Source organism: Mus caroli, unplaced genomic scaffold (assembly GCF_978045245.1).
Source record: "Mus caroli unplaced genomic scaffold, Mus_caroli_1 scaffold_11, whole genome shotgun sequence".
In the NCBI taxonomy this organism is placed as follows: domain Eukaryota; kingdom Metazoa; phylum Chordata; class Mammalia; order Rodentia; family Muridae; genus Mus; species Mus caroli.
In genome coordinates this window covers 17,937,601-17,999,370 of record NW_028227266.1, presented here as the reverse complement: position 1 = coordinate 17,999,370, position 61,770 = coordinate 17,937,601, and the positions used below count along the sequence as shown (strand labels likewise).

Below are 61,770 nucleotides of genomic sequence, written 5' to 3'. Positions count from 1 at the left end.
TGCATGGTGGTTCACAACCATCTGTAATGAGATCAGATGCCATCTTCTGGTGTGTCTGAAGACAGCTGCAGTGTACTCATATAATAAATAAATAAATCTTTTAAAAAATAAAAAGAAAGAAAGAAAATTGGTGAGAAAGACATCTGGAGAAGAAGTATGTGGCTAGATCTCTTCAGATGGGCAAAGGGTGTAAAAATATTGCATGAGAACATTTGTGTCCACATAAATGCTCATCAGAAGGTGACGTCAGCTGAGGAAGAGTTCAGTGGTCTCGGTTGGATTATTCTGTCCATTGCATGGGCAGTCAACTTCTTTCCCCCCTCCTGCCATTGCTCAATGGGCCCATGAACAAAGTGCCCATGGTGGCAGAGATGAAGGTAATGCATGGGCTCCCCCTCACCACAGCTGACCTGGCTACAGCTGCTGCTGAGTCAACAACGGAGACCAACACCCAGCCACAGATATGGTACCATTTATCAGGGTGACCAACCAGTGACCTGGCGGCAGGTTGACTCTATTGGACCACTTCCTCTGTGGAAGGGACAATGCTTTGTCCTTACTGGAGTAGATACTTGTTCTGGTTATGAATTTGTCTTCCCTGCTTCTGACAAAACCGCCTGGATTGATAGAACGCTGTTTCCACTACTTACAGTATTGCGCCTGACTGAAGAATTCACTTCATAGCAGAGAAGTGTGGCAGTTAAATCCACTGGTCTTTCCATGTTCCTGGAAGCAGCTAGCTTGATAGAAACACGGAATGGCCTTCTGAAAACACAGTTCTGTGAATGGTGGCCCATGCCTTTAATCTGAACCCCTGGGAGGTGGGGTAGTACTACCACGCCCCGTGATTAAAGTCAGTGGGAAACTACAACAGCCTAATCCAGAGAGCACAGACTGTCAGGAACGAAGGTTTGGGTCACTCTTCCAGAAAAAGAGCCAAGACCTGCTGAGGTGTTTGCCAAGGGTTGGGAAAATACAGAATGAGTAGAGAGGAAGGTAGCTATAAACGCCAGCTAAGACCACCTGGCCAGTTAGGAAACCAAGATTGTAATTGACCCAAGTGTTTCTGTTTGTTGTATTTTGCTAAGAATGCATTTGTACAGATACTTGTGTTTTCTTTCCAAGATTTCTTTATTATGTAATGTAGCATCAATTAAGAGACTACCAATGGGCCGGGTGATGGTGGCGCACGCCTTTAATCCCAGCACTTGGAAGGCAGAGGCAGGCGGATTTCTGAGTTCGAGGACAGCCTGGTCTACAGAGTGAGTTCCAGGACAGCCAGTCAGGGCTACACAGAGAAACCCTGTCTCGAAAAACAAAACACAAAAACAAAGAGAGAGAGAGAGAGAATACCAATGCCTATCATATTTAAGTTTGAGATACTAAAAAAAAAAAATGTCTGTCAGGGCTGGCGAGATGGCTCAGTGATTAAGAGCACTAGCTGATCTTCCAGGGGACGAAGGTTCAATTCTCAGCAACCACATCGCACTAACAACCTTCTGTAACTCCAGTTCCAGGGGATCTGACGCCCTCACACAGACATGCATGCAAGTAAAACACTCGTGCACATGAAATAAAAATAAATTAATTAATTTTTAAAATGTTCTTCAAAGGACATTGCCACATATTCTAAATGTATAGTGTTTTTACAATTGTATGAGGAATAGTTGTATTATGTTAGATGTAATTATGACATGGTTATTGTTTTTATTTGGAAATTAAGTATGACACAAGGAGCTATGATTATTTGTCAGACTGACAAGGGGTGGACATGCGATGGCGATTCTTGTTTGTCAACTTGACTACATCTGGAATTAACTAAAATTCTAAATGACTGGACACACCTGGGAGGGATTTTTTTTCCTTAATTAAATCTTTTGAAGTAGGAAGACCCACTCTTTTGAACATAATACTTTTTTTTAAAGATTTTATTTATTATTACATGTAAGTACACTGAAGCTGTCTTTAGGCACACCAGAAGAGGGAGTCATATCTTACTACGAATGGTTGTGAGCGACCATGTGGTTGCTCGGATTTGAACTCAGGGCCTTTGGAAGAGCAGTCAGTGCTTTTACCCACTGAGCCATCTCTCCAGCTCTGAACGTAATACTTTTATTGATTATTTGGCAATTCTATATAATGCACCCAGATCACCCTTACTTCTCAGTCCTCCCAGGTCCATTCTTCACCCCCATGCTTTTTTAAAATTTTTAAAAATCTTTTAGATTTATTTATTTATTATATGTGAGTACACTGTAGCAGTCTTCAGACACCCTAGAAGAGTGAGTCAGATCTCGTTACGGATGGTTGTGAGCCACCATGTGGTTGCTGGGATTTGAACTCAGGACCTTCGGAAGAGCAGTCGGTGCTCTTAACCAGTGAGCCATCTCTCCAGCCCCCCCCCCCCACACACACTCTCATGTCCCCTCAAAAAAGATTTAAAAAACTCAAACAACAACAACAACAAAAAGTCTAATCTGTGTGGTTCATGTAGTCACTGAGATGGTCAGACTCCCAGTGGCCATGCAGGCCTTAAGAAAAAGTGGGGAATCATGATCACCCTGACAGTAGCCACCTACTGTGGAGAGCTTCAGCCCCCTTATCACAGCTTCCAACAGTTCTCTTTGCTTGCTTCTTACCTAGGTTGTTACTTTTTGGGTTGGGAGGGGAGGTTGTTACAGAGGCCTTCTAGGTTCCTCTTTCTCAAGTGACTCTGCAGCCATTGATAGCACTGCAGAAGAATGGACCACGGACTCCTACTTTGTATCTGTCGACCTGGCCTCTGGCGTCAGCATGTGCCACAAGACTCAGCGTGGTCTATGATGGCAGTATAAGCCACAGACCCCAACACGGTCCTTGGCAGCAGCTCAGACCATGGGTATCAACGTGGCTTCAGGCAGCAGCACAGACTACAGACATCTGCATGGCCTTCAGTGGTGATACGGGCCACAGACACCAACAGGACCCTCAGCAGCAACTGGACCACGAACCAAGACATGGTCCACAGGGGCATGGACTGCAGAGATCAGCATGGTCTCAGCAGGTACAGGCCAGTGTGTGTGTGTGTGTGTGTGTGTGTGATTTATATTTATATTTAAAATTTGCCCACACCTTTACATGCAAATATTCATTGCCACAAGTCACTGGTCTGGCTCAAGGCCTCTGGTCTCTGAAGCACCACAAACACTGGGCCATCGCTCGGCTTCTTCAGTCATAGCCATGCTTCAGGTTTGGCAGTAGTGACATGCTCTCAGATCTGGTTCTGCAGCACCAGCTCCTCTTCAAGGTCCAGCAGCTTAAAGATGGAGTAGGTGTTGGGGTTGGCTGACTCAAAGGGCAGATCTGGGCCCAGATGGCTGCTGAGCTGGTCGGGCTCTTCCAAGCCCCCTCTATGGCAGGCAGAAGACCCACCTTTTTTTTTTTTTTTTTTTTAAAGATTTATTATATGTAAGTACACTGTAGCTGTTTTCAGACACACCAGAAGAGGGCACCAGATCTCATTGCGGATGGTTGTGAACCACCATGTGGTTGCTGGGATTTGAACTCAGGGTCTTCAGAAGAGCAGTCAGTGCTCTTAACCTCTGAGCCATCTCTCCAGCCCCAGAAGACCCACCTTTAACCTGGGCCACACCTCCTCCAACAGGCTCTATAAAGGACATGAAAGCTCTCTTTTTGCTTGTTTGTCCTTATTCTTGCTAGCAAGTCCATTTCTTCACTGGCAATAGAGCCTACTTCTTTAGGATTCTGACATATACTGAAGATCAGAGGAGACATCCAGCCTTGTAGACTGAATAAGTACTAGATTCTTGGATCTTCTATTGTTAGACAGGCATTATTGGACCATCTAGACCATCATCACCTGTGAGCCACTGTTATAATCTCTTTATGTGTGTGTGTGTGTGTGTATTATATGTTATATTTAAGTACATATACTCTATATATATATAATATATTATATATAAGTATATACATATACATACACACATATAAGTTTTTTGTTCTAGAGGACAAGACAAGGCAACATCCCGAGCCACCATCCCATAACAAATGGTGGGTTACAGAGATGACACTGGGAAAGCTCTCTGAAAGTCTGTTGTTGCCTGTCCTCAGCAAGTGTCAGGTGATACCAGAGGTTCACAACTAAGAAGATACTAAAGTCAGACATGAGCAAGCTCAGGTGCAGTGTGGACGCTCCATCCATTTGTATCAGGTGCTTGCTCTACAGCTCAAGGTTGGCTGCAAAGCACACATGGGAGGCGCTCACTGAATTAGCTCCTGTAACTCCCAGGTCATCCTCTCTGAGACAGTATGTTTCTGTACCCTGGAGCTCTTCCCTGGAGCCTCCCTACATTTCTCCACCCCTGATAAACTCAGTGAGCCTGATCTGCTCAGACCTACTCAGGGACAAAAGTGGATGTGGCTCTGTTTTCACCCTGGTGTGCCTGGCCCGCTGGCTCCTTGCATCAGACAGGCCCTGGGTTGGTATATGGCTGTAGCCTCTCTACTCATCACACAAGCATCCAGATGCTTGGGGAGTTTGTGGCTGGACAAACCACCTCTACCTCTGTCATAACCCTTAGTGTGGAGAAATGAACCCTCCTTAGTCTGGGGGAGAATTACCGGCCCTGCGACAGGCTTGATCGTCTTCACCTGTATTGTGCTACCACAGGCCTGGGAACGGCTCACCAGGCTCTTACAGCCTTCTAGAAGCTTCTGAGCACACAGTCTGGCTTCTACGTATTTTTTTCCCTAGGAGCTCCAGCTCAATGGGCATGGTGGCACAGGCCTTTATTCCTAGCACTTGGAAGGCAGAGGCAATTAGATCTCTGAGTTCAGGGTCAGCCTGATCTACAGAGCAAGTTCCAGGACAGCCAGGACTACATAGAGAAACCCTGTCTCAAACTAACCCAACCCAACCCAAACAAACAAACAAGCTAACAGAAACCGCCTTGGACAGTAGGACTTTGTGAGCCTCAAGGAAGCCTGAGGTGGCAGATAGGAAGAAAGCAATGATTCAGAGGTGGAGGAGGGCCCAGCAGAGGCTCACAAGCCTGTGCTGTCTTGCTTCTGTCCCTGGCACAGCTTTGCTGTCTCCTTCTCTGCTTCCTGTTCTCATCTTTGCTCATTAAATGTTTGCATCTGAGCAACCAATGGAAGTGGGAGCCGCCTAGACCCAGTTCCCTCGCCAGCCAGAGCTGTATGTTCCTGCTTTTCAGGGAGCAAAAAATGAGGAGGAGGCTGCAGGGAGCAGGCCCAGCTGTTCTCTCCTTCTGCCTCAGAGGGGGAGGGGGATGCTGCTGCACTGTGGGGGTTGCAGCTGATCCCCTTGTTTATCTACAGTGAACTGTGAGAGGCAGAGTGGAAAGGCAAGCGGGAGGGGGGATAAAGTGAGACACGGGTGGACACAGGAAGGAGAAAGTGTTTACAGTGGGGCACTGGTTCCCCCTTCAAGAGGAGGAACACCCCAAAAGCTAGAACCCGTTGCTGTGTGTGTGTGTGTGTGTGTGTGTGAGTGTGAAAGCCTCACTAACCTCAGGTGTACTTCCTTGGCTTCCTCAGGTGTCATCCACATTGTGGCCATTTTTTAAATAGTTAAATTCCCTTGAGGGTGTGTGTGCAATAACAGCATTTAATGGAGGCTGCCTTTAAAGGTTCTGTCCATTATCATCAAGGCGGGAGCAAGGCAGTGTTCAGGCAGGCATGGTGCAGGAGGAGCTGAGAGTTCTACATCTACATCCAAAGGCAGACAAGAGGAAACTGGCTTCCAGGCAGCTAGGACGAGGGTCATAAAGAGGTTAGGGGACAATTTTCAGAGTCGGTTCTCTTCCCACCATGGAGGTCCTGGGACTGAACGTACATCATTGGGCTTGTTCTCAAGCACTCCCCCTGCTCGTCCCCACCAGGATCTCTAACTATCTGGACCGTGCCAGCAAGGTTAGACTGGCTGGACAGTAGAGCCACAGAGGGGCGTGTGTGTGCTGCAAAGGACACGAGTGCCACATTGGGGGTGGGGGAGCGCCAAAGCACACCTCTGTTCTCTCCACCCTCCTCTGGTTTCTGGGGACCAACCTGAGGTTGGCAGACCTGTATAGGAAGTGCCTTCACCCTCAGATCTGTTTGTCTGGCCCAGAGTCACCTCTATTTCTATGTCAGTTTTGGGGGCTGAAGTCAGATCCTGTGGCAATCACTTTACCAACTGAGCCCCTATAACATTCTGTTGGTTTGCTTTTGGGGTAGAGAGCTCTTATCTAAGACTGGCCTCCAACTGAACACTCACGCAGGGGTTAGTTTCAACTTCTGATCCACCCTTCTCCCATCTAGCGTGCCAGAAAAACAGGGTTTCTTCATCCCAGAAATCTACAGACAACTAGGAAAGGGGCAAGATGTCTGTGCTCATGCTGGCTAAGGGAACTTGCTCTGTCTAGAACCAGGCCTGGGAGAAACACCTTTATTTCCACCTTGGAGGATTGAAAGCAGAGGGCAGCCACTGGGTGGAAGAGATAAGCAGTAGGGAGGTGTAGTGGTTTGAGTATGCTTGGCTCACAGAGTGGCACTATTAGGAGGTATGGCCTTGTCGGAGTAGGTGAGTCACTGTGGGCATGGGCTTTAAGACCCTCGTCCTAGCTGCCTGGAAGCCAGTATTCTGTTTGCTTTTGGATGAAGATGTAGAACTCTCTGCCTCTCCTGTACCATGCCTGCCTGGATGCTGCCATGCTCCTGCCTTCATGATGATGGACTGAACCTCTGAGGCTGTAAGCCAGCCCCAATTAAATGTTGTTCTTATAAGAGTTGTCTTGGTCATGGTGTCTGTTCACAGCAGTAAAACCCTAACTATGACAGAAAGGAAAAGAAGCTAGTCTCCACCCTGCCCAAGTGTCCTCTGATGGCAGGAAGCTGGATGTCACCCAGGAGGTCACCCAGGAGGTCACCCTCCAGCCCCAGGTCTCATGGCACACAGGTGGCTCAGAGCAAACTGGAAACATGGGAAATAGAAGAAAAGAAGTGCTTTGAATGAAGAAGCATGCTTTTCAAGACATGGTTTCTCTGTGTAGTCCTGACTGTCTTGGAGCTAACGCAATAGTCTAGGCTGGCCTTGAACTCAGAGATCTGCCTGCCTCTGCTCCCAAGCTACATAGAGAAACCCTGTCTTGAAAAGAAGAAAGAGGAGGAGGAGGAGGAGGAAGAAGGGGAGGAGGAAGAAGAGGAGGAAGAAGAAGAAGAGGAGGAGGAGGAGAAAAAAATAGAAATACAGGCAACTTTATTCCACTAAAAATGATGACCCTTGCTCTCAGCAGATCTGCTGTCGAGCTATGTATAAATTTCCAGGAGAAACACACACACACACACACACACACACACACACACACACACACACGTGAACATATATACCTTGAGTTTGGGATTCAACCCCCAGTGCTTCGCATTACAAAGACCTAGACTCCTTTATAAAAACTTTATTGAAGGGAATGGGTAGAAAATGGGGGCGATGCCCCTGGAGTTGAATAAATAGAGAGCGAACAATACATACGTCCACCTCTGTGCTTGTGAGGCCCCTGTGGGAGCTGGGCATAGGCTCAGGAAGATGTCAGCTGGATAGCGAAAACCTCGCCATCTGCAGGTGACTCGGCAGTGCCTGGGGTCTCTGCTCCGCCTTCTGCACCCGGTGTCCCGCCCGCGCCATTGAGACACACGGCCTCGCCTGAGCTCTCAGCCTCCTGGACGTTGTACTCGCCCTTCTTGCAAGCGGTGGATTGCACGTAGAAGGCCAGGCCGGCCCCAGCGGCCAGCAGCGCCGCGCCCCCTGCCGCACCGCCCACAGCGACCCACAGCCATGGACCTGTGGGCGCAGACCCTCGACAGCTTGGGCAAGCCTCCTGTCTCCCTTGAGCCCTCCATGCACCTGTCATTGCAGCCCAACGGAAGAGGCCCCAGAAAGGCCTCTCTCTCCTCAGGGGAACCCCCAAATACCAATATCACCTCTCTTATAAGCCCTTGTTGACCACCCCCATATCCTCTCATCTTCCTAAGGAGACAGCTTGGAAGGACAGCTCATCCCCCCTCTAGCTCTGACAGCCCCCAGCCCCAGGACAGCCATGAATTGGGGCTACCATCAATATTTCTGACCCCAGTTTCCCACAGTAGCACGGTGAAGAGTGAACCGGATCACCCACTCTATACACACACACACACACACACACACACACACACACACACACACACACTAGTCTGTCCTAAGAGATCCTTTTCCCTTTTGGGTTTGAAACAGGTCTAATGTGGCATAGGCAGGCCTTGTACTCCCTGAATAGCTGAGGAGAACCTTAAATTCAGGACAACCACTTCCACCTCCCAGGTGCTGGGACAAAAGGTGAGCAGCCTTGCCCTGGCTTCTGCCCATTCTCCAAGCCTCCACTTCCTTACCCTAATCAACCCCAAACAACCCCACCCATCAGGCGCTCTTGGCCTCTACATTGGCCCCCTTTGGTCTTGCATACAGAGAAGAGTGTGGGGGTCAGACACCCCAAGGTCAGTCACTCCTTGGTGCATGTCCCTCGCCCCACCTCAACCCCAGGAGCCCGCCACTCACCGGCCACGCGCACCGTGATGCGCCGTGCGTGGCGCCCATGCGCATTGGTCGCTGCACACTCATACTCGCCGCCATGGCTGCCCATGGCTCCCGCCACGCTCAGAGTGCTATTGTTGCTGGAGAGGCCGAGGTTGAGAGCCCCCGGGGGCGCGCGCCAGCTGATCTGGGCTGGAGGCCAAGCCTCTGCACGGCAGGTCAGAGTGAAGTTACCGCCCGGCCGCACGCTTGGGGGCGAGGCTGCCAGCTCAGCCACCACAGGCCGGTCTGCAGGGAGATGAAGACGCTGCTTAGCACTGGGCGTTAATCAAACACCCTAGGAGGCCTGAGACCACCCTTCTTGGGATGGATGGGCAAAACTGCTGCCTCCCAAGACACCACCCACCCGCCACGGAAACAAAAGTGCTTTTATCTTACTGAGGGGGTTGGGGGTGGGGATTCAGAGAAGTCTCCCATGGCTGGGGTGGGGCAGAGAGACAGGGAGCCAGAGAGGGCTTATGTAATCTTGGGGGGCCTGTAGCCCCTTTGTAGACCAAGTTGTCCTGGACAGAGAGCAGGTCTGCCTGTCTTTGCCTCCCAAGTGTTAAAATTATGAGTATTGGGAATAGCATATTCAGCTTTGTGGGTGCTAATTGAGCACGCTACCCACTGGACTACATCCCAGCCCTCACTGCACTTTTAAGCTCAGTCCTCTTCATTCAGCGCTGTCCTCACTCACATTCCACACCCACAGTGACCGTCCGTGAATCCGTGCCATGCGCATTGGTGGCCACACAGCGGTAGGTCCCCGCATCCTCTCGGGACACCTGTAGCCTCTCCAGCCTGGCGGCACCCTCCCTGGAGCAACGCACCCGTGGAGAGGGGCGGCCCCTGGCACTGCAGGCCAGCGCGGTAGCCTCAGCTCCTTCCAGCCAGGTCTGGTGACTCGGGCAACTGGATTCATCCATCTGTGGCGGCGCTGCAGATCAGCCACCATAAGGAGGGACGTCAGGGAAGGCAAGGATCCTGGGACACCCGGTACTTTCCGCCCACCTGGGCCCCTGCTCACACTCCGCGCTCACGACGACAGTTTTGACCGTGGAGCCGTGCCGGTTGGTGGCGTTGCAGAGGTAAATGCCCGGTGACAGGTTACCAGGGGTCATAGAGTTTCTAGGACCAGAGTTTGAGGACACCAAGGGCAACACTATCCCTTCGCTTACACCCTCCGAGCCTACGCACTCCACACGTGGTTCTGGCTTCCCATCAACTTCACAGGAAAACAGCTTTCCAGATCCCTCTACCCACGTCCAGTTGCTGGGGCAGCCCAACTCCTCAAAACTGGGACCATCTAGGAAGCAGGGAAATAAGAGTTGACATAGAGGACAGAGGATGCGGTGCGGACTTCTCTGAAGTCACCCCTACTCACATTCCACCGTGACGGCCACATTTTTGGCCGCTGATCCTCTGGCGTTGATGGCTTCGCATCGGTAAGTGCCGGCGTGCTCCCGGGCCACGCGCAGAGGCCCTTCCATGACTTCCTCCTTTCCAGAGCGCACACAACTCACGCTAGGTGGTGGGACCCCGTGTGCCACACAGCTAAGCGATGCCTCCGTTCCCTCCAGCCAAGTAATATGTTCTGGGCAGCCTACACTGTCCAGCGCTGGGGCATCTGGAATGGATTTTGGTTTTGGATTTTTGTTTATTTTGAGACAGGAATTCCCTATGTAGACCAGGCTGGCCTGGAACTTGCTCTGTAGATCAGGCTGGCCTCAAACTCAGAGATCTGCTTGCCTTTGCCTACAGGGTGCTGGGATTAAAGGCGTGCATTACCACTGTTCTATGCCTTCGGGAGACAGCTTCTCACTCTGGCATGAACCATTTTATTTATTTATTTACTCTGTACGATATGTGTGTGGGAAAGCATGAACAGGTGGGTGTTCTCTCCTCCCACCTTCACATGGGTTCTGGCGATCACTTCAGGTGATCAGGCCCCTTTCCTGAGGTCTCAGGATGCTGCTGACTGATCCCTACAAAGCACTCCCCGGTACACTCTCTTGACTGCCTGTTTTTGCCAGACTGTGCCCAGTCCCACAGTCCCACCTATCACTTCCCTTCAGTGTTTTCCCAATCCCTGCAGAACCCAGCTTCTTTCCTGTCTGCATAGGCCCGTCTCCCCTAACTCGGTGAACTTGAGCATGCATGCCTCTCCCGACTCACATTCCACGGTCAGGGTCACATCTTTGACCGCCTGGCCTTGCCCATTGACTGCTGTGCAACGGTAAGTGCCTGCAAGGGCACGGGTCACTGGACCCAATAGGCCCAGCGCTAGCACCGCCCCGCCCTCAGGCCTTGCACAGTGAACCGAGGGCTCAGGGTTTCCGCGGGCCTCGCAGTGGAGGGTCTGCTCTGGACCCTCTGGCCATGTCCAGCTTCTGGGACAATCCAAGTCATCCAGGCGAGGTGCATCTGCGGGCACGAGGCAGAGGAGATACGATAAGGTTAAAGATGGAGCGGGTAATAGGGGCTTTGGAGGTCACAGAGATAGGGTGAGCATCCACTCACACAGGACACGAAGCTCAGAGCTCTGGTTTTTTCTTAGTGTTTCCCCGTCCACATCGAGGGCGGCGTCGCAGAAGAAGCCCCGCTTGTCATCGTTCTTTGTAACATTTAACTGGAGCTCAGCGGGCTGCCCGGGGACCGCAGCTGGAATTCCCTCCAGGGTGACAAGGGCTCGAGCCCCTGCCCAGCAGCTTATGGTCACCATCTTTCCCTCGGGGGCTTCTGGCTCACTCAAAGTCAGAAGAGGAGCTGGGAAGCCTGAGAGCGGAGAATTGGGTGGGGTTCACTTCCCACTCAGGTAACTCAACCCCATCTATTTATTCATTTCCAGCTTCTACCTGCTCCTGCCCTGGAACTCTCCTGCCCTGCTTTTTCTGGTGTAGACGTCCCGCCCACTTTATTGGCTCCGCCTCTGTGAGACTCTGGCCCCAGCCTCAGCCAATGAAGGCCCCCTGGATTCCCCTTACTGTAGACAGTCAGGTTTTCCTGGGTCTCCCTGCTTTCGCCCCCGAGGGTCACGACGCACATCAGCTGTTTGGTGCCTTCCTGTTCTGCGTTTGCTGTAGCTGTGGCAGTGGCCACAAGGCTGTCCCCATCGAGGGTCACATTAGGATGGAGCCTCTGATCTCCCAGAGAGAGATAAACCCCGGCTTCTGGGGCAGGAAACAGTCCGTCCAACGTGCAAGTCACCGGCCTTTCTGAGTCCACTTCTAAGACTCGGGGAGCAATAAGACTCGGGGAAAGTGGAGGCATGGCTGGGGCGGACAAAGAACAGGATTTGAGTTTATGAACTAAGCATTCAGTGTTGACAAGCCAATTTGCAGGCATTGTTTGGTTTCATCCTAAAAATACAGAAGGGCGGGCGAGATGGCACCGCAAGTATAGGTGCTTGTTGCTAAGCCTGACTTGACTCGATCCCCAGGACCTACATGATGGAAAGAGAGACCTAAACTCCTACTTATCCTTTAACTTCCACACATGCACTGTGGCATGTGCATAAACGCATGTACACACACTCTCTCTTTCTCTCAATAAATAAATGCATAAAGAAAAAACCACAGAAGAAAGCACTTAAGTTAGTATTTGTGTTGAAGCTGCTAAGCCTTTGGGGATCTAACTATGCAGCCTTGGCTATGTAGATCAGGTTGGACTTTAAATGAACAAGAGTTCCGCCTTAGTTCTGCTTGGGCTGAGATTTAGGGCCTACACCACTACACTATGCCGGCTGCCCTAAACTTCTTAAAACCTGTCAGTTAGGGTCCATACTCACCAAAGGTTCGGAGCTGTCTGGGGGCCGAGCTATTTGCAAACAGTCCCAAGCCGTGTGGCCGCAGGTCAAGCTCGGCGAGGCATGAGAAATTGACCCTGTGGTCCTCCCTGCGTGCCAGGACCGTGGCGGTGAGCATCGCACCCCGCGCTCGGGGTGGCTCGCCTACGAAACTGCGGCGAATCAGCTCCTGGCCGCCCCGCAGCAGGGTCAATGTGAGGCTCGCTCGGGGTCCTGCTCCCGGGACCCTGCAGCTCAAGGTGAAGTTCTCGCCCACTGGCTGCCAAGAAGGGAGCGGCACCAGCTCTACCCGATCCGGTCGCTCTGCAAGGAACCAAAACCTGGGCTTTAGCGAGCTGTAGTGCTCTCAGGACAAGCCTAGGAAGGAGGACCAGAGAACCGGTGGGCGGAGCTTTAGGGGAAGGTCCAGGGACCCAAGGGGCGTGTCCACCCTGTACTCACGGAAAGTTCGAATGAGTCCACGCGCTTGGAGTGTGCGGCGCGCGCAGCGGAAGAAGCAGACCGGCTGGGTCTCAGGCTCTCGGATGTCCACCAGCTGCCGAGCCAGCCAGCGCAGACCCCTCTGGGTCCCGTTTCGGCGTAGCGATGTCTCCAGGCCACCGCGCTCCGGCCGCGGACAGTTAGTGCTGCAGTTGAGCCACAGCGAGCCCCCGCGCTCCACGAGCGCCACGCGGGGCTGAAGGTCCGCCCAGAAAGGTTCTAGCGCGACCGCTGCCCGGGAAAACGCGGGCTCAGCCTAGGGACCCCATCTCTGAAATCTTAGTGGTCCCCATATCCCAAACCAGGGGTGTCTGTAAGGACGAGGAAAGACCACCGCCAAGAAATAGCACGGGAGTCCCGCATCCCACTCAAGATTCGGGACTGACGCACTCTTAGAGGGGCGTCTCTGGAAGCCTTGCTGCCTACGGCAAAGATGGGGAAGCTCGGTGCAGGGATGGGGTCTCAGATGAACACGTCAATAGTGAGGAGGAGGAGATTCCAATTTGGGGGTGGGGTGGGGAACCAAGTCACTCTTAAGACCCTGACAGGTCGTCAGGAAATGGGGGGAGAAACACCGAGGCTGGGGGCGAAAGCAAAGTAGAAATGAGAGACTGAGTCAAAGGCTTAAAGGAGATTGTCCCCAAACTTGAGTAACTTGGACAGAAAGCCACAAGGTTGGATTCCGGGAAGGAACCGTGGGGAAAGCCCTAGAAAGCCGGTTGCCAGGGCTCCAGGTGGAGGGGGAACAGGGCCTCTGAGTTATGACAGTTGAGGAGATAGGGTCTTTGAGGATCATAAATAGGGGTGATGCTAGTCTGTGAACCATAGGACACGACAGAGCAGGAGAGAACAGGAGAGCCACAGTGTCTCCTGAGCCAGGTTGGGTGCAAAACCCCGAATTCAGAAAAGGTGCTGGGTTCAGATCTGAAAGATCGAGGTGTATTGGGGTGGAGGAAGGACAGGGAGAAACCCGGAGCTCCAGGTGGTGGCAGAAGCGTGGGAAGCTAGAAGAGGGCGGAGCCTGGAGGGGACACCCGGGCCGCCCTCTCTGGTCCTTCAATTCCGCCCCCGCCTTATCCACCTGTCTCCGCCGGCGGGCTCTTCTTACCTGAGATGCCTAGGATCCCCAGGCCCAGGGCAGCCCAGAGGCCGAGGAGCGCTCGGCGCAGCCCTGGCGAAGGCCCCGGCATTGCCGCCGCTGCCGGGGAGGGGAGAGCACAGAAGGCGAGGGGAGCGCGAGTGATGGAGAGCGGGGCTGGGAGGACCGCGCAGCGCAGCGGGTGGAGTGTGGGGGTGGCAGAATTGCGCCCAGGGATTGGTTTAAACGTTGGTAACTTGGTTTCTAAGGAGGGGGCGGTGACAGAGGCGGTGATGGGGGGCGAGCTGACAGGAGGCGAGCGCGCACTGGGCTTCTCCGGGCCTTAGTGCAAGCGAGCTAGCCAGGCAAGAGCGGTCCCCCGTGGGGGAAGGATTTACATGGAGGTCGGCCTAATGATCTAAAGCCTTCTGGGGGCGACCACGCTCTCCCGCGTCATCCCTGGCGAAGGAGGGAAGGGATGCTGAGAGGCCCTGCCCAAACACCCACCACCATAGGTATAGAGTCAGAGACAACGCGCTGGGTCTCCAAGCCACGCCCATCCTCGGTCCCTCCCACCAGCGCCCGTTGGAGCAAGGGTGGATGGAGAGGTTGCTTGTATTAGCTTGGGGAGTCAATAGTATGCAGGAAATGTGGTTCTAAGAGGAGAATGTGAGGATGCCTTCCTTAACTGATGTTTCGTTTTGACCTCCAGCAGGCTAAGTATGGGAGCCACGCCCCTAAGACCTCCTCCGCGCACGCGGCGAAGGAAGAGGGGATCAAGTGCCAGCGAGACTCGGACACGTGTGCATGTGCGCAGCGTTCCCAGGCTTCTAAATTAGAGTCGACTCCAACACCCGATCTTTATTTACCCAGAGTGCAGCGGGAATGTGTCTACAACGCTGTTGTGTGTCTATTCTCTGAGCAGAGCTTCTGCGCCCTCCTCGCCAGGAGTGCGGCCGCCTCTACTGGGTAACTAGTGCGAGATTCTGCAATTCACGCTGGACCAAAAGATCAACTGGGGACACTTTTGACCCCAGCTTTGACATCCCTCTCCACATACATACCTGACTCGGAGACAACAAACACAACGCCAGGAAGCAAGTCTGTGACAGCTCACGTGGCCTGAACAATCATCTCTAACTTGTTGCTATGCTAGATTTCCTATCTGGGTAGCCGCTTCCTCTACTACTTGAAGAAGGCCCCGCCCACTCGAGTGTTTCTTCCCTCCCCCCCCCCCCCCCCAATTAATGATAACCTTGGGGAATCAGGTCTAGCTCCACCCGCTGGCCTCCGCTAGTAACGCACAGGCTCCGTAGTGGAAAAGGAGGGAGGAGAAGGGAAACTTAGCCTCCAATCAGAGCTCCGGCCTGTATCAGCGGAGCCAATCAGAAAAAGCCATACCAAGAGTCAGCCCTGGAGGGGAGGTCAGTTTAGTCTTTCTGCCCCGCACAAATAAAGCTAACAAAACTCTACGCAGAGGAACTCGGGTTCTAGGACCCCATGCTGGCCTTGAAGGAGAAATTTCAAGGTGTTGTTTCCTCCAGTACCGGGATTTTAAAACCAAGGCCAAGCAAACGTACTACCCCTAATCTACCAATCTTCATCCGCTAAGTAAGGAATTTGGAAAAAGTAGGGTACCTTAAAAAAGAAACCACTTTCTCCAAGAACCGTAAGGCAGAGACTGAGGAGGAAGACTTTATTGTTCCAATAAGAGTCTCTGAATTAATTACTCTGAAGTTCTTTTCCCCTCCCTCTTGTCAGGCATCGAAAACCGATCTATAACTAAGTCTGCACAGCCAGGTACTTGCGCACGTAGACAGCCCCCACAACCAGGAGGATCCCCACCAGGGTTGCGATGGAGGTAGAGGCCAAGGCTATAGAGGCTGGGCTTAAAGCTGTGGGCAGGAGTGAAAATCAGGAACTAGGAGGTCTGAGGACCGCCAAGCGTGGAGCCCACGCCTGTTCTGCAGGCCCCCTTGGAGTGGCAACATCCCCTCTCCCGCACCCATTCCCTGGGATTACAGGATGCCTCACCGAGGACTGTCAACATAACAGGTGCCGAGCTGCTGCGCACCACTAGCCCGTCGAGATTGAGGCGCGCGTGGCAGGTGAGTGGCTGCCAGAGGTCGTTGAGTCCGGCCCGCATCACGTAGGTCAAAGTGACATTAGCCAAATCTGAACCGGTGAAGCGCTCCAGGCTTTCATGATAAATCACTCGGCCACCTCTCCTCAGGCTCACCACCAAGAACCCCACTGGGAACACGTGTGTCACATAGCATCGCAGAGTGTACTTGTGGCCCACTAGGACTGGAGGCTCCAAGATCACGCTTCTGGGCCGTTCTAAGGCAAGAGAGATAAGGCCCACAGGCACCCCTTAAAACAATTACCATCTATCCGCATCCTCCACCCCTCTCCCCTCACCTCAGCCCGGCCTGAGCCCCGGTCTCCCTCACTGTAAGCAGTGATCCTGGCGGTGGCCTCTCGGGTTTCTCCTGCGCAAGTGACGACGCAGCGCACCTTGGAATTCCAGGCCCTCACATCCTGTAGCTGGTAAGATACCCAGCCGGATCCATTAACTATCTTTCCCTGCCGCAGTTGGGTGCGCAGGCTGGAATGCACCGGCAGGGGGCAGTTGTGGCTGCAGTTAAGCCACGCTGAGCCCCCGGGAGGTACAGCCTCTAGCTCTGGATTAAGACGCACCCAGAAAGGTGCTGAGGTCACGGAAGGCGCGGGAGGACTTTGCATCCACTCTTGCTGGGGGCTCCCACCCCTCGGATAGGCAGCCACCAGCAAAAGCGACGGGAGCAGAAGGGCAGACTCCATGGCACAAAGCCCGCGCTGAAGTGCGGGCGGAACGCCAGGGAGTTTAGGCTGGCCGCAGGAGATAAGAAGGCACCCTGGCCACGCCCCAGAATGGGCCCCGGCTGGCCGCCCTGATGAAGATACCTGTCTCCCCTCCCATCAGCCCCTACAATCAACCAAAAGCCATTGCACAGTTCTGGACCTGCTCTTTAGTTTTTACTTAAGCCCCAAGAAGTCTTTAAAAATTAAAAAAATAAAATAACGCACATGCTTTTGATCCCAGCACTCCCAGGTAGGCAGATCTCTGTAAGTTCGAGGCCATCCTGATCTACACAGGGAAAACCTGTCTCTAAAAACATACAATTCTAATCTAGATTTTACTAGACATGGCAGTGGCTTTGTCGTTTAGTCCTAGCATTCAGGAGACAGGTTGGCCCATCTTTGTGAAGTCAAGGCCAGCCCATTCCACATAGCAGATTCCAGGATAGCCAGGGCCACAAAGAGAGCCTGTCTCAAAAAAGAAAGGGGGGAGGGGGTTGGGGACCAACCTGATCCACAGACTCAGAGTTAGGTTAGGTTACCAGGCAATCCTGAGGCAGTATGGGAGTCGGCAGTCCTTAGGGCTTTGCCTAACTGATGTGATGATGACTGTACACAAACTCACAAGACACTCAGGCCGACATAAAACTTTATTGATTCAAAGGAAAGGCTTCTGTGCTGGGAGGGGTGCTTACCCTCCCACAGCAGCTTGCACGACCCTTCTAAGGAGTTGGAACATTTTCTTCCAGGCTTTCTCTTTGAGGTGGAGCCGCCTGGGACCATGATTTCATGAGCATGAGGCTCCATTGTTCAGCTGCTAAGGCATGGTGGCTGACATTGGGAACAAAAGTAGGTGGGGAGGTGCTGGGACGCTCCAGGGTGTGGAGGAGCAGAGAACAACTGCCAGTCCACATAGTGTTTATGTGACTGGTGAAAAAAAAAAAATCGGCCCTTTTGAGAAAAGCATCCTGACCAGTAGAGAAACCCTTGACCCATGTGATCTTCCCCCAGACTCTCACAGCATTTGCAGCAGGGTCCAGGCCATAACTTATACATTCACCTCCTCACTGATCTACTATATACAGGGTACTCAATAAATAGCTGGTAAAACTCTAAATTAATAAATACATCAAGAAGAGTTGGGGACAATGTCTCAGCTTTCCTGTGTCGGAGGAAGTGTGGTCTTCTTGCTTGTGTCTACTGGATATCTCGTCTTCCTTAGGCAGGCCCCTCAGCAGGGGCAATAGAGAACGAAGTCAGCGTTTCTTGGCTGAAGGTCCACCGGGCTGTAGGTAGATCCGGGTCACACGTGTTCACAGTCTTGCTCCATCCACCGAGTCCTCTTAACTCTGAGGCTACAAGTGTGCATCCCCCAGGCCACCATCCTGTCCTGTGACAGCCAGAGGAAGTGGCTGAGGGTAAATGCTGTCTACCATTCTGTTCAAAAGCAGCAGCAGCTGTTGCCCTGCAGGGGGTCCAAATAGGAGTCTCATCCAGCAAGCTCAGGGAGGTGGGGCTTGTCCCTTGAGTTTTATGGCCTCCTCCTGAGCCTTCTGTAACTTGTATATCCTGATTTTTCTCTGGCGGTTATAAACATAAGAGGCTGCCATCACGAGGCCCACAGTGACCAGTACGGGCACCAGAATGATTATAGTCCAGTTATTTTGATTGTGGTCTGTGTGGTAGAGACAGAAGGGAATGGTGAGACTTGAGGCCCTGGCACCTAGCCCACCCCTCACCCAGCCTTATATCCTGGGATACTCACACTGTACTGTCAGGTACACGTTCCTGGTGATATTCCCATGGGAGCTAAAGGCATGGCACTCGTAGGTACCATTCATCTCCCGTTTGACAGACTTCACCACCCCGATGGGCAGCAGGGCACCATCTGCCTTCCGTCTGCAGGTCATCTTAGGAGATGGGTTCCCCCAGGCCTGGCATTTCAGAGTCTGCTGAGACCCCTCTTGCCAGGTCCAGTTCCCCAAGCAGTCCGTCTCGTCCAGCCGAGGACCATCTGGAGAAATAGTGTCAAAGACAGAGATCAGGGACAGCTCCGAAGGCACGTGGGGCAGTAGGAAATGGCTATCACTCAGCACTGCAGCCAACTCACACAGCACGTGCAGTTCCAGGGTCTGGTTTTTAGACAGGAACTTTCCGGCCACCTCCAGAGCGGCAGAGCAAAAGAAGCGTCGTTTGTGATCCTCCGGGCTGGCATTCAGTGTAAACTGGACCTGCAGGGTGGGTGGCCCAGGCGGAGCGCCGCTCAGAAGTACCACCTTCGACCCACTGTGGGCTTCACACTTCACAGTTACTTGGCTCCCTTCTGAGACCTCCAGCTGGCTCAGGGTCAGGACCGGAGCTGAAAAGTCTGGGAGTGGGACACACCGTGAGCCCCGCCCAGTGCAAACCCCCGCCTTTGACCACTCAGCCTCAAGTACAGGATGGACCTTTAGTGTCAGCCCCAATCTCCAGCACTGGCCATCCAGGAACTGGGCCTAGCTGAAACTAGGCCTTTTGAAAGGCCTAGCCCCACACTTTTTGAGACAGGGTCTCATTGTGTAGCCCTGGCTGGCCTGGCACTCATAAGGACTCTACCTACTACCTCTGCCACCCTTGTGCTGGGATTAAAGCAGTGTTAAGCCTCCCTTCAGTTCTCTCTTTTGAAAATGCCACCACAGGCGCTAGTCGTGCCCCGGTGCCAGTCCTTACTCCTGAATGAGCTACCAAGTTAGGCTACACCCCTGAAGGGCCCACCTATGGTGTCAGTCACGCCCTTGTCAGTCCTACCCCTTTAGTACCCCTCCATTGGGGTCAGTCAGGTCTCAACATCGCTATCTCTGGACTAAACCCCGCCCCTTCTTACTGTAGACTGTCAAGGTCCTCTGCGTCTCCAGGATCTGGTCCGCCAGCTCCAAAACACAGCGCAGCGGCAGGGTTCTGTCGAACTCCTCAGTCACCTCTACCAAGGCAGTGGCTGACACAGAGTCACTGCTGTTTGTGCTCTCCTGGGTCGGCATCCGGCCTCCCAGCTCCAGGTAAATCCGAGCTTCAGAGGCAGGAAACAGGCCTTCCAGGGAGCAAAACAACTTCTGCTGGGTACCCACCTCCAGGAGGTCAGGGGTGTCGAGCTTTGGGATGGTAGCTGGAAGATCTTGGGAGAGAAGATAGGCATGAGCAAGTGGAGTTCCGGGGTCTGGGTTGTTTTTTTTTTTTAACAGCAACTGCCCAGCCACCTCCAGGGCCACAGAACAAAAGAAGTGTCGTTTGTGATCCTGGAGGCTGCCACTCAGTATGAGTTGGACCTCTGGGGTCCACCCCACACACCAGCTTTTTCTTTCCTTTTATTCATTTATTTGCTGTGTATATATGTGTGTGGCTCACTTGTGGAGGTCAAAGGACAACTTTCAGGAATCAGTTTCTCCTTTGGAAGCTGGGAATTGAACTCAGGTCGTCAAGCTTGGATGCAAGTCCCTTCTTTTACCCACAGAGCCAGCTCGCCATCCCCCAAACTCCCACTATCTGGATTACTATCTTCTCAGCACCTTTCCCCCATTGCTGGGGTCGACTTCCTCCCAGGAACCCACTTGCCCGCTGTGAAGGCATAGGACCTCACCGAAAGTCCGGAGGTGCCTGGCCTCGGAGACATTAGAGAACAATGCCAGCCCTTGCGGCCTGAGATCCAGTTCTGTGCGGCATGAGAAATTGGCTCCGTGGTCGCCTCTGCTAGCCAGCACCGTGAATGTGATCTCCTTGGGGTCCTTGGGGTGCCCATCCACTGGCTGACGGCTCAGTATCTCCTCCCCACGGAGCAGCACTACTGAGAGCTGGGTCTGCGGTGCTCCACCATCCACGTGGCAGCGCAGGGTGAGGTCCTTGCCTACTTGCTGCCAGGCGGGCAGAGGTCTCAGCTCCACACGCTCCGGAAACGCTGTAAGGAAACGGGGTTGGGAATCCTGTAAGATGGACTGCGGTAGACAGACCTACACCTGCCTGAAGACTTCAGTCTCCCCCAAACATGCCCCACCACGTAAGCAGCCAAGAATGCAGAGAGCTTCGGGGAAAGCTAGGGAGGAGGTCAGGAGTGTTTGCACAAGGATCGTCAACCATTCCCAGGAGCAGTAGCTGAGAGGTGGAAATATACTCCAAAATCTATCATCAGGAGACTGCAAATAAGTAGGAATGTATGTATCTGGGTGTGCTGAAGGTTGAGGGGGTGGTGGCCCAGTTTTAGAGGACTTGCCTACCAGACAGGAAGCCCTGGGTTGCATACCCAGTCCCACAAATAAGATTAAATTAAATTAAATGGGTCAGTGAGATGGCTCAGTGGGTAAATGTGCTTGCCACATAACCTAAGTACCCAAATTCAATCCCTGGATCCCAGGCTGGGCAGCGGTGGCAGAGGCCTTTAATCCCAGCACTTGAGAGGCAGAGGCAGGTGGATCTCTGTGAGTTCAAAGCCAGCCTGGTCTACAGAGTGAGTTCCAGAACAGCCACAGCTACACAGAGAAACCCTGTCTCGAAAAACCAAAATAAATAAATAAATAAATAAATAAATAAATAATAAAGAAGACAAAATAATAAAAGCTGAGAGTGGTGGTACAGCCTGTAATCCCAGCCAAAGCAGGAGACCGGCAAGGCTGAGGCCAGCCGAGACTAAGTGAATTGAGGTATGCAAAACTAAGCTGCACTTGTGTCAAAACTTTCTCTTAAGACTAATCCGAGACATCTTCACGGTAACAAAGAGTTGGGGTGTGCAGGTCCAGGACCAAGTCTTGTTTTTGTGAGATAAGAGTTACTGGAGACCCTGTTCCCAAATTAAAAAGAATTAAGGCTGTACCTCCGTGGTAAAACCCCTCATAGAATCCCCCAGTGAAGGACCGAGGGTGTGGTTCAGTAGTGGAACCCCAGGGCCATCACAAAGCTTTGACCTCTCTTCTCAGCCTTACTTTTCTTTCTTCCTTTCCTATATTTTTCCTTTTCTTCCTTTTTTTTGTTTGTTTGTTTGTTTTTGTTTTTTGAGCTAGGCTCTCACATACTGTAGTTAGCTTGGCCTCAAACCTGTGTCTACCCTGCCTTAGCCTTCCCAGGAGTAGGGATCACGGGCCTGTAGCACCTTGTCCAGCACAGAGTCTTCTATTAGGTAAAGATGCTGTAAATTAGGTAATATATGTCTTTAATCCCAACACTCAGAAGGCATATCTCTGTGAGTTCAAGGCCAACCTGGTCTCCACATCAAGCTATGTAGAGAGTCAGAGAGTATTTAAAAACAAAAGTCGGGGCTGGTGAGATGGCTCAGCGGTTAAGAGCACTGACTGCTCTTCCAAAGGTCCTGAGTTCAAATCCCAGCAACCACATGGTGGCTCACAACCATCCGTAACAAAAATCTGATGCCCTCTTCTGGAGTATCTGAAGACAGCTACAGTGTACACACATATAATAAATAAATAAATCTTTTTAAAAAAAGTCATATATTACAATTCTACAAATACAGTGTATAGTGGTGCCCTCCCCCCATTCCCTATTTAATCTCAATACTTGGGAGGCAGAAGCAGGAGGGATTCTGTGAGTTGGAGGCTAGCCTGGTCTACAGAGTTCTAGTTTAGCTAGGGATACATAGTGAGACTCCTGTCTTAAAAACAAACAAACCAGGCTGGGCGTGGTGGTGCACGCCTTTAATCCCAGCACTTGGGAGGCAGAGGCAGGCGGATTTCTGAGTTCGAGGCCAACCTGGTCTACAAAGTGAGTTCCAGGACAGCCAGGGCTACACAGAGAAACCCTGTCTCCAAAAACCAAAAAAAAAAAAAAAAAAAGAAAATAGATTCCCAAAAGTTGATCTCTAAGGGCTAGGCTGATGGCTCAGTGGTCAAGAGCACAAACAGGTCTTACAGTGGACCTAGCACCTACACATGGCATCTGGCACCCTCTTCTGGTCACCGCACCAGGTACTACTTGCAAGCAAGACATGCACATAAAATAAAAACAAATTATTTTGTAAATATTGACCTCTGAGTCCGGCAATAGTGGCACACACCTTTAGTCCCAGCACTTGGAAGGCATAGGTAGTTGGGTCTCTTTGAGTTCGAGGCCAGCCTGGTCCACAAAGCAAGTTCCAGAACAATCAGTCTATAGTATGAAACCCCAGAGGCAGAGCCTGCTTTGCTGTATTAAAACACTGGCACACGGGAAGGGCATGGTACAGTACGTGGTCTTACTTCTTGACACTGAACTTTAGTCTCTCACCAATTCCTAGTTTCTTCATTCTTCAAATATTTGTCTGCCCCTCCCATCTTGGATGCTTCAATCACAAGCAGCAAGCTCAAGCAGGCTTTTGCTGGATCCGATTGCCACCAGCTTCCAGTAATCCAGCTTCCTGTCATACAGATCCTAGGACCACTCCCACACCCGCCAAGGCTCCCTGGCTCCCCAAGGAGAAAGTTCTTGACAACAACCACGTTGGCTGCCACCCATGTGCTAACGCCAGGCAAGGTAGTAGTGTCTGCACCAGCCTTGCTCCAGGCTGTTCCCTCTGCCTGGAGTACCCCCACTAACCCCTGCTTGGGTTTTGGGGTTCTTGTTTGTTATCCCTACCCCCACTCTACCCACCCCCAGGCTGACCTGGAATTCACTATGTAGATCAGACTAGTCTTAAACTCTGCCTTCCAAGTGACAGACAGAAATGCAGCAAAGCCAGAATTCCAGCCCCAGTCTTGGGTTTCTAAGATCAGGTACCAGGGGGAAGTTCTTCAAGAGGGACTTCCCAAGGCCACAAGGAATGCTTGGGGACTTCCCTCTCTCCAGGGCAGCACTGGCACATAGAGCCACATCCTCCAAACCACAAGCTACGCTGAGATTTCCCAAAGGCTTCTGTCCAGCTACCACTAAGACTGATGGCCTTTAGGCTTCCCTGTATCATACCACGGTGTGACATGGTCAACAAGTAAACCAAGATGTCAGAGGCCCAGAGGTCAGGTGCTAACTCCAAAGCCAAAGAAAGCTGAGTATAACCTCTCCCTGGCATTCCCCAGGGAGGAGTTGAGGGCATGGTTCAGGGGAAGAGCCCTTTCCTAGGATACCCAGAGAAGCTGAGTGGAGAGTTGGCAGTGAGTGCTGGCCTAACAAGTGAGGCCACAGATACATAAACAGTCATAGCAGCGTGTGTTTCCTTTTAAGGTATAACATTCCTTCAGGTAGGAAGGACTGGCTACATTCTTTTATTCAGTTGCATACTATTTCTTGGTATGCCCAAACCAAACTTTATCTTGCCATCTCTGGGGTTCTCTATCTTTGAGTGCTTGGTAAATGTTTGACCTTCAAATACAGCTGCAATGTGACTTAGAGGTGGAGCTCAGTGGCAGAGCACATACCTGGCCAAGTACAAAGTCCTGACAGTCCCATCCTCAGCCCTAAGGAGCAAAGCAGCCCTAGATCTTGACCAGATCCCTGTGGGAGGGATCCATGCATCAGTGATTTCCAAGACTGGAGCTTGGTGTTATTGCAGGGCACACACACACACCTATCAATGTAAAGAACTGATAGTGGAAACATGAAGAGTAAGATGTCAAAGCCAACTTACCTTAAACAATAAACAGGTGGCTCAGCAGTTAAGTTAAGCAGTTAAGGCTGCCATTGCAAAGGACTGGGATTTGGTACCCAGGACCCACATGGTGGCTCACTCAAGTTCCAGTTTTCAATACCCTTTTCTGACCTTCACGTGTGGGCATATTCATACATGTAGGCACACACACACACACACTCTTTAAAAATAAATAAAAACAGGGCCAGCATGCTGGATGGTAGTGGCACATACCTTTAATCCCAGTATTTAGGAGCCCAGGATAGGCAGATGGAAGCCAGCCTGGTCTACAGGGAAAGTTCCAGAACAGTTAGGGCTACACAAAGAAACCCTGTCTTGAAAAAAAAAAAAAAACCAACAACAAAAACAAAAACAAAAAAAACCCAAAACAAAATAAAACAAAAAACAAAACCCAATAAACAATAAAGAGGACCAGCAAGATGGTTCAGAGAATGAAGGCACTTGCCATCAGGCCTGCTGACCTGAGTTCCTCTCCAGGACCCACCTGGAAGAGAAATTACTACTGCAAGTTTCAAGTTGTCCTCTGATCTTGGCATATGCACGCGCGCGCGCACACACACACACACACACACACACACACACACAGAGTCTCGCTGTGTATCCCTGGCTGGCCTGGAACTCTGTAGACCAGGCTGGATTTTAACTCACAAAGATCCTCTTGCCTCTGCCTCCCAGGTACTGAGATTAAAAGCATGCACTACTGCACCCGACATAATTTTAAAAAATAAACAAAATTTAAAAGTTCAATCCAAATTCCAGAGCTGTTTCTGACTCTTGTCTCCAGAGTCCTGCGGGCCCAACAGTCCTTCCTCTTGCTGAGGAGAGTCTATTAGACCAATCGTGAGCTGTTATTCGGTCCTCAGAGGAAAGAGGACATTAGGCAGGTATTGAGGCGAGTAACATGTTCACTTCCCTAAATCCTATCACTTGCTGTCTCTTGGGATGCCACGCATTGTAGACCATGATACTCTATAATGTGAAACTGAAGCTCCTCTGTTGATGCCAAGCAAGATTTCTCTCTCTCTCTCCCCAATGTCCCATGTGGTCCAGGCAAGGCTATCAATCCCAAATAATGTATCCAAGGAAGACTGTGAACTTCTAAGATCCTTGTTCTTTCCACTCTTGAGTCCTGGGGTTGCAGGTGTTTTTAAGGGTCAGATCTAGGTCAGAGGCTGGGTCTACAGCTCAGTGGCAGAGCCCTTGCCTTGAAATCACTAAGTCCTTGCTTCAATCGCCAAGACCAGGTAAGCCAGGTATGGGGTACCAGCCTATAATCCCAGCACCAGGAAGTTCATCAGTTCAAAGCCATCCTCAGCTCTGCAGTGTGAGTCCAAGGCCAGCCTGGCTACATGAGACCCTGTCTTCAAACAAACAAACAATTAAATGACTGGGGCTGGAGAGATGGTTCAGCAGTCAAGAGCACTGGCTGCTCTTCCAGAGGATCCAAGTTCAATTACTAGCACCCAGATGGCAGCTCCCAACTGTTTGTAACTCCAGTTCCAGGGCATCTGATACCCTCACACAGACATACATGTAGGTAAACCACTAATGCACATAAAATAAAAAATTGATTTTTGGGGGTTTTGTTTGTTTGTTTGTTTGTTTTTTTAAGACAGGGTTTCTCTGTATAGCCCTGGCTGTCCTGGAACTCACTTTGTAGACCAGGCTGGCCTTGAACTCAGAAATCCGCCTGCCTCTGCCTCCTGAGTGCTGGGATTAAAGGTGTGCGTCACCACGCCCGGCTAAAAATTGATTATTTTTAAAAACCTAAAACATGAGACACAATTAGTCATAGAGTACAGTTAAACAAAACAATACAGAACAATCCAGGCATCCAATGGTGGCATTCTAGAATGTTCTAAATTCCTATGGCACACTCTGCTGGCAGATGTTTAAAGAGATCTCTAAGTGACTGTGGGACTTTTCAAGGCTGTCATGTGCCCAGTGGGTCTCCCTGCTCCCGGGCCCTGGCCCTGCCACTCACAATACACGGTGATGGTAGCGGAAGCAGACGACTGCATGGTGCCACAGTTCTCAAAGCACAGTGGACTGCTGTCCTCCCCGATCTCGCTCAGCTCAAACAGCTTCCAGTTGGGTCCACTCTCGAGCTCATCTTTCAGCCACTGAGTCTCCAAGCCCAGGCTGAGGTCCTCCTTGCAAGAGGAAGAACAGTTCACCTGCATGGACCCACCCTGGGGCAGGAAGGCTTCTCTGGGATGGATGGATACCTGAGCATCACCAGGCCCTGGAACAACAAGGGGTGGGGGGTGGTGAGAGGAAGCTGGGTTATCCCTGTGACTTCAAGGCCAGGTGCTGGCCTCACAGCCTCGAGCCAGGCAGAATTCTGCAACCCATGCAGGAGGCCATTGTGCCCAGCACACAAGGCAACAAACAAATTACGGGTGTTGAGGGCTGGGCTGACTGCCTAGCATGCCTGAGGCAGAGCTCCTTCCTCTCAGCACCCAGAAACTGGGTGTGGTGGCACAGGCCTGTAACTCCAGCACTCAGGGGGATCAGGGGTTGAGTAAGATCCTTGGTTACAAATGGAGTGTAAGGACAGCCTTGGATACAGGAACCCAGGTCTTCAGACCTGCTAGGAAATCGCTCTGCCCTCTGAGCCCAGCACCAGCCCAGCCTCAGTGGTGGATGGGTTGTTGTTATTTTGTTTTTCCTTTTTCAGTTTGTTTGATTTTTTTTTTTTTTTTTTGAGGTAGGGTTTCATTATGTAACCCTGGCTGCCCCAGAACTCACTCCTTAGACCAGGCTGGCCTCACAAAAAAGATATGCCTTACCTCTCTCTGCCTCCCAAGTGCTGGGACTAAAGGCCTGTGCCACCACGCCAGACTCCATAGTGGTTGTTAATAAGAGTTTTGGCTTAAGCAGAACAGAACAGGACATAACACAGAGTTCCTTGGTGACAGATTTGAGCAGAGGTCTGGAGGGTGAGATGACTGGCCAAATAGGAAGAAGAAGAGGAGGAGGAAGAAGAAGAAGCCAATTTCAGACAGAAGAAGGAGCATGGCAGGGGCTGGATGCTCAGCACGAAGAGGAAGAGAGTGAAATAAGAAGATCCTCTGGGTCACAGTGTCCACAGTGCCAAATGTAGTGGCACACACTGTTAATTCCAGCACTCAGAAGGCAGGAGACTCGTGAGTTTGAGGCTAGCCTGATCTATACAGTCAGCTTTAGCTACACAGTAAGACTGCTTTGTTCCTTGGGTGGCTGAGGTTATCCCTCAGTCTTCGGGGATGGGAGGGGGCCCAGAAGCAGAGCATTCACTAACTTATGCAGACTTGAGGCCTGCCCCCAGCTGGGTGTGAAGGCACAGGACTGTAAACCAAGCCCCTTGGGAGGCTGAAGTAGGAAGATCAGGAGTTAGCCTGGCCTGGAGAACACAGCCTGGCCTACATGGTTTCTATGTGAAAACATCAAAAAGGAGCCAACAAGAGGCTGAACCAGTAAAGGGCTTGCCAGCAAGCCTGACCACCTGCCCTCCTCAGCCCCCGGAGCCCCTGCAGAGGGAGGAGGAGAGAAGTGGTCCTGCAAGCTGCCTTCTGAGTGCCACAATTCTGCCGTGGCACTAGCACATGCCTGTACAATAAGTAAATAAAGTGTAATAACTTAACTAAACTAAACAAAGAATGGGGGCGGAGGATGGAACCATTCGGGAGGCAGAGGCAGACAGGTCTCAGTCCCAGGCCAACCTGGTCTACAGAGCAAGTTGTAGGACAGCCCGGGCTACACAGAGAAATCCTGTCTCAAAAAAACAAGACCAACCAAAAACAAACAAACAAACAAGAAAAACCACCACCACCAACAACAAAAAAAACCCCTGAACTCAGCTTTCCCCTCCCCCATCTCCCGCCCCCCCACCCCCCCACCCCCCCACCCCCGCCCACCGCACAAAGATCCTAGTGCTATGATTGGTGGTCTGGTGGAGTTAATAACAGCTATAACAGCTAGCAATTCTCCTCAATACTTCTGGAATTATTCGGGCTCCTTGGAGAACCCTGAGGCAAGAAGAAGTCATCCAGCTAGGAGTTAAGGATTCTGGGAATCCAGGTCAGGAGCCTCCTGTTAGCTGCTGAACAAGTTCTGAATCTTCCTCTCTTGGGAGGACGGCAGGCAGGCGCTGCCCCCAGGCTGCAGCAAGGTGGGGAGTCCTGAGCCGTCTCACTCTGGCTCCAGGGTACACCAACCCTGGAATTCCCCAGCGCAGAAGCAGCCTGGACTTCCCCAGGGGTGAGGATGAGGAACGGGTGTCTGTGGGGGAGGGAACCGGACCTCAAGATTCACTTTAGGACGGGCCAGCCCCTCAGACCATCTGTTCCCCACCTCAGTCATATTTTGACTGCCCCATGACAAGGGCTGTGACCACAGTTCCCATTGCACAGACCATGAGCCCAGGTTCTAAACGTGCACGTTTATAGAAGAGTAGTGTGTTTTGAGCCTGTAACCTGAAGAGCCGCGAGGCCTTGAGGGCTGAGTTCAAGGCCAGCCTAGGCTAAAGTGTCAAGGCATCATTCTCAAAACAGGAAAGAAAGGGAGGGGAAGAGGGGGACAGGAGGAGAGAGAGAGGACAGAGAGAGGGGGAGGGAGGGAGGGACTGGAAGAGAGAAAGAGAGAGAGAGAGAGAGAGAGAGAGAGAGAGAGAGAGAGAGAGAGAGAGAGAGAGAGAGAGAGAGAGACCGAGATTTGGGTTCTGTAACCCACCCATGGAGTGATGCTACGTGGGATTCGAACTCCGGGCTGTTAGTTTTCAACCCTGGGTTTCCAATCCCACTTCCCGTTAACAGCTGAATTTATGTGATGTTCTGCTGGCCGGGAAGCAGGGATTTCGACCGTGCTCTGGGTCCTGGAGTTTGGAGACCTGCCCCCCAAAGCGACCCCAACTCGGACTCACCAGGGATCACAAGGGCGACCAGGGCCAGGAGCAGAGGCAGCGTGGGCTTGGCACGGGTTGAAGCCATTGCAGGGCCAGGGCAAAGTGCAGGTAGCAGCGGAGCTCAGCACTAGCACTGGGTGCAGGCTGGGGCGGGAGCGGCTTTTATAGTCTCTGGCTCACGGGGGGCTGAGGGGCGGTGCTGTCGGGGCCACTTTCCGGGAAACCTCGCGCCTTCCCCTCCGGAACGAGGGCTTCGGTATTTCCGGGTGGAGACTGTGCCCTGGCAGAGAGGGGTGGTCCTGCCTCGCTGGCCCCTGCGATCTAGGAATTTCCAAACTGAAGTAATGACATGTGGGGGGAGGTGGTGTCAGAGACCAGAAGGTGAGTCCGGAGAGAAGGCCCCGGGCCTCCAGGAGTCACGCCTCCTGGCTAACTGATTGACTACTGCCTAGTCCCCTGCGACATCAGAACCGCCATCCCCACAAAGGGGTAAACTGAGGCTCGGCATTTCACAGGGATCCGAAATCAAGTCCTGATTTCCCCAACTACTGCAAGTCTCTTTAACTCACCAGACAAGCCCTTGCCGGGGATAAGGGCTCCCTGGAATCGTTAGGGGACGCCATCCATTCAGAGGTGCCCCTCTCCCCAGGACCATGCTCCACCCACTTGGCACTAGAGATGAAGCAGCGATCCAAGCAGGCCCGGACAGATCCGCTGTGAGAAAGTCCTGCCTGAGAGGCAGTCCTCACTTCCCTTCTCCCACTCACGAGTGCTCCCGCCCCCGCGGCCTCGGTTCCCCTTTTCTTCTTTGACTGCTGGGGCGTCTTGACAGCTCCCCCAAAAAGGAAGGAAAAAGTCTGGTCCTGTGGCGTGGAGCCCTGCACCGCCCTTTCTTAGACTGGATGAGACACTGAGAACTCCGGAGAGGAGAGGCACCTCTCAGAAAGCAGAGATCCCCCACTCCCCAGCGCGCCTTATGGGGGTTTCCTCTCCTCCTCTCCCCCACTTCCTCCATCCTCTGGCCCCGCCCCGTGCTAGTTTCTCCCCTTCCCCCTCTCATCTCTCCCCCTGCTGTCTCTTTTGAGGTCAGGTGTCAAGTAGCTCAGGGTGACCTCAAACGCCCTGTAATTGAGGATGACCTTGAACTCCCGATCCTGCCTCTTGCTCCACTGCTCTTGCTTTTCGCAGTGAAACTGAGGCAGACCTTGAACAATGAGGTTGGACAAAGAGAGATATCAAACCCTAGTCTTCCAAGACCCAGTGGCTTGCTTACTGGCCTTTGGACGCCTGAGGCTTCCTGTTTTAAGACGCCTTATACAGTTGCTGTGGAGACCAGCCCTGGGCCAGGAGGTCGTGCTGCAGATGCGGAAGGGAGAGGTCGAGATGCGCGTGTGCTCTTCCTCCATAGCCCACAGCTCCCAGGCCACTCCACACCCAAGCCTGAAGCCTGGTTATTCCTAAGGAATTTCCACGGGGATGTTTTGATTGGGGGGGGGGGTGTTCTGGGGAGCAGGCACTCAATCTCTACCCCAGGACAACTATGATGGAGTTTCAGAGTGACCTCAAGGGAATCTGGGAAATCCCTCAGAGTGGATTTTTCTAGTGGTGTCACTGAGAGTCTTTTGGTCCTCATTTCACCTGTCTGAGCCTCCATTGCCCTAAGGTCCCATATGCAGTCCTTAGTGTGACTGTTTAAAGCGGCACCTTCTGTGTTGAGGGCACCGTCGGTCTAAGAGCTGAATATTGGAAAATCCTGCTTTGATCCTCAGTGGAGCATCAATGAGCAGAGCATAACTCTCCTTCAACAGAGAAGCTAGCAGCATACAGCAGCAGCCTGGAACAAGACCCGAGACTGACTGGATGAGTTTAAGGTCAGTTCCACGAGAGACGTGATTTCTTCAAGAACCATAAACTGGGGGCTGGGGAGATGGATCAGCAGTTCAGAGCAAGTGCTCTTGCAGAGAACACAGGTTCAATTCCCGTCACCCTCATGGCAGCTCACAACCATCTGTAACTCCAGCTCTAGAGATCTGATGTTTTCTTCTGGACGGACACAGACACACACAGACACACACACACACACACAGACACAAGCACACCAAGTGTTAAGTGCATAAAATACACATATAAAATAAAATTAATCTAATACAGTAATTAAAAAAAAACTAATCTTAGCCGGGCGTGGTGGCGCACGCCTTTAATCCCAGCACTTGGGAGGCAGAGGCAGGCGGATTTCTGAGTTCAAGGCCAACCTGGTCTACAGAGTGAGTTCCAGGACAGCCAGGGCTATACAGAGAAACCCTGTCTCAGAAAACCAAACCAACCAACCAAACAAACAAACAAAAACCCAATCTTTCTGGGGCTGGCGCTCAGTTAGTAGAGTGCCTGATTAACAAGCACAAAGCCCAGGTGGAGGAAAGAGGATCACGAATTCAAAGTTATCCTCTGCTACATGTTTAAGGCTAGCCTGAGCTACACTTAGGGCTTCTCAAAAAAAAAAAAAAAAAAAAAAAAAAGCATGGGGTATTATTTTGTGATTACTGATAAAATAGAAAACTAAACCCAGGGATAGAGAGTTTGATGGTTAAAAAGAACTGGTGTGGGGGCTGGAAAGATGGCTCAGTGGGTAAGAGCACTGACTGCTCTTCTGAAGGTCCTGAGTTCAATTCCCAGCAACCACATGGTGGCTCACAACCATCCATAATGAGACCTGATACCCTCCTCTTCTGGTGCGTCTGAAGACAACTACAGTGTATTAACATACATAAATAAATAAATCTTAACCAAAAAAAAAAAAAAAAAAAACTGGTGTGGTGACCATAACTTGGAGGGATGGCCTAGTGGTTAGGAGCAGAGCACCTGGGCTTGAATCCAGTACATCTAGAGGCTCACAATTGCTTGTAACTCAAGCTCCAGGGATCCCATGCCCTACTCTGGCTTCTTCAGACATCTGCATACATGTGGCAAACACACACACACTTTTTTTTTTTTTGGTTTTTCGAGACAGGGTTTTTCTGTGTAGTCCTGGCTGTCCTGGAACTCACTCTTTTTTTTTTTTTTTTTTTTTTTTTTTTTTTTTTTTTTTAATTAAAAGAGGATCTGGAGAGAAATGGCTCAGCAGCTAAGAGTAGCTGTGGCACCGGGCAGGCAGATGGGAGGGAGGGAGGGAGGGAGGGAGGGAGGGAGGGAGGGAGGGAGGAAGGAAGGAAGAGGAAGGAAGGAAGGAAAAAAGGAAGGAAGGAAGAGTATTTCCTGCTGTTCTGGAGGACTCTTGTTCTGTCCCCAGCGTCCACATGGTGACTCACAGCTCTAGTTATATGGAATCTTCTAACCTCCATGAATATCAGGCACACAGCACATGCTTATACATTCAGGCAAAATATTCATACACATACAATCTAAATTTTATAATATTTTATTTGTTTTATATGTATGGGTATTTTACTTGCATGGATGGCTATGTAGCACACATGTGCAGTGCCCATGGAGGCCAGAAGAAGCCATCAGGTCCCCTGGAACTACAGTTACAGGCAGTTGTGAATCACCATTTGAGTGGTGGGGATTGAATCCTGGGTCCTCAGGAAGAGCAGTAAGTACTCTTAACTACTGAACCATCTCCCCTTCCCTTCCCTCTCCCCTTCCCTCTCCCCCCTTCTCCCTCCTCTCCATCCCCTTCTCCCTCTCCCCTTTCCCCCTCCCTCTCTTCCTCTCCTTCCCTCCCCTTCTCCCTCCTCTCTTCCCCCTCTCTCAATAAAGCACTGGGAGCCCATGAGCGCCCATGAGTGCCTGTTGCTAAGGACCTGAAAGTTCCTGCTGCTTCTCCCTTGAGAATGGCAGGGTTTGGGTGTCTTTTCTCAAATAAAATGATTTAACTTAAAATAAAATAAAAAGCACTGGGGGGCTGGAGAGATGGCTCAGTGGGTAAGAGCACTGACTGCTCTTCTGAAGGTCCTGAGTTCAAATCCCAGCAACCACATGGTAGCTCACAACATTCTTTAATGAGATCTGACACCCTCTTCTGGGATGTCTGAAGACAGCTACAATGTACTTATTTATAATAATAAATAGCCTTTAAAAAAAAAAAAAAAGCCCTGGGAAGGCAGAGGCAGGAGATTCTCTGTGAGTTTCAGGTCAGCCACAGCTACATAGTGAGACCCTGTTTTGAAACAAAACAAACAAAACACCTTTTAAAAAAAGAACAAGGGGACTGGTGAGATGGTTCAGTGTGTAGGAGCACCGACTGCTCTTCCGAAGGTACTGAGTTCAAATCCCAGCAACCACATGGTGGCTCACAACCACCCATAATGAGATCTGATACCCTCTTCTGGTGCGTTTAAAGACAGCTACAGTAAACTTATACTAATAAATAAATCTTTGGCTGGAGCAAGTGGGGTTGGCCAGAGCAAGCAGAGGTCCTAAGTTCAATTCCCAACAACCACATGAAGGCTCACAACCATCTGTACAACTAAAGTGTGTACTCATATACATAAAATAAATAAATCTTTAAAAAAAAAAAAAAGAACAAGGATGGGACTGGTGAGATGGCTCAGTGGTTAAGAGCACTGACTTCTCTTCCGAAGGTCCTGAGTTCAAATCCCAGCAACCACATGGTGGCTCACAACCATCCATAATGAAATCTGATGTCCTCTTCTGGTGTGTCTGAAGACAGCTACAGTGTACTTACATATAACAATAAATAAATCTTAAAAAAAAAAAAAAAAAAAAAAAAGAACAAGGAGGTATTAGCACATGCCTTTGGGAGGCACACAGATCTCTGAGTTCAAGGTCAGCTTGGGCTGGACTACACAGAGAAGCCCTGTCCCTGAAAGGGGCTTGGGACGGGGTGGGGGGGTGGGGGGGGTGGGGGGGGTGGGGGGGGGCTGGAGAGAGTGTGAGAGTGCAACAGGTAAGAGGACTGATTATTCTTCCAGAGGTCCTGTGTTCAATTCCTACATGATGGCTCACAACCATCAACCATGTGTAATGGGATCTGACGCCCTCTTCTGGCCTGCATGGGTATGTGTATACAGGGTATCACACATACAAATTAACAGCAAACAAAGGCTAGAAGCTAACCTGGAATACATGAGAACCTTCCTGCATGGTCCACTGGCTATCTCTTGGACTTGAATCCATTCTCAGGCTAGACCCTTTGGAGCTGTTGGGGCTTGGGGCCAGGGTCGAGGGGTCTGAGATCCTGGAAGGGTCCTTTGCTGAGTGAAGATGAGAAGGTAAGTGGTGGCAATAGACTGTGGAGCAGCACACTCTAGAGTTACATTCCTTTGTAGTTTCCTCCCCTGCCCTGTGCCTCAGTCTGCAGGAAGCACATGACTTCCTCCCTGGAGCCAAGTGGCCTCACAAGGACTAAGGAATGCCCTTCAGATCAGTCTGTGATATTACCTCGGTGTTCTGGAGGGGACTTTTGCAGTTCCCTCCACCCGCCATGCCTTCCCACTCATCCCAACACAGCTTGTCCTCCTGTCTCCTTCCTGCAGCCTGAGCCGCCTCAGTTTTTATTTATTTACTTTGAGACAGGCCCTTGGGCTATAGCCCAGGCTGGCTTGGAACTCCCCAGCTTCTGCTTCCAACACTCAAGATCTGGGGTAGCACCACCACGCCCTGCTTACATTTCCCCTAGTTCAATGAGTAGTAGATGAGCCTTCTGCCAGCTGAGCCACTGCAGCCCCAGCCCCGGCCCCGGCCCCGGCCCCGGCCCCCACTGTTTTGCTTTTTGAGACAAGGTTTCATGTAGTTCAGGCTAGATTCAGACTTACTACAGAGCCCAGGTTGACATGATCCTCCTGCCTCAACTTCCCAAGTGCATTCAACACCTTGCCCGGCTCCATCCCAATAACTTGAAAGTACATTCTAGACACAGTCTCACTTTCCTAAAAGGATGCCTTTTCCCTCCTCCAGCTGGCTGAGGGTCTCCAGTGTGAAGGGACAGGTTCTGACTTTTTTATAAAACCTCTGTGCATGGTAATGGTCGGTCTCACGACCATCTAATGTAAGTGGACCTGCATGTGTGTCTTTTTAGGCTGGGACCGTTTTGTTGGTTTTTTTTTTGTTTTTGTTTTTTGTTTTGTTTTGAGACAGGGTTTCTCTGTGCAGCCCTGGCTGTCCTGGAACTCACTCTGTAGACCAGGCTAGCCTCGAACTCAGAAATCTGCCTGCCTCTGCCTCCCAAGTGCTGGGATTAAAGGTGTGTGCCACCACCGCCCGGCTGGGACTCTGGCTTTAAGATCTTTAGCTTCACAAGAGGCACAACAGAGACATGTCACAGCTAGCCACACTGGGCTAGCATCTGCATACCTACAACTTATCCCAGTGGCTTCTTCGGTGGTTTTGTATGCTTGTTTTTTTGTTTTTTGGTTCTTTTTTTGTTTTGTTTTGTTTTTTGTTTTTGTAGCCTGGCAGACCTAGAACACACTTGTAGAGCAGGTTGGCCTGAACTCAGAGATGTGCCTATCTCTGTCTCCTGAGTGCTAGGATTAAAGACCTGTGCCTGGCTTGTTTCCGAGCAGAGGAAACATAGGTTTATTAAGGAATAATGAGAAAGAATTGCCAAGGCGAGGATTCCAAGACAGGAACACTTGTTTAGTGCTTTTGAAATTGGGTCTGTGGCAGTCCCGCCTAGCTTCAAGCTATGTAGCCTAGTGTGACTTTTTCAACCTTCCCTCCTGAAGGAAGGTTGAAAATGCCATGCCTGCTTGGCCTTACTATGTAGCCCAGGCTATCCTTAGAATTGCAGCCCTCCAGCCTCAGCCTCCAAAGCATTGCTATAGATAGAGCACTTGCCACTCGGGGCTTCTGTGGCTTTTGTTTTTCTAGTTGCAATGTCAACACATCCCAGGGATATTTTCAGCCAAAGAGTGCTGGCAGCCATCGGGTGTGGCTGAGGCTGTCTGGCTATGTGTACGCCAACAGAAAGCAGTACTAGTCACAGTCAGCACTGGTTCAGAGACAGAGCTGGATGTTGTGGAGCCCTGGCCCACTCTCTGGGGACTCCTCAATTTCCCTCTTTTTTTTTTTTTTTAACGAGACAGGTTTCTCTGTATAGCCCTGGCTGTCCTGGAATTCACTTTTGAGACCAGGCTGGCCTTGAACTCAGAAATCTGCCTGCCTCTGCCTCCCAAGTGCTGGGATTAAAGGCACATGCCACCATTACCCAGCTTAAATGGCTTATTCTGTGCACATTGGTGTTTTGCCTGCATGTATGTCTGTGTGAGGATGTCTAATCCCGTGCAACCGGAGTTACAGTTATGAGCTGCCATGTGGTTGCTGGATTGAACCCATCTTTTGGAAGAGTATCCAGTGCTCTTAACCACTGAACCATCTCTCCAGCTCTTTTATATATATAATTAAAACCTTCCTTTATAAATCTGTTTTTTTGTGATAAATTCATATAAAACAAGACAGACACAGCTGTGTATGCCTGTAATCTCTGTACTCCAGGAATATAGCCCCTGTAGAGAAACTCTCAAGGAGAGGCTGGGAGTGTAGTGTAGCCCATGGTTTGTGTGGTTCCATCCAGGAAAATTTTTTTCATGTAAGCCCCTTTACTTTTTAACTACTTTCTGTAGTCTGTGACTATGCCGTCTGTGCACCACGTCCATACTAATGACAGCAGATGCCCGAAGAGGACATCTGGCTCTCCTGGAACTGGAGTTGAAGACTGTGGAAAGCCGTGCAGCGAGCAATCATCACCATTATAAGATGGCGCTGGCCTCCGCTGTGACAAACTAGTAAACAAGCCTTGTGCGCAAGTGCGAGAGTGAACTCACTCCTAGTCACTGCCCATTCTCGGGGTGTAATAGTGGTGTGATGAGCGAGCAACGAATCAAGAGCTGTCACGCCACATCAGGTGCTGAAACGTCATGGCTGAGTGCTATATAAGGGACTCCATTTTCTGGGGTCGGGATCTTCCTGAGAAGTAAGCAATAAAGCTTTGCCGCAGAAGATTCCGGTTGTCCTGAGTGTGTTCTTGCCGGCGGGGACAAAAAGCTCGGGATAGAAGACAGTTGAGACCCTAACTCCAGGTTTCTAGGACAGCAGCCACTGCTCTTCTTTGCTAATCCATCTTTCCAGCTTCTTTTTTTTTTTTTTAAAGATTTTTATTTCATGTATGTGGGTACAGTATCACTGTCTTCAGACACACCAGAAGAGGGCACTGGATCCCACTACAGATGGTTGTGAGCCACTATGTGGTTTCTGGGAACTGAACTCAGGACCTCTGTAGTCAGTGCTCTTAACCGCTAAGCCATCTCTCCAGCCGCCAACACCCCCCCCTTTTTTTTTCTTTTAATAATACAGTTGGGAAACAGTGAAGCACACCTTTAATCCCAGCACTTGGGAGGCAGAGGCAGGTGGATCTCTGAGTTCCAGGTCATCCTGGTCTACAGAGGGAGTTCTAGGACAGCTGGGCTACACAGAGGAAACTTGTCTGAAAGAATACACATGAGACACTGGCTGGCTCTGAGCCTGAAGGAAGCTGTAAGGAAACCTGCCTGGCATCTGGGTGGCAGACCCTCCTGGAGGTGAGGACAGGTTGATGGCTTGGCACCTATGCAAGCTCCAACATCTACCTCAGGAGAGAGAAATTCCTCCAGGCAACCTGTACCAAAGCAGGTTGTGAGCCCTGGAGGAGAGGCATCAAGATTACCCAGTACTGGACAAACAGCCTAAGAGCTGACAGGATCCCACAGCAGTGACCAGCTCATTTCCAAGTCTTGTGAAAAATAGGGTTTATTTTTAATGTGACAAAAGAGATCCCAGGCAGGTACTCATCTTGGTTCTGTGCAGTTGTCCCCTCCTTGCAACAAGGTCCAACAGCTCCCATGGAACTGCTGTTTTTGCAGGATGGCTGGGGTGCTGACCTGGCCCCCAAGTGGGGCAGGCCCCTAGGTGACCAGGGCAGGGTTAGGGGAAGTCACTGTAGGGCAAGCGGAAGGGGTAGAGCGGAGTGTATCTTGAGTCCTGCCAGAGTAGCTTGTCCTCCAGGAAGGCGACGGAAGGCAGGGTGAGGACCAGAGTCTGGTGCTTGAGCATGCTGTACACATTCAGGCCTGGGATGCGAGGGAAAGGGGAGGGCGTGACTCCCTGAGTGCATCGCATCTGAAGCCTGGACCCCAGCCCTCCTCGGGGATACACTGTTAGTTCTCTATCCCACATCAGCTGCCTTCACATTTACCCAAGGTTTAACTGTGACCCCACGCCACACTCCAGTGAGGACACAGCAAGTGTATAAAAACACGCTGGATCTCTGGGAGACCAGAATCAGCGGGAGGCAGTGTGAGGGGAGGAAAGAGTAGAGGACAGGTAAAACCAGTTCTCACCCCGGCACTCACGGTTGCCCTCTTCAGGCTATATGTGGAACAGACTTTAACAGAAACATGACTCTGGGATGCTTCTTTCAGAATGGCACTGGGGCAGCTGAATGCTGGAGGAGTGGCTCTGGGTAGAGTCCATGCCTAGCACATAAGGCCCTGGGCCTTGGTTTCCACCCCAACAACACAATCAAATGGTAAACTCTTAGACAAGCCATTCAGCCCTGCTGTGACAGGTGGAGGGTTTGAACTGGCCAAGATTAACAGTGGGCTCTGTGCCCCTTTGCTCCGGGCTTCTGGATTGTGGAGTATCAACTGGATCCATCACTCACCAACTGCGGGGATCAGGTTGAAATTGTTGAGCCCTGAAGTGGCTGCCACGACATTCTTGGGCATCTCTTCATGTGTTCTGGAACAGATGGAGGCTGAGAGGTGAGCTTGGCAGGACACAAGGGACTTGGCCCCTTCCCCACCCTGCCCTGTGCCCTCACAAGTCTACAAGGAGCACGGAACTCCCCCAGTGGCGGTACTGGGCCAACTCTGTCAGGTACTGGGGGTCTGCCGTGGGTAGCTCCAGGGAATCCACAATGTGTAGATCATCCTGTGGAGAAAAACAGGACCCTGGCTCTAGTGCAGAGCCCAGGAACCACAGACAGCAGCCATGTTCCCTCCCAGCTGTACTGTACCATACCTGCATGAGCTTGACAGTCAAGGCCACCTTGAGGCCCAGTGCCCGCACTTTCATGGGCAACATGTAGTAGTAACTTGTAGGACCCCGGGGACCATGGGCTACACCTCCTGCAGGGACAGTGGCGTATGAGGTGTTGGTCACCGCTGGTCTGGGATCTCAGATATTTGCTTGATGGCTGACATAAGGTGTTAGAATGGGTGATGTTCAGTAGCTGGGGGAGTGGGAGGGGCCAGAAGATCCTGCTAGGTACCATGGGAAGAGTGGGCAAGGAAAGTCTATAGATAAGAGGAGGGGTGGAGATGGACAGGCATGAAGGTACATCCATCCAACTCTAGTACAACAACCTGAAGTAAAAAAGTAAGTTTAAGGGCTGGTGAGATGGCTCAGTGGGTAAGAGCACCCGACTGCTCTTCCGAAGGTCCAGAGTTCAAATCCCAGCAACCACATGGTGGCTCACAACCATCCGTAACAAGATCTGGCGCCCTCTTCTGGAGTGTCTGAAGACAGCTACAGTGTACTTACATATAATAAATAAATAAATCTTTAAAAAAAAAAAAAAAAGTAAGTTTAAGAACAGCCTGGGAGCCGGGCGTGGTGGGGCACGCCTTTAATCCCAGCACTTGGGAGGCAGAGGCAGGCGGATTTCTGACTTCGAGGCCAGCCTGGTCTACAAAGTGAGTTCCAGGACAGCCAGGGCTATACAGAGAAACCCTGTCTCGAAAAAACCAAAAAAAAAAAAAAAAAAAAGAACAGCCTGGGACATACAGCAAGATCTAGTTTCAAAGGAAAATAAACAGATATGAAAAGGGAAGGGAGGGCTAGGGCTTGCCTACATAAACCAGGCTCGGTGGTGCAGGGCTCTCATGCCTCAGCTAATAAGCTGGGGACCCAGGTGTCCCCTATCGCAACAGTGATGAGTATCTGCATGGCAAGGGTCATCTGACACCCTCTCCTCTGTGGCCCACTCACCTCCTCGCCATAAGGGAGAACGGATGCTGCCATGCCGGGCACGGCCACTGCCTTTCTGTTGCCAGGGCTTTCGGCCACCACCACTCACCTCAGCCCTGGTCTTGGTCTTAGCATAGCTCTGTGGGTACAAAGAGGATGGGGTAGGGCTCAGGCAAGAGGCAGAGAAGATTGTCAAGGGGACAGTGTGGGGAACTTAGGGACCAGAGTCCTCCACCTTGAGAAATGGTCCTTTGGCTGAAGCATGGCCCAGCAGTAAAGCAACCGTCTAGTGAGTACTGGTAACACGGCTCTATAGTAGAAATTCCCAAGTGGGATGGTGGTGACTTATTAACAAAGCAAATGCCCAGCCACCGAGGTTCTGGCCCTACTACCCAGTCCACCTGCACTCAGTACCTCTCTTTGGGGAGACTGTTCCCGAGCATGCGAGCCCACTCTAACTGCTGATGTTCATTCACGTCTCCTACTAGACTTGGTCCTCTGGGGCAGGGATCTGGTGGGTCACAGCTTCCCTACCATAACAGCTACAGGGATGGGTGCTGAACTACGACCTGAGAAGGGACCTGCCTGACTGGAACAGACAGCCAAGGCTTGAGCTGGGTTGTTTCCAGAGAGCACACTCACAGGCCGCTGAGCCCAGCGGGAAGCTCTGCCACGCTACTCAGGACACTCACGATTCTCCTGAAGTTCCTCTGCCAGATGGCGACCTGGTGCACAATGTCCAGCCTGGAAAAGGGAAGGGAGACCTCAGAGGGACACCCCAGGTGAAACTCTCCCACATTTGCATCCTAGTAAAGGAGACCTGGCTCTTCCATTCGGGACCCTCTGTCCTCTACTCTTCCCCAACCACAGGTGACACTACCACAACTCAAGCTCTGTACCACGAAGTCCAGCCACAGTTGGCGACTATGCCTATCATCCTGGTACTCAGGAGGCTGAGGCAGGAGGATGGAGAATTAAAGGCCTACCTGTACTTCATGGTAAGACTCTACCTTTAAAAACCAAAGAGTAGAGGTGTGTTCTCTCCTCTCTCCTCCTCTCCTCTCTCCTCCCTCTCCCTCTCTCTCCCTCCCCCCCCCCCCCACCCTCATGCTCTTGTCTTGGCTGGATCAAGCTCAAAGCACCCAGGAGTGCTGGAGAGGTGGGTCAGTGGTTAAGAGTACTTGCTACTCTTGTAGATGCCCAGGTACACTTCCTAGCACCCAAGCAGCTCATAGCTGGTTTTAACTCCATTTCTAACCCACTCCAGCTGCTGAGGGCACTGCACACTGTATGGTACACACAGACACATTCAGGCAAATCCTCATACACGTAAATACAGGTGACAGTGAGTAGTATTAGGTGGAGTCACAGGACAACCTTGGGTGTGGCCCTTGATTTCCAACTCAGTTGAGACAGGTTCTCTTGCTTGCTGATGCTCTACTGGCCAGCCTTGGAGCTTCTTGGGGCTCTCCTGTCTTCCCCTCCCCTCTCCATGCATGTGCTGTGATCACAGACACACTCCACCAAAATCGCTTTATGTGGGTTCTAAGGTCCAAACTCAGGGATTCACACTGTGTGGCAGGTACGTTATCCCCTGAGCTGTCTCCTCAGCCCTTTAGAATATATTTACTCACGTAGATGTAAATATTTTGTCATCTCAGTAGTCAACACTAGCTGTGTTTCAAGTGTACAGTGGTCAAATGCTACTGGGGCCTGTGTAGAGCAGTATGTTGAACAAAAGCAATCCTGTGGGCCAGTGAGACAGTTCAGTGGGTAAAGGCACTTGCAGCAAAGCCAGACTTGTGTATGCACACATGCATGCAAGTATACATGGAACACGCATGCACACACGCCACACACACATATACACCATGTAAAGAGGAAACCAGCTCATTCAAGTTGTCCTTACTGCCACATATACAAGTTTACCCCCACCACCAAAAGGCTAAAAAATTAAACAAAAAACCCAAGTTCATCATGGAGATGGTAAAAAGTAAGTTGCAGCCTGGCATGATATTGTGCACACCTTTAACCCCAGCACTAGGGAGGCAGACAGGAGGATCCCTGTGTGTTCAAGACCATCTTGGTCTACATGAGCTCCAGGACAGCCAGGGCTACACAGTGAAACCCTGTCTTGAAAAACAAAACAAGCAAACAAACAAAACGAGTTTCCTGGTTATGAGCATGTGTGTCCCACCTGTATATATAAGTATGTATGTGTATCTTTCTTTGCCTGGTGCCCACAAAGCCAGGACAGGGCATCGGTTCCTATAGAACTGTAGTTACAACTGGTTCTAAGCAGCCACACAGATGCTTACATCCTGGCTCAGCCTCTCCTATGCTGCTATTACTGACACATGCTGAAATCTGGCCTTCTTAGATGTCTTTTTTTTTTAAATCATGTTAATAGAATGTACTTATTTTTTAAATGAATATTTATTCATCTTATGCATAGGAGTACATGGTAGCTATCTTAACACACCCCAGAAGAGGGCATCAGATTCCGTTACAGACAGTTGTGAGCCACCACCATGTGGTTGCTGGGAATTGAACTCAGGACCTCTGGAAAGCAGTCAGTGAGCCATCTCTCCAGTACTTAGTATTTTTATTTTTACTTATGGTGTCATGTAGCCCAGACTGGTCTGGAACTCACTATGCAACCTTGACCATTAATTTCTTGGTCCTCCTATTTCCACCTCTACAGTGCTGTTGGGGTTAGAGGTGTGGATTATCAGGACATGTGTATACTATAGAAGGGAATCCAGGACAAGGTGCATGCAGGCAAGCCCTCTAACAGTGCACACCCCCAGCCCTAATAAAAAACACTTCTAGAGAATTTTCTCTGTGGTGAATTAATCTACCTAATCGTCACCCAACTTCTTTTTTTGTTGTTGTTGTTTTTCGAGACAGGGTTTCTCTGTGTAGCCCTGGCTGTCCTAGAACTCACTTTGTAGACCAGGCTGGCCTCAAACTCAGAAATCCACCTGCCTCTACCTCCCAAGTGCTGGGAATAAAGGCATGCGCCACCACCACCCGGCTGTCACCCAACTTCTTGAGGTCTGACAAAACGGAGACCCAAGCACAAGAGAGCAAGGCAGGATGTAATAGGCCAGGGTGGCAGCAGGGTTGTGTCCTTCGCCTTCCAGCCCTGTAACAGCGAAACTGATCATGCCTTTTGTCAAGTGGAGAAACCACGGCAAATTCCTCCCATTGCACCCCGCAACTCACCGGGGCGCCGTTGCAAATACGTCGGGGTGCAGCTCCGCCAGGCCGATGCGCTCCTGTTCAAAGCCTCGGAGAGACTCGACCCAGGCTTGCACCGGGCGCCGGTGCACTGGGATCCGGAGCTCACACTTGCGCAAAACAGGATCTAGGAGACCTGGCGGGGGGTGACAAATGAGCGGCCAAGGGTCAGGATCAAAGCTCAGTACCTTCTGTGCTATCTCCCCCCCACCCCCCTCTGTGTGTCAAGGTCCCGTTCGTCTCACCAGCGCTATCTCGCGGCTCTGAAATCTCCGCCGGCCGCTCCGCGCCTTCCGCTAGAGAGTGGATGACCTGGAAAATGACAGGCGGGAGTTAGAGGTGCTCTCGGAGGTTCTCAACCTTTGACCTCCGGCCTTGACCTCAGCTCGGTGCCCTACCCGGGAGCCAGAGGGTCGAAGCCAGGCCCGGGAAGCGGCCTGGAACAACCGCAGCATCTCGGAGGACCTCTCGCAGCGCCGAGGTCGCTGCGCTACGGACGCTCGCGGCGGTGACTGATGACGTCGTATGCGCGCCGGGTACGTCACGAAGGCGATTCCGCCGCCATCAGCGCCAGGTCCCGAAGCCTGAGGCTGTGGATCCGCTCCACTTGACAGCCGGAAGCCCCGACTTTGGAGCGCGAGAGCCGGGTGCCGGAAGCAAACTCCAGAGACGCGTTTCTCTTTTAACCAATGAATCTCAAGAATTGATGGAGGGTCCGCCCATACCTGGGCGGTACCTGGCTAATAAGCGTTTATCTTTTTATTAAACGTGGAGGAGCCTCCTGCTACACTGCGTATTTTGCCTACATTTTTTCCCCGTGTCTTTCTCTCCCTTTACCATTATTGAATTGAATTGACTTTTGTCTTTTAGAATAAGGGTCACACTCCTGACTCACCCTATGTAGCGCATGATTCTGATTCCTGAGTGCTGAGATTAAAGATGTGTGCCGGACTGGGCCGTGGTGTTGCATGATTTTAATTCTAGCACTCGGAAGCAACACTGCAATTCGAGGCCAGCCTGGTCTACAGAGTACATAGTGACTTCAGAGTGAGACCCTGTCTGGAAATCAAGAAAAAAAAAAAATTAAAGGTGTGAGCCATGTCATGTGGCTATTTTTCGCTTTTTCAATATATATGTATTTTAATTTTTTACTTTCAAGAAAGATTTTATTTATTTTATACATATAAGTGCTCTGTTTGCATATATGCCTGCATGCCTGAAGAGAGCATCAGATCCCATTATAGGTGGCTGTGAGCCACCATGTGGTTGCTGGGAATTGAACTCGGGAAGAGCAGACAGTGCTCTTAACCACAGAGCTATCTCTCCAGCTCCTATTTTAGTTTTCATAATTTATTTTTGTGTTTGAGTGTGGAAGTAAGAAGACAACTCAAGAGGCCGGGCGTGGTGGCGCACGCCTTTAATCCCAGCACTCGGGAGGCAGGGGCAGGCGGATTTCTGAGTTCGAGGCCAGCCTGGTCTACAACGTGAGCTCCAGGACAGCCAGAGCTATAAAGAGAAACCCTGTCTCGAAAAACCAAAAAAAAAAAAAAAAAAAAAAGAAGACAACTCAAGGGAGTTGGTGATTTCCTTTCACTCTGTGGATAGAACTCAGGCCATCCAGTTTGGTGGCAAGCCACCTAACCCGCTGAGCCATCTCAAATGCCATCCTATTCTTTTGTAAACAAGGCTTCTCTGTGTAGCCAAGGATGACCTTGAGTTCAGAGTCTCCCTCTCTGGCTTCCGGAGGTCTGGATTGCCAGTTGTCTGCACCGCTATGCTTACATGACCAGGTGAATCTAATTTTATCTGATCTTCCCTTCCCCTCTCTTTGGTGTGTGAAGGGGTCTGATTTGGCTGGCCTTGAACTCTGTGTAGTCAAGAGTAACCTTAAATTTCTGATTCTTCTGCCCCCCACCTCAAGAGTCCTGAGATTCAGGTTGGCGAGATTGCTCAGTGGTTAAGAGCGCCGACTGCTCTTCCAAAGGTCCTGAGTTCAAATCCCAGCAACCACATGGTGGCTCACAACCATCCATAACGAAATCTGATGCCCTCTTCTGGAGTGTCTGAAGACAGCCTACAGTGTACCTACATATAATAAATAAATTAAAAAAAAAAAAAAAAGAGGGCTGGTGAGATGGCTCAGTGGGTAAGAGCACCCGACTACTCTTCCGAAGGTCCAGAGTTCAAATCCCAGCAACCACATGGTGGCTCACAACCATCCGCAACGAGATCTGGCGCCCTCTTCTGGCGTGTCTGAAGACAGCTACAGTGTATTTACATATAATAAATAAATCTTTAAAAAAAAAAAAAAAAGAGTCCTGAGATTCTATGTATGTGCCACTATGCTGGTTTATTTAGTGCTAAAGATCAAGAGGTTGTTGCAGTTTAGGTACCCTAGCAGCTGAGCCATCTCTCCAGCCCATATGGGGTTTATTTATTTGTTGAGACAGAACTTCAGTATATAACCTTGAAATTCTGCAGCCTCCTCTTTCCAGATGTATTTTATTCTTTAAATGAAAGTCCTGCCAGAACGCTTTCAGTATTTCTTAGATTCTCCAGGGCTGGCTATATCCCTCTGAAATCCCTCCTATCAGCCCTGTGTCCCTCCACTCACATCTAATCCAGGATCCTGCCCCCTGTCCTTCTAGGACTCTCCCAGGGCAGAGGGAAAAAAAATCACCTCATGAACAGATCCAGATCACCTCACTAAGAACCTCTCCAAAGATAATTGAAACGATAGAGTTTATGGTTTGTCTCTGTTCCACACTTGACCTTCAGGGGGTGCTGAGAGCTTACACCTGGCTCACTGCCATCCACTATGAGGGCTGGACAGAGCTTGGACTCTGGTCTCTGAGCCAACCTCCTTTTCATCACCTGGATAATGGGGAAATTGTGATTCTTTAGTAAATGAGGAATACAAAGGGTGGAATTTCTGGCGTGAGATGAAAATTCAGTAACCAGCATTATGAATTCTAATACTGAAGGAGCCTTGTGATCAAAGAGACAACAGAAGACCAAGGCAGGCCGGGCAGTGGTGGTGCACGCCTTTAATCCCAGCACTTGGGAGGCAGAGGCAGACCAAGGCAGTGAGTTCAGGCCACCTTGGTCTACATAGTGAGTTCCAGGCTACACAGTGCCATGACTCACTGGTGGAGCAGACCCTGGAGAATTTAACTGTTGAGCTAAAGGCATGTAGTTTTGTTGTTGTTGTTGTTGTCGTCTTTGCATTTGTTATCAGTTTATGTATTTTCAGACATGTATTATGTAGCCCAGCCTAGCTTGGAACTCACTATGTAGCTGAGAATAACCATGAACCCTGATCTTCTGTCTCTGCCTTTCTCGTGCTAGCATGACTGTCTTGTGGAACTATGTGCTGTTTGTGTAGTACTGAGGCTGGAGTCCAGGGCCTCCTGCTTGTTAGGCAAACACCCTATCCACTAAGCCCCAGCCTCACTGATATATTTTATGAACATTTCTAGGATATACTATTAGATTTACTAATTAACTATTAAACAGTGGTGGACTAGTACACATGAGGCCCTTGGTTCTATCTCCAGCACCACAAAGAAAACAAGGATTTATTCTAACCAACAGTGCCTTTGCTATGTGTAGTTGAGAATGTGCACACACATGCCAAGCTGCAGATGTGGAGGTCAGAAGATGATGTTGAGTTGTTGGTCCTTTTCTTCCACCAGATAAGTTCCAGGGCTCAAACTCAGGTTGTTAGACTTGGTAGCAAGCACCTTTATCCACTGAGCCATCTCACTGGCCCCAGAACCTAGTGTTTTGGGGGTTTGTTCTTACTGGTATTTGTTTGTTTATCTTTTTATTCATTCATTCATTTGTGTTGGGAGCACACATGTGGGTATAGATATCAAAAAAAGACCATTTGTGGGAATCGGTCTCTCTTTTTTGTTTGTTTGTTTGTTTTGTTTTTTCGAGAAAGGGTTTCTCTGTGTAGCCCTGGCTGTCCTGGAACTCACTTTGTAGACCAGGCTGGCCTTGAACTCAGAAATCCGCCTGCCTCTGCCTCCCGAGTGCTGGGATTAAAGGTGTGCGCCACCACGCCTAGCTTGGTGTCCTAGGTCTTAAAGTCAGATGTGAAGCTTGGCAGCAGCATCTTTACCTGTAGAGTCCTCCTGATAACCTGAAATCCAAGTCTTTTTATGTGCAAAAAGTGGGCCTTACTACGCAGCTCTGACTGGCCAATCTCAAACTCACAGAGATCTGTCTGCCTCTTCCTCCTGAGTGCTGGGATTAAAGGCGTGCATCACCATGCCTGTCTGTATTCAGCTTTTATTTTCCTCACCAAAGAGAACATGTGTGTTTCTGTCTGCTCACTTACATTTAATATCACCTACCATGTATAACAACAGGGCTGAATAACACTCCTTCCTTTCCCTCTCCTTTCAGGCTGTGGTCTGCTTAGAGACCCTTCTGTCTCTGCCTCTCGGTGCTGGGATCCTTTCTCTAGTCCTTCTATTCTTAGTGTGTGAGTGGGTACGAGGGTGGACAGGAAACCTATGCACAAAGGTCAAAGTGAGTGTCCTGCTCTGTCCTCTCCACCTTAGCTAGTTTTTGTTTTTGTTTTGTTTTTTTGTTTGTTTTTTTTTATTTGGTTTTTCGAGACAGGGTTTCTCTGTGTAGCCCTGGCTGTCCTGGCACTCACTTTGTAGACCAGGCTGGCCTCGAACTCAGAAATCCGCCTGCCTCTGCCTCCCGAGTGCTGGGATTAAAGGCGTGCGCCACCACGCCCGGCTAGTTTTTGTTTTGTTTTGTTTTTTGAGGCAATGTTTCTCTGTCCTGGAACTGCTCTGTAGACCAGGCTGGCCTTGAACTCACATCCTCCAGATTGCCAGGATTAAAGGCATGCATCACCATTGCCCACTTTTTTTTTTCTACCTTAGTTTATGAAACCGGGTCTCTCAGTGAGTCTAGAGTTCTTGGATTCAGCCAGGCTGGCTGGCCAGTGAAACTGAGGGTCTTGTCTTGGCTTCCAGGTTGACTGGCCAGCTTCCCCAATGCTGGGACTACAAGCATTGCCACTGTGACTGGCCTTAGGGTTTACTATGTAGCCCAGGCTGGCCTCTTTTTTTTTTTTTTTTAAAGAAGCCATGCAGCATCTTTCCCCCTTTGTTCTATTTATTAAGAATACATCCAGGGGGCTGGAGAGATGGCTCATGGTTAAGAGCACTGACTGCTCTTCCGAAAATTCTGAGTTCAAATCCCAGCAACCACATGGTGGCTCACAACCACTTGTAATGAGATCTGATGCCCTCTTCTGGTGTGTCTGAAGACAGCTACAGTGTACTTAAGATATAATAATAAATAAATAAATTTTTTTTAATATATACACCCAGTTTGCCTGCATGTATGCTTGCAAGCCAGAAGAGGGCACCAGATCTCATTATAGATGGCTATGAGCCACCATGCGGTTGGTAGGTATTGAACTAAGAACTTTTGGAAGAACAGCCAGCTCTCTCTCTCTCTCTCTCTCTCTCTTTCTCTCTCTCTCTCTCTCTTCTCTCTCTCTCTCTCTCTCTCTCTCTCTCTCTCTCTCTCTCTCTCTCTCTCTCTCTCTCTCTCTCTCTCTCTCCATGGTTTCTCTGTGTAGCCCTGGCTGTCCTGGAACTCACTCTGTAGACCAGGCTGGCCTTAAACTCAGAAATCTGCCTGTCTCTGCCTCCCAAACGCTGGGATTAAATGTGTGCGATACCACTGCCCGGCAGCAGCCAGTTCTCTTAGCCTCTGAGCCATCTGTCCAGCCTCCAGGCTGGGGCTCTTGATTATATTGTTCCTGCATTACCCTCTGGCATAACAGAGACTATGAGCCTCTAGCACCACACCCAATGCGCACATTTTCTTTATCCCTTCATCTGTCAAAGGACACCTCAGTTAACTCCACTTATTGGCTAGGATAAATATGAAAGGAACCTGGGAAAAGAGCTCAGTTGGTAGAGTGCTTGTGGTTCAGTTGATCTAGTGCATATAACTTAGTTGGTGTAGTGCTTATAGCTCTTTGGACATGGTGCTTATCACTCAGTTGTCACAGTGCTTGTAGTTCAGTTGCTAGAGTGCTTGCCTAGCATGCGTGAAGCTCTGGGTTCAGTGCCCAGCACTGCATTAACTGGGTGTGTTGATACAGATTTGTTAATTCCAGAGGCAGAAGAAAAATGACCAGCCTTGGCTCTACATAGTGAATTACAGGCTAGTTTGATCACATGAGACCCTTTCTCAAAAAAAAAAAAAAAAAAAAAAAAATCCAGAGCTGAGCAAAAGGCTCAGTGAGTAAGGCACTTGCTACACAAGCCTGACAGCCTGACTTCATCAGAACTCACGTAAACGTGGACAGAGATGACCACCCTCACAACGCAGTCTTCTGAATCCCTTAATATGCATGTGCCTCTCTCACATCATGCACGCATATAATAATGTAAAATGTATTTTAGGATGAGCAGTAAAGACAGACAGACGTGGACGTTTAGAGATCTCCTTGACACAGCAAATTAATATGCATTGCTCACGTACCCAGTGTGGGATAGCAAAGTCATATGTCCGTTTTATTTTTAGTGTTTTGAGGAACCTTCTTTCTGTTTTCCATATAAACCCTGCTCATTTTCATTTTCCCCAGTGGTGAGTTCCCCTTTCTCTGCATCCTCAGCTACTCCCCCCGACTCTGGCCTCCTCTCCTACAGTCCCTTTATCTGAACAGTGATGCCTTCCTCTTGTGGGTTTGATTTGTATCTGATTGTTCCCTTACTTTGTGGTTTTTATTTCATTTTAATGTATTTTTAGTTTCTTTGCATTGCTTTCCTTCCTGTGTAGACCAGGCTGGTCTCAAACTCACAGAGATCTTCCTGCCTCTGCCTCTCGAATGCTAGGATTGAAGGTGTGTCTCACCACACCTGGCCATTTTTATGTATTAATTATGTGTGTAAGTGTGGTTCTTTATACACAGGAGTATAGTGAGCACAGACCTCAGAAGAGGGCCAAGGAGCTCCAGGCACTGGGGTTATGGATGGATGTAAGCTACCTACTGTGGGCCTGGGAACTAAACTTGGATCCAACGAACTCTGAAAGAGCAGCAAGCAGTCTTTCTTACTCCTTGAGTCTCTCTCTTCAGCCCCAATATTTTGTAATTCAAAAGTTTTTTTTTTTTTTTTAAGATTTATTTATTTATTAAGTACACTGTAAGTACACTGTAGCTGTCTTCAGACACTCCAGAAGAGGGCGCCAGATCTCATTGCAGATGGTTGTGAGCCACCATGTGGTTGCTGGGATTTGAACTCCGGACCTTCGGAAGAGCAGTCGGGTGCTCTTACCCATTGAGCCATCTCACCAGCCCTCAAAAGTTTTTTTTAGGAGCTAGAGAAATGAGTTAGCTGTTGAGAACACTGGCTGTTCTTCTAGAGGACCAGGATTCAGTTCCCAGCACTACATGGTGGCTCACAATCATCTGTAGTTTTAGATCCAGAGGATAGGATATCCTCTTCGGACATAGAGGGACCTCACGAATATAGTACATAGACATACATGCAGGCAAAACACTCATGCACGTAAAAGAAAAAAAAAATCTAATTTTTGCTGGGCAGCGGGGGTGCATGCCTTTAATCCCAGCACTTTGGGAGACAGACAAAGGCAGATTTCTGAGTTTGAGGCCAGCCTGGTCTACAGAGTGAGTTCCAGGACAGCCAGGACTATACAGAGAAACCCTGTCTCGAAAAACAAAAAGAAAACAAGGAAAAACAAAACAACCCCTAATTTTTGTATATATAATTTATTTCTATTTTATGTATTTTGCCTACTTATATGTCTGTGTGAGGTTGTCAGATCTCATGAAACTGGAGTCACAGACAGTTGTGAGCTGCCACGTTTGGTACTGGGAATTAAACCTGGGTCCTTTGGAAGAACAGCCAGTGCTCTTAACCTTTGAGTCATCTCTCTAGCCCCCTAAAATGTTTTTATTTGTATTTTCAAGACAGGGTTTCTCTGTGTAGCCCTGGCTACCTGGAACTCCTTCTGTAGACCAGGCTGGTCTGGAACCCCTGCGTCTTCCTCACAAGTGCTACAACTAAAGGTGCACGCCACTACCGCCTAGCTCTTAAAAATAATATTCTTTTTCTTTTTTTTTTTTTTTTGTTTTGTTTTGTTTTTCAAGACAGGGTTTCTCTCTATAGATCTGGCTGTCATGGAACTCACTCTGTAGACCAGGCTGGCCTCGAACTCAGAAATCCACCTGCCTCTGCCTCCCAAGTGCTGGGTTTAAAGGCATGCACCACTACTGCCCAGCTAAAAATAATTTTCAAAAAAAAAAAAAGCTTTTTAACGCTTCATTTCATGTAATTTCACTGGTCTTGTCTGTTTCTCTCCCATTCTTCATGTGTATGTAGTTATCTGTTTGTCGTTTGGGCAGGGTCTTGTGTTTAGCTCAGGTTGGTCTTGAACTCCAAATTCTCCTGCCTCTACTTCCCTAGTGCTGGGCTTACAAGTGTGCACTAGCATGCCTTATTCACACATCTGTCAAAGAACACTGCACAAATACAAAAGGACCTGCAGGTGGTAGTACCAGCCTGTGGCCTCATCACTGAGGAGACAGAGGACTGCCTCAGGTTTGAGGCCAGCCTGGCATAGTTAATGAGTAGTCTGTCAGCCTGAGCTGCAGTGTGAGAGCCTGTCTCACAAAACAGAAATGAGGTCAGGGTAAGATGGTTCAGCAGGGCCGGGCGTGGTGGCGCACGCCTTTAATCCCAGCACTCGGGAGGCAGAGGCAGGCGGATTTCTGAGTTCGAGGCCAGCCTGGTCTACAAAGTGAGTTCCAGGACAGCCAGGGCTACACAGAGAAACCCTGTCTCGAAAAAACCAAAAAAAAAAAAAAAAAAAAAAAAAAAAAAAGATGGTTCAGCAGGTACCAGTGCCAAGTCTGTCGACCTGTATTCAATCCCTCAGAGTCATGTGGTGGAAAGGACAAAACCAGCTCTTGCAGGTTGTCCTCTGACCTCCACGTGTATGCACTGTGGCATGCACAGTGTGCCCCCATACATTAACAAATATAGGGCAGACACAAAGTATAAAGAACATGAGTCCAGCCAGGCATGGTGGCGCACGCCTTTAATCCCAGCACCTTCGGGAGGCAGAGGCAGGCAGATTTCTGAGTTTGAGGCCAGCCTGGTCTACAAAGTGAGTGCCAGGACAGCCAGGGCTACACAGAGAAAACCCTGTTTCAAAAAACCAAACCAAGCCAAACCAAACCAAAACAAAAGAACAGGAGTGCAGCATTCACAGAGCCCTGGCCCAGGGTCCAGCATACACAGGGCCCTAGGCCAGGGTCCAGCCCAGCACTACTGAGGGAATGAAAACTCTGTCTCTTGGACACTGTGCTCTGTCCACCACAAAGAACCACGAGTCTCTTTCCCAACTGCTGCAGGAAATATGTGTGGTTGAGCAGGTATGTGTAGCTTCAGGCACACAAGGTATGCATCTGTGTCTGTGCATAGAGGCCAGAGATTGCCCTCCACTGTCTTCCTCAGTCACTCTCAGCTTACTTATTTTTGAGACAGAGTCTCATATGGAGCCCAGGCTGGCCAGGAACTTACTATGTAGACCAGGCTGGCCTGGAACTAAGAAATCTTCTTGCCTCTGCCTCTTCAGTGCTTGGGTTAAGGATGTGGCACCAAACCCAGCTTTGGTCTTGCTTGTGTGGCTAGTACCTTACCCATTGTGCCTTCTCTTGCATCCCTAGTTTGTGAAAAATTAAAGGCATTACCACATGTTTCACAAGTAGGCACTCATACTTAACATAATACATGTGTATATATGAACCTTACAGTTTTATTACATTTACTTATGTGTGCAGATATGCAGGCCATAGCACACATGTGGAGGTCAGAGGTCACCTGTGGGAGTTGGTTCTCAGGCTCATTAAACTTGTGGCAAGCCCTTTCTGTTCTTTTATTTTGAGACATGGTCTCATGTGGCCTATGCTGGCCTTAATAAAGGCCTTACCTCATCCTCCTGCCTCTACCTCCCCATTTCTGGGTTCACAGGTTTGTTTGGCTGTTGTTGGCTTTTGTTTTTTTGAAATGGAATGGAGTTGATCCAGGTTGGCCTTGAACTCATAGGAATCCTCCTATATCAGCTTCCTATATTGTGGGATGACAGACTAGCACCACCACTCCCAGTTTCCATTTGATGTTTCCCAGGCAGAGTGGTATGTTTGCCTGTGCTGGGGAAATCTTGCTTTTATGTCCCGCAGAGGAATGTCAAGTACTCATTTAATGACTTACCTGCCACCTGATGTGTCCTGCAGGGAATGGGGTGAGGGGTCAGTGCAGTCTGGGGATCTTCAAAGATCTCCTGCCTGGGGACAGGGCTGCAGGGAGCCTTCCCTGGGTCACAGTTGACAGCCCAGGTAAGGATCTGTGTGAGGACTCCTCTCCTATCCCTGGCAATACTGGGGATGGACCCTAGCTGCTTCAGCTCCATTCCCAGACCTCCCACCTGCTGTCCATCATGCGGACTTTGACCTGAAGATAAAATGTATGCCTGGCTGGGGGAAGAAGCACAGCTGTGGAAGCTGGGGAGGGGGAGGGGCTGAGGAAGTTGCCCAGCCAGTAAGAACACTTGTCCTACCATAGGTAGACCTGAGCTCAAATACCCAGCACCTACACAGAAAGCTGGGAGTGGCAGCTCATGCCTGTAACACAAGCACTGCAGTGCAAAGATGAGTGGTCCCTCAAGAGCTCCTGGGCAGGCAGCCGGCCTAGCAGAAATGCTTAGCTTCCCGTTCCATTCGATGAGGGAATTTGTCCTAAGGAAACGGAGCAGAGAGAGTGACAGAGGAAGGCATTCAATGTTCTTTTCTGGCCTCTGCATGTGGGCACATAGGAGGGTGCATGTGTATGTTTGTGTATATATAGTATATATAGCAGGTCACACCACACACACACACACACACACACACCATTCAAATAACTGTAGAGAGGAATAAGCTATAGATAGCCTGGGACTCTCCGAAAAGGCAAAGGCCACTTTTAATGGAGGTCAAAGGATGACTTTTGTAGTCAGTTCTTTCCTTCTACCACGTGAGTTCTGAGACTCTACCTCAGGTCATGCTCTGGTGCAAGCACCTTATGCCTTTTTCACTGCCTCAGTAGTCTGACTTTCTGTGGTCATTTAGCAAATAAGATGTGAATAAATTATTTTTCACACATAATGTGTGTCCACTGCACACATGTGTGGCCATGCGTGTGATGGTTAGAAGACAGTCTAGGATGTCATACTTCAGGCACCCCATGTTTGAGACACATTTGCTCATTGGCCTGAAACTTCACCATGTAGGCTAGGCATGCAGGCCAGAGAGCTTCCAGTGACCTGCCTGTTGGTGTCTCTTATCATGGAATTATTATGAGATTACAGACATGAACCACTGCACCCACCTTACAGATAGGTAGGTAGATAGGTAGATTATGTGTATGCATGCATGTATGTATGCCACGTGCATGCCTAATACCCTAGGAGGCCAGGAGAGGGTGTCAAATCCCCTGGACTAGAGTAACAAATGTTTATGAACCACCTGATGAGCTGGGACTTGAACCTGGGTCACCGAGAAGAGCAGCCAGCACTTTTAACCGCAGAGCCATCTCTCCAGCCCCGACACCCAGTATTACAGGTCAGTTTTGGGGATTCAAACTCAGGTCCTCACTTTTTGTGAGGTGCTTAACTGATTGAACCATCACCTCGTCCAAATGAATTTTGACCCAGGGGCCTTGAAGGGTTTTGTTGTTTTCCCTCAGTTTTTCATGACAGGGTTTCTCTGTGTATCTTGGCTAACCTGGAACCCTCTCTGTAGATAGACAAGGCTGACCTTGAACTCAGAGATCCATCTGCCTTTGCCACCCAACTACTAAGATTAAAGTCATGGGGCTGGTGAGATGGCTCAGTGGGTAAGAGCACCCGACTGCTCTTCCAAAGGTCCAGAGATCAAAGGTCCAGCAACCACATGGTGGCTCACAACCATCCGTAACGAGATCTGACTCTCTCTTCTGGTGTGTCTGAAGACAGCTACAGTGTACTTACATATAATCAATAAATAAATCTTTAAAAAAAAAAAAAAGATTAAAGTCATGTGCCACCATTGTCCATCCAGCCCTGATTTTTCTAGACTCTGACAAACCCAGGAGGCTGCTACTTGTGGGCTGGAGGCCTCTGAAAGAGGGGTAAGCTTGGAGCTCTGGTGGTTTGGGTTATTCTTATGTGTTTATAAATGGTTGCATGTGGGCGGGTACTTGTGTGTGGTGTGTGTGTGTGGTGTGATGTGGGGGGGCTGTGTATGTGTGGTGTGTGTGTGATGTATTATGTATGTGTGTGTGAAGTGTATGGTGTGTGGGGTGTGTGTGTGATGTCTGTGTGTATGGTGTGTATGTGTGTGTGTGCTGTGTATGGTATGTATGGTGTGTGTGTGGGCTCTGTGTGTGTGTTGTGTGTGTTTGTGTATGGTGTGTGTGTTTGTGATGGTGTGTATGTGATGTGGTGTGTGTGGTGTGTGTAGGGTGGGCTCTGTGTGTGTGTTGTGTGTGTTTGTGTATGGTGTGTGTGTTTGTGATGGTGTGTATGTGATGTGGTGTGTGTGGTGTGTGTATAGGGTGGGCTCTGTGTGTGTGGTGTGTGTGTTTGTGTATGGTGTGTGTGTTGTGTGTGTTTGTGTATGGTGTGTGTGTTGTGTGTGTTTGTGTATGGTGTGTGTGTTGTGTGTGTTTGTGTATGGTGTGTGTAGGGTGGGCTCTGTGTGTGTGTGTGTGTGTGTGTGGTGTGTGGTGTGTATGTGATGTGGTGTGTGGTATGTGGGGTGGACTGAGGGGTGTGGTGACTAGACTAGGTTCCTGTGGAGGATGATACCCACAGCTCTTCTACCTTACATCATGAGCAGAGTCTGTCAATCAAAGCCACAGTACCTTGATATGCTTCGTCTCCCTAGCCAGACTGCCCTGGGAATGCTCTATCTCTGCTTTCCGAGGTCTCCATGCCCACTTCACATTTGTGTGATTCCTTGGGATCCAGACACAGGTCCTCAGTTTTGCTTGGCGATCTTTTTACCCACTGAGCCATCTCCCTGGCTTTCTAATCCAGGAAAGGGCCACTCACAAAGCCTCCCCTGCTGAGCCTCTCTCTTGCTTCCTTTCTCACCCTGAACCTCCCTTACCCTGGTGAATGCTCCTGCAAGGTCCTGTTTCCTTTTACAGCCCCCGGCCAGGCCCTGCCTTCTCCCTCTCTCTAGCGCCAGCATTCCTGGCTGAAGCCACGCCCACCTCTGCCGCTAACATTTCCACCTTAGTGTTTGCACTAAGTTCTTTCCACCTGGACCCGTTCCACTCTCAAGCTCCCTAAAGGCTGGAGCCTGGCCAGCTTGACTGACATCCCTTTCCCTTCCCGCCATAGCTCTCACTGCCGTCCGTGCTTATTCTCTCGAGGATTTTCATTACATTTTAGCCAATGATGTCTTGGAATTACTTTTTTGTTTTTTGTTTTTTCAAAAAAATACATATATCAGATATTCTTCCTTTTTTTTTTTTTTTTTAAGACAGTGGCTCTCTATTCCTGACTGTTCTGGAATTTTCTATGAAGACCAGGCTGCCCTAGAATTCACAAATATTCTCCTACCTCTGCCATCAGAGCCAGCCTAGGTTTATATTATTTTGCTTGGTTTTCAAGACAGGGTTTCTCTGTGTAGCCCTGGCTGTCCTAGCACTCTGTAGACCAGGCTGGCCTCGAACTCACAGAGATCCTCCTTTCTCTGCCTCCTGAGTGCTGGGTTTAAAGGCTTATTTCACCACTGCCCGGCTGTATTATTTTTTAAACTGTATTTATTTAGTGTGTGTATGTAGGTGTCATGTTGTGCAGATGGAGGCCAGAGACCAATTTATGGAAACCAATTGGTGGTAAGTGTTTTTACCCATTGGGCCATCTTGCTGATCCTGACTCTGTGTGTGTGTGTGTGTGTGTGTGTGTGTGTGTGTGTGTGTGAGATGCATGGATGGCATCCTGTGTTTTCCTCTATTCTGTATCTTGCTTTGGTTCTGTTTGTTTTTTATCATGTGTGTGTGTGTGTGTGTGTGTGTGTATGTTCATGGGTGGATGTATATGACACAGCACGCGTGTGGAGGCCCAAGGACGGCCTCCGATGTGTTCTGCTTTCCTGTGGGTTCTGTGGATCCAAACCCAGGTTATCAGGCTTGCTAAGTACACACTTTACCCAGTGAGCCACTGCCCTGACCCCATCTTGTTTTTTTCAACTAAGTCTCTCACTGAACCCGGAGAGCCTGTTTTTGGCCAGACAAGCTTGTCACCCAGCCCTGGAGATCCACCTTGTTCACCTGCCAAGTGCTGGGTGACAGGTGTGTACCACCACATGTGGATCAGGCTGGCAGGCTTGCCCAGCGAGTCTTTACCGGTTGAGCCATCTCTCCACCTTTTCTTCTTCTTCCATAGCAAGGATGAAACTCAGCACCCCCACTGCCTTCCCCTCCTTCCCCCTATCTTCCAGCCTGCTTTACTTTCACTAGGTAGCTAAGAACTGCTAGCTCCCTGCCTCAGACTCTGGAGTGCTGGGATGCCTGGTCTTTTACTGTTTCTGATTTGTTTTTCTGCCACTAGGAAATTAGCCTCTCCAAGACGGGGGGGATTTTGTTTCTTCCAAGACTGGGCCACAGTTGGTGGATAAGACAGGTGCTTGGCATCCATTACGTGCTTAATACAAAATAAGCGTGGGGTTGCACACCCGGAGCCTCCCAGCTTGGGGATGAAGATAGGATAAGGAATTCCGGGCCAGCCTTGGCTACCTAGTGAGTTTGAAGCCAACCTGAGTTCTTGTGACATTGTCTCAAAACCAAAATAAGGGCCAGGGACATGTCCCCCGGGGTTAGGGAGCACACTGAGCAATTTAGGTGGCCTGCATTTGATCCCTGAGGGATCCTAAAGGGAAGGAGGAGAGAAGCAGCTGCTACAAGTTATCCTCTGAGCTCCAGACCTGCACTGTGGCAGCACATTAGTAAATAAATACCCTCAGAAATCAACCAAGATGGCAAGTGTCGCCTAAAGATACAGGATGGTAATAAACAAGGACTGTCTGTGTCTCAGCTGGTAGAATACTGGCCTTGCTGGCACGAGCTCTGGGTCCCATCCTCACTCTCATGAGCTGCAGCATACTGTGTCACAGTTCTGTGGTCCCAGCACATGGGCGCCAGAGGCAGGAAGATTGGGGCTTCCAAGCTATCCTTGGCTATATAGTGGTTTTTTGTGTCCACCCTGGGCTACATGAGCCCTTGTTTCACAAATTTCATAAATATGATTAGGTGTGGTAGTGCCCACCTTTAATTCCAGCACTTGGGAGCCAGTGGCAGATGGATCTCTATGAGTTTGAAGGCAGCCTGGTCTACATAGAAAGTTTTAGGACAGCTAGGAATACAATAAAATAAAACCAAGCATTAAATTGGGCTGGGCCAATGCCTCTGTAGGTAAAATGGCTGATCCACGAGCAGGACCCAGAATCCACTTAAAAAGCCTGGCTTGGCAGTTCGTGATCCGAAATCCTCATGTTGGTAAAGGGTGGAGACAGGAAGATCCCTGGGTCTCAATAGTCAGCCAGCCTAGCAGAGTGAATCGATAGATGGAGAAACAGATCAACAAACCAACAGGAGGTAGTGATAGACTGGCTCAAAGTTTGACTACTTGGGTCCAAGCCTGGTAGAGGGGAAGTGGATTAAAGGCAGTCGCAACCAGACCTGACCTGTGGGTGAAAGACTCAAATGCAGGTGACCTCTGTTCCTGTTGGTGTGGAGCCAGAACCTACCTGGTTTCTGAGAGTGCCCATCTGTGCGGGCTGTAGGCATCACAGCAATTTAGGGGTCCTAAATGGAAAATGGAGGGACCCTCCCTCCCAACATCTGGCCTCTCCCAGCTCCTAGTATCTCTTCATTAACACCAGATATCAGAGTTGAGACACTGGGGGGTCAGTCGCTAGGAGGGAGGTGTGAGTCTGATGGGAGACAATTTGACCTAAAAGCTCCCTTCCCCCACCAGTCACAAGAAACACCTGCTGTGGGTTTGTTCTGGGCTCACTTTGTGGGTAACTTGCCAAACCTGGGGAGGAGCCTCCTTCAGGCCCAGGAGTTGGGGGTACCTATTTGCATAATGCTTTCCACTGGCTACGGTTATCTGAGCAACTGGCAAGGCAGAGAGGCGACTTTAAAAGGCTCTGCGGTTCTGGGAAGCCAGGTGTCTGCACACAATGAGACCTTCCTGGGCTGGCTGGACGATGCAGGGGGTGAAGGTGCTTGCCTTCACGCCTGGAAAGCCTCCAATGCAAGAGAGAACAGGCTCCAAAAAGTTGTTCTGTGGTACAAGTGCCCACACACCTACACAAACACATGAGTAAAAATTCTAAAATGAATTAACTTTTTTTGAGACAGGGTCTCATCAGCTAGTTCTGGCTTGTCTGGAACTCACTGTGTGAGCCATAGCCCAGGCTGCCTCAATCTGGAACTCACTGTGTAGCCATAGCCCAGGCTGCCCCATCTCCCAAGTGGTAGGATTAAAGGGGTACACCATGCCCAATTCAGCTTTTTTTTTTTTTTTTCAATTTTTGAGACAAGGTGTGAACTTGAATACTGTATGTAGTACAGGCTGGATTCAAACTCACAATCCTTCCTCAGGGCTGATGTGTGGCTGGTCTCAGCTCAGTTGTTTTTATTGGGTAAGGATGGTGGGGATTTACTGGGAACTATGGCTCTGTTTCCTCCACCGCCTCCGCCTCGCTGGGATTGAACACAAAATCCCACCCTTTCCAGACTTCCAGGGCCAAGATCACATCTGTTGCAGACGTGGCAGCCTCGTCTCCACCCGGATTCTCCCCTCCATCCACTCTTCACTTGAAAATGGGCACCAAGCCCACAGCCGGCTGAGAGCCGTCTTCTGCTCTGTAGCCGCCAAGACCAACATCTGGAAGGCTTCTCTGCAGCCCTGGGCCTCTCCCCCCAAGCTGGGGATGGGGAGACCAAGCACAGACTCATCTTCAACCCGTTCCTCCCACCAAAGAACAGAAAGCAGGGGCGGTGTGTGTGTGTGTGTGTGCACAGTGGAGGCCCACAGATGGAAAACAGACTTAGGCCTCATGATTTGGAAGAATTTGTGATGATATCTGAGCTCAGGATGAGCCCTCGGGAGCCAAAGGGGTCCCCATCATTTGGTATATTAGTTACTTTACTAGTGCTGGGGAGAAACGCCCTGACAAAAGCAACCTGAAGAAGGAAGGGTATAATTTGGCTCCTAGATATATGGTCACCAGTGTCAGGTAAGGCTTGGTGGCAGGGACTGCAGTAGCCACAATCAAGAAGCAAAGGCAAGAAGAGCCAGTGCTCAGCATATTTGCTTTTCAATGGATTCAGGATCTCAGCCAAAAAATGCTAACACTGACATTTACTCACACCACATCTTCCTGCCTCAGTTAAACCAGTCTAGAAACCTCACAGCCAAGCCCAGAGCTTTGTCTCATAAGCCATTCTAGGACCTGTCAAATTGACCATCAAGGTGAACCACAAGCTGGGCAGTGGTGATACACACCTTAAATCCCAGCACTAGGAAGCAAAGGCAGGCCCATCTGTAGGAGTTCAAGGCCAAAGTAGTCTATACAGGTTTCTGCAAGAGTTCCTCTGAGATTGGAACAGTCCATCTCGCAGTGAAGATCCATAAGTAAACAACTCAAAACAGCTTCAGGAAGTCCCTAAAACTGATCAGATTCACTAGGTCAGAGTAAGTAATAGAAACTAGCCGAGCTGCCTAGAAGAGGGTTAGAGCAACTGGGAACTTGGAAAGGACTTTGTTTAACCTGTAGAGCTGTCTGCAGGCTGTGCCGAGTGCTCCAGATTCCCAGCTTTGTGAGCTGTATGTAACCCATGCTGGGGTGTGCCTTGGTGATGCAGCTGTCTTCAAATCACTTTTGCTCCTGTAAATACCCCTCCCTCTCCCCCGTATTCCTGTAAGAAACCCCAGTAGAACTCATGGTTCACCAAGTTGACTTGGCAGGTCTGTTGTGGTGTGTGTGTGGGTGGGGGGGGGGCTTCTTCCAGGGAACATTTTTACTCAACAACATAGTGAGTTTCAGGACAGCCAAGGAGACACAGTAAGACCCTGTCTCTAAATAAATAAACAAATTTAGTAGCCATAAAACTTAGATTACGAAGAACATTCCACAAGTTAATTTGTTAACTCATGTCATCCTGAATGT

The 61,770-nt window shown here is 50.0% G+C and overlaps 4 protein-coding genes across 4 annotated transcripts; all 4 read right to left on the bottom strand.

The window, feature by feature from the left end:
- Positions 1-7,458: 7,458 nt before the first annotated feature.
- Positions 7,459-14,145, bottom strand: Icam5 (intercellular adhesion molecule 5). Its single transcript, XM_021172898.3, has 11 exons — positions 13,996-14,145; positions 12,849-13,118; positions 12,390-12,710; positions 11,587-11,874; positions 11,123-11,377; positions 10,778-11,026; positions 9,987-10,229; positions 9,630-9,908; positions 9,300-9,539; positions 8,585-8,848; positions 7,459-7,837 (listed from the first exon to the last, which is right to left on the bottom strand). The coding sequence occupies exons 1-11, from the start codon at positions 14,075-14,077 to the stop codon at positions 7,575-7,577; spliced, it is 2,754 nt and encodes a 917-aa protein (XP_021028557.1). The 5' UTR covers positions 14,078-14,145; the 3' UTR covers positions 7,459-7,574.
- A 1,270-nt stretch (positions 14,146-15,415) lies between these two features.
- Positions 15,416-16,788, bottom strand: Icam4 (intercellular adhesion molecule 4 (Landsteiner-Wiener blood group)). The gene is made up of 3 exons (XM_021173368.3): positions 16,419-16,788; positions 16,000-16,305; positions 15,416-15,860 (listed from the first exon to the last, which is right to left on the bottom strand). Exons 1-3 carry the CDS (start codon positions 16,786-16,788, stop codon positions 15,748-15,750), a joined length of 789 nt encoding a protein of 262 aa, XP_021029027.1. The 3' UTR covers positions 15,416-15,747.
- Positions 16,789-17,438: 650 nt separating this feature from the next.
- Icam1 (intercellular adhesion molecule 1) lies at positions 17,439-29,829 on the bottom strand. The gene is made up of 7 exons (XM_021171757.3): positions 29,304-29,829; positions 26,385-26,645; positions 20,420-20,734; positions 19,670-19,957; positions 18,917-19,174; positions 18,572-18,820; positions 17,439-18,481 (listed from the first exon to the last, which is right to left on the bottom strand). Exons 1-7 carry the CDS (start codon positions 29,368-29,370, stop codon positions 18,309-18,311), a joined length of 1,611 nt encoding a protein of 536 aa, XP_021027416.1. The 5' UTR covers positions 29,371-29,829; the 3' UTR covers positions 17,439-18,308.
- An 8,183-nt stretch (positions 29,830-38,012) lies between these two features.
- On the bottom strand, positions 38,013-44,150 carry Mrpl4 (mitochondrial ribosomal protein L4). Its single transcript, XM_021172065.3, has 9 exons — positions 43,892-44,150; positions 43,739-43,805; positions 43,479-43,629; positions 40,943-40,994; positions 40,272-40,389; positions 39,303-39,409; positions 39,103-39,212; positions 38,944-39,020; positions 38,013-38,350 (listed from the first exon to the last, which is right to left on the bottom strand). The coding sequence occupies exons 1-9, from the start codon at positions 43,946-43,948 to the stop codon at positions 38,205-38,207; spliced, it is 885 nt and encodes a 294-aa protein (XP_021027724.1). The 5' UTR covers positions 43,949-44,150; the 3' UTR covers positions 38,013-38,204.
- Positions 44,151-61,770: the final 17,620 nt, after the last annotated feature.

Excerpts from the sequence above, each read along its gene's own strand:
- Icam1 (XM_021171757.3), bottom strand. The coding sequence starts at position 29,370 with ATGGCTTCAACCCGTGCCAAGCCCACGCTGCCTCTGCTCCTGGCCCTG. Across the intron at positions 20,735-26,384 it reads CGCTACCATCACCGTGTATT|CGTTTCCGGAGCGTGTGGAG; the intron begins GTGAGTGGCAGG and ends GTTTCCTTACAG. Across the intron at positions 18,821-18,916 it reads CCTGGAACTGCACGTGCTGT|ATGGTCCTCGGCTGGACGAG; the intron begins GTGAGTTGGCTG and ends CTATTTCTCCAG.
- Icam4 (XM_021173368.3), bottom strand. The coding sequence starts at position 16,788 with ATGGAGTCTGCCCTTCTGCTCCCGTCGCTTTTGCTGGTGGCTGCCTAT. Across the intron at positions 16,306-16,418 it reads CGCCAGGATCACTGCTTACA|AACGGCCCAGAAGCGTGATC; the intron begins GTGAGGGAGACC and ends CTCTTGCCTTAG. Across the intron at positions 15,861-15,999 it reads TGTTATGTTGACAGTCCTCG|CTTTAAGCCCAGCCTCTATA; the intron begins GTGAGGCATCCT and ends TCCTGCCCACAG.
- Mrpl4 (XM_021172065.3), bottom strand. The coding sequence starts at position 43,948 with ATGCTGCGGTTGTTCCAGGCCGCTTCCCGGGCCTGGCTTCGACCCTCT. Across the intron at positions 40,390-40,942 it reads AGAGGAACTTCAGGAGAATC|AGCTATGCTAAGACCAAGAC; the intron begins GTGAGTGTCCTG and ends TTGTACCCACAG. Across the intron at positions 39,021-39,102 it reads TCCGTGCTCCTTGTAGACTT|AACACATGAAGAGATGCCCA; the intron begins GTGAGGGCACAG and ends CATCTGTTCCAG.
- Icam5 (XM_021172898.3), bottom strand. The coding sequence starts at position 14,077 with ATGCCGGGGCCTTCGCCAGGGCTGCGCCGAGCGCTCCTCGGCCTCTGG. Across the intron at positions 9,540-9,629 it reads TGTCGTCGTGAGCGCGGAGT|CGCCGCCACAGATGGATGAA; the intron begins GTGAGCAGGGGC and ends GCTGATCTGCAG. Across the intron at positions 7,838-8,584 it reads CATCACGGTGCGCGTGGCCG|GTCCATGGCTGTGGGTCGCT; the intron begins GTGAGTGGCGGG and ends CTGCGCCCACAG.